We start from the raw sequence: 72,089 nt of genomic DNA, 5'->3' as shown, positions 1-72,089 counted from the left end.
TCATAAGCAACTGCAGAAACTGAGACCTGTGCCTCAACCATTTTACCTCAGTGCTCCTCTGAACCATCTCATAAAAGTCAGAGGGTGCAAAGGCCATGATACCCTGCTCCTTGCACTTTAACCCCACCTCATCCCCAGGTCAAAAGATACTTTAGACGAGATTCTCAGGAGTTATGAACCGTTGTTGATGCCACCAGATTGCCTTTGGAGGCCACTTGGTATTTCTTTCCCACAACTGGAGGGCAATAACTAGGGTCCTACCAAATTCACGGCCATGAAAAATGCATCATGGATGGTGAAATCTGGTCTTTTGTGTGCTTTTACCCTATACTATACAGATTTCATGGGGGAGACCAGAGTTTCTCAAATTGGGGGTCCTAACCCAAAGGGAATTGCAGGGGGTCACAAGATTATTTTAGGGGGGGTCGTAGTATTGCCACCTTTCTGTACCGCCTTCAGAGCTGGGTGGCTGGCGAGCAGCAGCTGTTGGCCGGGTGCCCAGGTCTGAAGTCAATGCCCCGCCAGCAGCAATGCAGAATTAAGAGTGGCAATACCATACCATGCCACCCTTACCTCTATGCTGCTGCCTTCAGAGTTGGGTGGCTGCTGGTTGAGGGCCCAGTTCTGCAGGCAGCAGCGCAGAAGGGTGGCAATATCATACTACGCCATCTTTACTTCTGTGCTACTGCTGGTGGTGGCTCTTCCTTCAGAGCTGGGCTCCTGGCCAGCAGCCAGCCCTCTCCAGCTGCCCAGCTCTGAAGGCAGCACTGCTGCCAGCAGCAGCGTCGAAGTAAGGGTTGCAGTACTGCGACCCCGCCCCCCCCCCATAATAACCTTGAGACCACCTCACAACTCCTTTTTGGGTCAGGACCCCTGCAATTACAACACTGTGAAATTTTAGATTTAAATAGCTGAAAGTACGAAATTTAATTTTATCTCTACATACCATCCTTTGGTGACATGTTCCCAGTCAGTATGGTGATAAGTTGAAATCCCCCATTATTATTGGGTTTTCTGTTTTTGTAGACTCTCTACACAGGTATATACTTCTGGTGAATGTATGTGAAAGATTTTAATCTATTTAATTTTATAAAGGTATGTGAAAGATTTTAATCTATTTAATTTTAACATGTATTTTGGACCAGTCCAGGAAATCCTGTATGCACACAACTCCTACTTCAGTCAATGAGAGTTCTGTATATTGAGGAGTTCTAAGATCAGGCCCTTTTTGGAATAGTACATTCTGTGTATGAATAAAGTTAATAATAAGGGATCATAGAAATGCAGATGTGGAAGGGACTTTGAGAAGTCATCAGGTCTAGCCCCCTGTACTGAGGCAGGACCAAGTAAACCTAGACCAGGGGTTGCCAAACTTACTGAACCCCTGAGCTGCATACGATAATCTTCAGAAGTTCGAGAGCCCAATGCATCTGTCGAGACTCAGGGCTTCAGCCCTGCTCCTGCTGAAGCACCAAACCCCGTAGGTGCCTCCCACGGGGCTGAAGCCCTGAGACCCCCCTCCCCAGAGGATGGAAGCCCCTGGCCCCACCACCCTGCTACAGGGCTGAAGCTCTGAGCTCTCTCTGCCCCTATGTGGTAGGTGGAAATGGAGGGTGGGGAGTGTGGGGGCTGGCGAGCTGCATTTTAACTGTAAAAGAGCTGCATGCAGCTTGCGAGACACGGTTTGGCCACACTGATGTAGACCATCCCTGACAGGTGTTTGTCCAACCTGTTCTTAAAAACCTCTAGCGATGGGGATTCCACAACCTCCCTGTCTAAATTTGGACCAAAATGGCAAAAAAGATTATTTTTTCATAATTTTCTTGTTAATTCTTGGCCAGCTCTTCAGCTTTAGAAATTTCAAAATTTTGATGAAAAATGACAAAAAAAATTAGACAAAATGTTTGGAAAAGGGTGGGGGGGGGTTTGCCATTTTTCAACCAGCTATAACCATTTTAATTCCTTGTTTCGCAGCATTGTTGGAAATCATCAAGCCAAGAGTCTGAGAGATAATGTACAGTATATACAAAAAGAAAAATATGGATATTGCTAGTTCAGGGACTTGCTAAGGGGATACAAACCCTTCACTTTTAGATTGCTATTTCGAGGTTGGCCCAGACAAGTAGCAACCAATGTTCTTATCTAATGAAAGTTCCCATGTGGTTCTTGTGATCTGTGGGTCATCTCTGTCCAATTCCCAGGAAGCAGGTATCCCATCAGACAAACGTCTGATTTTATACTAGTTCTCAGGATCAGTGGAGAAGATTGAACTACCCTAACACCTTAGAGATGGCCCTTCCTCATACCTTAGACATGACCCTTCTAGGTCTTGGTTGGAGTAGGATGAAGAAACTGAAGGTGCTGCTGCCTATGCATATCAACTCTGTGGATAAACTGAGGCTTTCACTCTTTGGGATTGTCCGTCTGATATAATTCACACGGCAAAATGTGAAAGTTAGAAGGAAAAGAAAAGCTGGTTGGTGTAATTTACATCTTTATTATAAGTTGATTCTGATTTTGTTGCCAGCTGGCATCTTTTAAAGCTTACAGCCGCAGGGATCTTCATATTTCTCAACATTTCCTGTAATCTTGATTAGCACCCGCTTATGCAACTTATCTCTCCTTATATGTCAACACTGTATTCCTAATATTTGAAAGTTGAGATGGCAAATTCCTTTGACTATGCCAAGTTACAAGGAGGTAGGATCAAAAATCTGAATGAGTATAGAGATTTAACACCTTCCCACTCTCACGGTGGTCTCTTAAGAATAGGGATGGGACACTATTGTGTATCGGCATAATTTTTAAAATATTTAGGAATCTAGTGTAATTTAAAAAACTATCTAGGTGTCTAGCTCATATTAAAATCTATGTTAGTTAGGCCCAGCTACATCTTTAGGCACTAAATAACTTTAAAAATTTGTCCCTGTGTCTTTTACACAGAATTTTAGTAAAAAGTCTAAAGGCTAAAATAAATTACAAAGAACACAATTTATTTAGAATCTCATGGGCTACCATATATCTGTTGGTTAGGAATGCTTGGGATGACATATTGTTGCATCTGGTGTTCTAGGCTGAACCTGTGTTTTTTATTATTACTACAAGGACATCCAGGCTTAGAGCTGTGTTGAAGACCAGTTAAACAGTATGAAGGTGGGTAGCCATTTTGAATGTTTAACTACAGTTAAAAATATAATTTTCATACAAGCTTACATTTTGGAGGCAGCAACAGGAAGTTTGCCGAAAATCTGCTATACCTGTTGTCATACCTTTCAACCTGCCAAAGACCAAACATGAGATTCAATGTGTGAAAAAAAGTCAGAGTGAGGGACATCCAAAAAATTATTTTAAAAGGAAACTTAAAATGCCCTGGGTGTCATCCCTTTATTCTAAGTAACTCTTCCTAGAATCTCTGATTCACGAGTCTTTACCTCTGAGATCAATCATTTTCAATCATAAAAGTGAGGGGGCACCAAATGTGTATGAAACATAGATCACCTAAGAACAATAATCGGTGATGTCCCTTTTAATAAGAGACATTTGAGATGCATGTCTGGTGTGCAGATAAAGGGAGGAGTTCAGTCTCCAGGAGTGTGAATCCATTACCTTTCAATGATGTTAATTAACTTCACTTAAAAAGACCAAAGAAATAAAAACCATGTGGACACTAATTTGAACTAACCCAACAATAGTTTCTTCAGACTATAGAAAATAGTGGCTGGCAATCTCTACTTCTTTCTGAATAAGCCCAGCATATTCTTTATTTTTAATGATTTTACATTAAAGTAATGTTGCACGCACACACACCATGTAAATAAGCATGCAGCTTTAAAGGGTAATTGGCAAGAGCAGAAGAATGCAGGGGTTGATTTGTTAGGCCAGAGGATCTGTCTAACAGAAAATGTAATTTCAGTATCCTGTTAGCAAGGCTGGGGAACCCTCAATGAGGTATAAACTGGGAAATGTTCTGTAGAAGAGTGTCAGAACAAACATCACTCGGAAAATAGAGATTTATCATAGGCTGGAAAAGATCTGGGGGAGATGATCACTTGGGGTTTATAATAGTCTCTTGAACAGAAAAATGAATGTATGAAAAAAAGCCAGATAAGCAGAAATTTGGTGCAGAAAAAAACAACCTATCATTTTTCAGTTCAAAGATCTGTTGTTAATGGCAAAGACAAATGGGCTTTTTTACAGACAGAATTCTCAATAACAAAGGAAAGCTAACTTTTTGCAGACAATCTCCTTTTTCATCCACAGGCAGCTCTGGTTCCAAGTTCTATCAACATTCAGGGGACTCATTCATTCTTGCACTGGTTTACAAATAGAGGGAGGCAGTTTGCAGCTCCTCTGTTCAGGGGCTGATTTATGCCTGTTACAATAGCATCTATGAACCATTGCAGGGCAGAGAATATCTAGGGTGCAGATCTGAATTCCAGAATGCTGCTGTCCTACACAGGGCCAGTATAGAAGGCTGCTATCCCAGGGGGTTTCATGGAGGGTGGAGGGGGACAGTATGTGCATGCTGGTAGCACAGAGATGAATCCTTGAGGGGGCCATTTAGGGATCTGGGGCAAAAATTGGGGATCGGTCCTGCTTTGAGCAGGGGGTTGGACTAGATGACCTCCTGAGGTCCCTTTCAACCTTGATATTCTATGATTGATTGATTGAAATTCCCTTCACAAATCTCTCATTGGATCACTTTTCTTGTAGTGATTCCTAATGGGTCAATTTACTCTAGTTGAGCCCAATTCCAAGGCTGGGTTTCTGGTGTTCTCTGTAATAAGAGCAGATCCCTTCGGTAGATTCTCTGTTGAGAGCCATAGATCTGTTTGAAGAATGGCTTGCCTAAAGATGACCTACTGTCCTATTAGAAACTCAAAAAGTTACCTCCCAAAGCTTTGTTTCTTTTCTTGGGCCCTATGGGTGTTTAAGCCTAGTTGTATATTGGAGTCAGCGAGAATATATTTTCCTCCACCTCTGCATGAAAATGCCAGATGGCAAATTTAAAAATGTGAGCAGTTCAGTTAATCACTTCCTTGGTTTTCCTGAGCTTTGAAACTGCCACCTTAGAAGTCAAACACTATGGACTAAGGACAAGGCACCTTCTGCTTCCCACTTCTCAGACCGGCTGTCTAAATTGTTGGGGGCTTTCATGTGATGAATCAAATCATAGCCCTGCAGCATTGCTCCCACTTTGCTTACAAACTTCCTCAAAGGGTCATTAAATATGCAATCTTCCTTCACTGGTTGAGGTGGGCATGTGTGGTTTCCAGTGTTGCCAACTCTCACAATTCTATTACAAATCCAACAATATTTGGTGTTTTTTCTTAATGCTTCAGCTCTTGGGGTCATGTTATTACCTCAGAATCTCCGCTCTTTTTTAAAGTAAGTTTTGAGTCACTGCAGTCGAGGACAAAAGATTGAGAATGTGAACCAAGTGTACCCTAAGACACACAAACCAAGAGACAAATCAAATGAATCCAAAATATATTTATTTGTTCTTAATTCTTGTGGTTTCGGTGGCCTGACTCATGATTTTTGAACACTTGGGGTTGGCAATGCTGGGTTCCTAATTGGCCCTTGGGTAATTCATGTCTAAAATGGATACCACAGCACATTTGGGGCACATTTGGGGCAGGCAGTGTGTAATTATCTGCATTGTTGAAATACTTTTGTTATTCACCCACATATCCTTTCTTCTACCAATTCTGCTACAATAGCCTCCCAGGACTATACTCATGTAATGTATCCTGCTCCTTTGGGTTTTAGTATTTGGGTAACCATGTCTGAAGATGGTAAGGTCAGCACTGTAGATGAGTGTCAAAGTACTGCTATCTTCTCCATTCCAGCTCCGACCAATTAGCTAGCTATCTGAGATGATTTTGGAAGTTTCTGCTTGGCTCTATGGTGAATACTATTGCTGTCCTTCTTCCCTATCCATTGGTTTGTTTGGGAAACTCCCAGTGTTTTCATGACTGCTAGCATTGTTATATTTGTAGACTGACTGACTGGATTGACTTTGTTAATGTGAATTCGGTCTTTAAAAAGCTCAATTGCCTATGTCATTATGGCCAGACCTTTGAACCCAAAAAATGTAGGCTGGTTTTTTTTTCTGCACCTGGGTTTGGTTTGCATGGCCTGTAATACCCCAACAGATTTCTTTTTCTGGATACTTGACTATTAAAGATCTGCAGCAGTCCTCTTCCCCCAACCTCTCTCACTGTAGTAGTCAGTAAACTGAGAAATCATTAAGAAAGCAATCCTGGCCCTGTGTGTGAGACAGTTCACAGTACGTGAATGAAATAGGCAAGTGTGGGCAAGGCTGAGTTGGGAGGATGAGGTGACAAACCAGATTTGCAGAATAGCAGAAATCCTAGTTTGTGCCTTGCCTAACCAGTGCCAGACAGTAGCCGTTGTGAGGTATGCGGTCACTGGGTTTGGGAACCGCATGCGTGACTTCTAACCTGAACTTCAGTGACACATGAGCCATCTGATCTCAACAACTGAGCGATAAGCCATGGGATACAGTATATATTTAACTTCACAGTATATTGCTTTATCTGCTGTGATTAAACAACGGAAAAAAGTACTGGAGGAAAATATTGAAGAATCAGGAAAGTTCTTTACTGTCTCCAAATAGGCAGTTGGGGAAGGACAAAACCGACTTCACGGTAACTATTAAACAGTATGGTATTTGTCCAAATGCTTTCTGCTGACTGTTCCTTGCCTTTCATTCACCATTTGGCAGCACATTCTTGAGAGTTGCTTTTTTTTTGCATTTTTCTGCACTCAGCTTTGTTTGAACTAAACTAAAGGATATTGCATATTAATTCTTCTGTCTCGGTTGACTCAGATCAGTTGCAATAGGGTGGGGCTGGCCTCCTAGGCCACAGCAGCAGCTGTGGAGAATCTAGTAGAGTGGGTTTTATGATCCTTCAGCTGTGACATCTCCCCTCTGGATGGACAAGTGTTCTCAGCAACGGGAGCTCTGCTAGTGGCCTATTAACAAATTTGCAAGAGCTAAAAGTATCCAAACCCAGGGAAATGGAGGTATTTTACAGGATGGTGGTGTGGCACTGACTTATGCATATTTAACATCAGGCACTGGTGTTCTCTTACATCAGATTTTGAAACTTAACCGAGAAGTAAAATCTATTTTTTTCCTTTATCTTTTCATTATTACTTATAAAGGTATCCCCAGGCTTTTAATTTAATTTTCCCCCCAATGAGGTTTTTTTTTCATGTTTGAGCCTCCCTCCTTTTCTAGTGGAGCTTGGCAAGAACTCTTTACAAATTGGCATCCTCCACTCTAATTTCAGAAGTGGACAAAAGAGAGCAGCAACTCAGATTACAGCCTCCTGCCACATCACTATTTAGCTTCTCCCAATATTTTGCCAGTATCCTCTAACAAAGGGGGTGTAGTGACGGGCTAATAGTTCCAAAGTAAAATACAAGCCAAAAAAAGATGTGTCAAAATACAAACCTTTGAGGAAGCTCCATAAAGAACCAGTAGAGAACTAACACCAGTTTCCCTTTTGCTTTGCAGTTTAGCTTTTAAAAAATCACTGAACACTCTCCTGAAACTTCCCATGTCCGTTGATGCCAGCTTTTGTCCCAGTTGTAGGTCTCTTGTCACTGAAGTCTAAAGCTACTATTGGCCCAGAGAAGCTGATCGTTAGGGGGGAAAAGGAACTGTAAGCGTCACGTTTCCCAAACTTGGCTCTGCCAAATACAAGCATGCAAATGTGGGTATGGTACATGCATAATTACTTGTGCTCCCTTGTACATACATTTTGGGGAAAGACAACGTTAGGCTCAGGTTTTGAAATGATCTTTCCCCAACTCTGCAATATGTGCTTAGACATATTTAATCGCTGTTCCTAATAGACCGTTGCTGTTGGTGGACAGCAGGTTTAGCTCCAGTCAGGAAGATTCTCTGCCAGAGACCTTCTCTGGGTTTTAAAGCTGACTTCACACCCACTGTAAGTTCCATGATCCTCAGGGCCCTAGAGTTTAAAGGATTTAGTTGTTTTGGATTTTTTTTTGAAAGTTCATTATGGGCCAGATTCTCACCCCCTCAAGAAAACTGAGTCATACCTCTCTTAGTATGTACCAGAAAATGCAAATGTTCATTGTATGGACTAAATCCTGTAGCTCTAACTTGGGAAAAGTTCCAGTGAAATTAATGGGAGTAATAACTTCAGGATTTGGCTGCAGGGGCAAACCCTACCCTTTTCTCCATGGGACAGTGGGACATCTGGCGGAAGAGTGAGTGAAGTTTGGCTTAGCAAAGGGCTGCAAAATTCAGTGGACTGTACAGAAAGTCTGTAGATATCTAGGGATGGGAGAGGGATGAGCCAGAAAATATGCTGCTATGCAGATTCTTCAGTCCTTCCTTTTCACAGAGGGGAGCGCTCCAGCCATTAACGTGGAATAGCCTCTGCAATGTGTCTTCACAGCCACTTTGCAGCTTTCAGGAGGATTCATTTTCCCTTCCATCCAAGGATATCCTTAGATCCCAGCTGAGATACTCAGGCTGAGCCCTAGACTGTGGATTTTCTGCTATATGCAGATTACCATTGTTAATTATTTGTATTACTGTAGCACCTTAGAGCCCTAGTCATGCACCAGGACCCCATTGTGCATACAGTCAGTAGATCTTCAACACATAGTGTTCAGCCTTGTTATTCCAGCACTGCTGGTGAGCCAGCCTCACAGTATATTCTGCAGACCCTAGAGTTTGCCATTTTGTCCTTTACTCTTCCCTTAATCACAACACGCGCAAAGTGGTTCTGGGGTGGACCATTTGGCTCTTTTTCTTATGAGCAGGTTTTTATAATGGTGAACACATCAGCCCTTTCATTTCAAGTCTCGTCTGAATGTACGTGGCATAGTTACATTCTGGCTTTCATGGAGGAAGATGTGAGGGAATGTGTTCTGTTGGGAGTAATTCAATATGCACACAATGTGAGTAAGAGAGAGGCTACGTTGGTAAATGACACAGCTTTCCACACAGAACGGTTTTTGTTAGTCTTGGAATGAAATGAAAGCTCACTTATTCCATACTGACTTGTTGAAGATTACTCCAGATTCCTAAGACATAGGTCCAGACACAGGTTTGCTCCTTTTAACAGATTGCCCTGCCCAGTCCTGTGATTTCCCTGCTTTTCTCTGCACGGACCCTGCTATAGCAGTATGGAAGAATGTGCTAATACCCCAGTTGTCACAGGAAGGAAAGAAGAAAAATGATGTGGAACAAAGTAAAAAATTCACAATCACATGGAAAAAATCTTAGGATCTTAGGCTACAAACACAATATAGGGCTGGCACGGACTGAATGCAGATGGTAATGATGACAATAATATAAATCATATCAGTGCTTTATAATTCTATATGTAATTATTATTTAAATCAGCTTTCCTGGCACTCACTTGTTTGTACCTCCGAGCATCATCCTTAGCACTTTTTACAAAAGCTAGGTACAACGTTTGCTACTCTTCAATCCTCCAGTACAGTAGCTGATTTTAATGAAAGATGGCACATTTTTCTCAGCAGCTCTGCTGTTTCATTGTTAATTTCCTTCAGAACTGTTGGGTGTGTATCATTTGCTTGCTCTTGAATATATCAGTTTGTTCCATCATCTCCTTTTTTAACAAGCCTTATCAACATTTTCTGGTAAAAATCAATGCTAAAATCATTTGGCATCATTGCAATGTCCTTACTCTCCGTAATTTTTCCCTTCACTCAATAGTGGTGCAGCATACACAGTAATTCTCTCATAGGTTTCCTGCTTCTGATACTCTGAAATATTTTCTTATTTATTTGTATATCTCTTCAAAATCCCTATTAAGCTCTCATCATTTCCATCTTACATTTGACCTGTCGTAGCATATGCTCCTATCTATTGGCTTCGATTTGACGGGATTTCCTGTTTCCAGTTAGTTATTATGGCTCAGATGACCTTTGAACCTTGCCATTGAACCATTGTTTTCTGTGGTTGTTCGTAAGAATCTCTTTGTTTAATGTTCTCTTTCCCACGCCAAACAAAATAACACTCAGAACCAAGCCACCAGGGGCACTCCAGAGTTCACCATCTCTATTCACGTGTATTCTTGAATGTGAGAGAGAGAGTACACTGTCAGGAATCTGATTCAGTGTGTTTGGGACACCTCTACCTCTAAATGAAATGCTAACCATTTTAGAGTAAAAACCCTTAATATGCAATTTATGAACTGCATTGGCTGTGTTATTTGCATGAACCACCTCAAATAATCTAACAAAAATACCATGCATCTGTTTTGAATTCATTGTCCCATACTGAGAGAGGCTATTTCATGAGGAAAAGCTCCAGGAATGTTATAGTTCCTGTAACTGTGTTAGATCTCTCTGTTTCTGTCTAGGTTTCCAGACACACCAGATCCCATTCAAATCAGACCTAAAGCCTTTACGGTTGACTCATTAGTGAAAAGATGCAGCTGAGTAATAGTTTATGTAGGTCTAGAGCTTGCCACTCACTGAGTCCTGGACTGTGGCTCTGTTAGCCACTGCTACACTGGGGTCAGGGATAGGAAATGCATCAAAAGAAAGAGCCTGCACCACTGAAATCAGTGGGAGTTTTGCCATTTATTTAATTGGAGGTAAGAACAGGTCTCCAATAGCAGAGGTTGAAGGTATTCTGCCTATGCCCCCTGAATGCATTTATTTCAATAAATGGCAGAGGTGAAAGTCGGCCAGTACGGGCGAAGTGGCCACCAGTACGGGCCCATACGCAGCTGACGTTAAAGTGCTGCCGTGGCAGCGCTTTAAGGACCATCTAACATCACTGCCTCTCCCTCCCCACCCCCACGTCAGCAGCCCTGCCGGAGGGCAGGGTCAATAATGTGGGTGGGGGGGAGGCAAAAGCGGCAGCTGCCCCGGGGCCGGCCCAGTGATTTAAATGGGCCCGGGGCTTCTGGCCGCCACTACCACAGGAGCGGCCAGAGCTCCAGGCCCTTTAAATCACTGCCGGAGCCCTGCGCAGCGCGGGCCAGGCAGCGCGGAAGGACTTGCTGCGGAAGGCTGACCCTCAGCTCTGCCCCTTCCGCCCAAGGCCCATCCACTTCCGCCCAGAGTCGGGCCCCCATACCGGTAAATTTTTTGTTACTTTCACCTCTGATAAATGGCCTGGTATTTCTACCAAGATTTAGGGTCCAGATCCTCAGCTGGTGTAAATTAGAATAGCTCCATTGGCTACACCAGTTTCCATCTCCTAAGAATCAGGCCGAAAGATTGCATGGTCAACCTGAGAGAAATGCTGTGCCCCTTCCTGATCACTTGGGCGCTATTGCTTGCTGGATTCATATACCCATTTTGCTTACTGATCACTTCTGCTCAGTTCAGCTCTTAAAATGCTGCTTTATCTTTGTTGCTTTCAGCTGAGATTTTCTGGTGTTTTTCTCCTTGTTCAAGGCACAGCTGTATCACTAACTTCACTATAAGGAGAATACAGACTGCTCAAGACTCACAGTGCCCTTTTCCAAAAGAAATCACTAGTAGTGTTATATATTTTAGCCCGCTCTCCTTTCCTCCTACATTCCTACTCAACATCTAGTTCCAACCTCTTAGGAGAATCTAAGGGTCGGTTTGGTTTTTCTGCGTAGCAGGGTGGGCCTTGCAGCGTCTAATACAGCCAACAAAACTCCACAGGCTGAAGTCTGCTCTCAGTTACACACATTCAGCTTTCATTGAAATCCATGGGAGTTGCACCCATGTAAATAAGAGCAGAATTTGGTCCTTGGGCTTTAGATCACAGTGCTTCAGACTGACTCTGAATTGGGATATTTTTTAACCAGGATTTTCATTAACAGAACAATAGCATCGTAGTTTTACTTCACTTCAAAAGAAACATGCTTTTTGTCATGTGGAGACATAAATGCATTTTCCATCAGTGTGCAATCCTACAAATGTGAAGGGCCAGAACTCTTCCTCCATCAGGTTTTAAAAAAAGAGACCCTCCCAAAAATGGCAATATGCAACGTCTCTTTTTAAAAAGTACAGGTAAATGGAAATAAATGACAAGTGACTCTGCGTAAATGACAAGTGACTGTGTGTGTGTGTATATCCCCTATATAGTTGGGGATTGGTCCTGCTTTGAGCAGGGGGTTGGACTAGATGACCTCCTGAGGTCCCTTCCAACCCTGATATTCTATGATTCTATGATGTACATATATAAATGGGCCCAAAATACTTATATACCTGATAACACATTCCACCCTATTGCAACTTGGTTGTGTCCATAGGGCAATCTTGACTACTAGTTTCTGCTCCCATTGCATCACCTTTTCCCTGTCCTGATCTGGCAGTCTAGTTTAAGAGAGCAAGATATTTGTAAGCATTAGTTCTTCTTTGAGTCATGTCCCTATGGGTGCTCCATTCTAGGTGTGCTTGCACTCCAAGCACCTCAGATCGGAGATTTTAGTTAGCAGTGTCTCTTTGGCCCTTGCATGCGCCCCCTGCAGCCTTGTGCCACGCACCGAGGCAATACAGAGCTGCGTGGGCGAACCGCCCTTAGACGGCGCCTCTAGCAGCATCCAAGCTGAGTTTAGCTCAACTGTATTTTTCTTTCATTCTTACTAGTTAGTGTTAGTTCATAGAGTTCCTTTGTACTATTTAGCTGTAGTAATTTTATAGATTTTAAAAACAATCTTTTTAAAAATGTACCTACACTTTTAGAATAAAGACCATTGTCCCTTCACCTGTTTTTCTTTGTTTTTTCCCCTCAGGTGAACTTAAAACCTGAGAGGGTATGCGCTGTTCTCCTGGGTTTAAATGCTGCCTTTTGTGCCCAAAGGCTATCCTGATTAGTGATAGACACTCCCAGTGTGTCTGCTGCCTTGGCAGGTCACACGTTCCCCCAAAGTGTAATTTCTGTCTGTAATTAAAATCAAGGGTCAGCAAGAACTGGGAACCTAAACTATATCTCCTCATAATGGAGAGTTCGTGCCAACCAGCCTCTCACCGTGGGTAAGGGACTCCCTGCATACAACAGTTTCTGATCAGGTCGATCGTTTCAACCTCCTCGGCACGGCACTCCCCTAGAGCACTGAAGAGGAAATCTCTGAAATCCTTTCAAAAAGACTCGAGAAAGCAGTCTTCAAGTCCTCTGGGTAGAGAATCTATCTCAGAGACCATTTCTGATTCAGACATCCACTTCAGCACCTACCAGTCTCCAACTTGGTACCCACAAGGCTGCAGGTTCCTCAGGTACTGCGACCATCAGCAAAACTAACTCTGGCTCTAGAAGATTTGTACCACTGGGTGATTGGAGTGGCAGAGAGAAGACAACCAGCTCTTCTAAATCAGTTCCAACAGATTCTACTCATACCTTGGTACCCAGCACTTTGGCTTCACAAAAGACTAGACTGACACCTATTGGTCATTCACTGGAGTGCATGATATCTTCAGTACCATCAGCACCTTCTGCCAGTTACCTCCGCCAAACTTACCTCATTGGTACCATCCACTGTTCCGTTACCACAAGAATTTCAATTTCTTCAGGACTTGGAAGTAACAGAAATGACTGAATTTCCCCTGTTCAGCACCAACCAATTCTCGGTACTGAGCACCTTTAAATCTCCAGAGATTCATCCAGTACCGACAGAGTAGCCACCTATGTCTAGGGCTGCTCCACCTCTACCAAGAAGAGAAGGAAGATGATGGGGACTTTTCATCAGTTTCCCACATTTCTGCCCAGAGCTCTCCATTTCATTATCAAGGATCATTCTATCCTGAGACCTCTAAGGAGTCAGATTATCCTTGTGAGAGACACGGTCCATCCCGCAGGTATGACACCCTTGGATGCCTCCATCGATGCCTTATGCACCACCGTGGTGGCTGTACTGGGACCCTTAAATGGCTTACCATCAGCAATTTTCCAGGGCCCCTAGTGTTTGTCACTGTGAGAAAAGCAGACCATCCCCACAAGCCTCTCTCTCTATGGCTGCTGATCCACTAAATGAGACCTTTCAGAAACAGGAAGCGAGATTGGACAAAGAGATGATCCCTACAACAAACATCTCTTCCTCCTCCCCAAATGAAGCTGTCATGCGTCCCCCCACCATCCTGGGCTGACAATTTTAAACAGTTCCAGGACCTCATAAAAAGGCGGACTCCTTGCAAGTTCCACTGGAGGAGGTTAAGCACTTGCACCATAAATTACTTGTTTCAGAGTAGCAGCCGTGTTAGTCTGTATCTGCAAAAAGAAAAGGAGGACTTGTGGCACCTTAGAGACTAACAAATTTATTTGAGCATAAGCTTTCGTGAGCTACAGCTCACTTCATTGGATGCATTCAGTGGAAAATACAGTGGGGAGATTTATATACACAGAGAACATGAAACAATGGGTGTTATCATACACACTGTAAGGAGAGTGATCAGGTAACGTGAGCTATTACCAGCAGGAGAGCAGGGGGAAAAAACCTTTTGTAGTGATAATCAAGGTGGGCCATTTCCAGGAGTTGACAAGAATGTCTGAGGAACAGTGGGGGGGAGGGTGGAAATAAACATGGGGAAATAGTTTTACTTTGTGTAACGACCCATCCACTCCCAGTCTTTATTCAAGCCTAAATTAATTGTATCCAGTTTGCAAATTAATTCCAATTCAGCAGTCTCTCGTTGGAGTCTGTTTTTGAAGGTTTTTTGTTGAAGAATAGACACTTTTAGGTCAGAAATCAAGTGACCAGAGAGATTGAAGTGTTCTCCGACTGGTTTATGAATGTTAAAATTCTTGACATCTGATTTGTGTCCATTTATTCTTTTACGTAGAGACTGTCCAGTTTGACCAATGTACATGGCAGAGGGGCATTGCTGGCACATGATGGCATATATCACATTGGTAGATGTGCAGGTGAACGAGCCTCTGACAGTGTGGCTGATGTGATTAGGCCCTATGATGGTGTCCCCTGAATACATATGTGGACACAGTTGGCAACGGGCTTTGTTGCAAAGATAGGTTCCTGGGTTAGTGGTTCTGTTGTGTGCTGTGTGGTTGCTGGTGAATATTTGCTTCAGATTGGGGGGCTGTCTGTAAGCAAGAACTGGCCTGTCTCCCAAGATCTGTGAGAGTGATGGGTCATCCTTCAGGATAGGTTGTAGATCCTTGATGATGCGTTAAAGAGGTTTTAGTTGGGGGCTGAAGGTGACCCACGTTTCATGTTCTCTGTGTATATAAATCTCCCCACTGTATTTTCCACTGAATGCATCCAATGAAGTGAGCTGTAGCTCACAAAAGCTTATGCTCAAATAAATTTGTTAGTCTCTAAGGTACCATAAGTCCTCCTTTTCTTTTTTCATAAATTACTTGACAGTCTGCACACTCCATCATCTGCCAGCATTGTGCTAACTATTCATGAGACCTTGTTATACTCTGCAAAAACACCCCAGCCTCAGTATTGCTCACCTGTGAGAGGGTGGACAAAAATATTATATTCCCACCATGGACTCTGAATTTTTATTTTTGCATCCATTCCCCCACTCCCTTGTGGTTGATGCTGTGAATGAGAGTGGCAGACAGCACTAAATTGACACCATATGATAAAGACCTAAAGCATTTTGATTTATTTGGCCATAAGGCATACTCATTGGCTACCTTACAATTTAGGATCACCAATCATCAAGCCCTCACAGCAAAATACAGCCATAATAACTATTCAAAGTTTTATGCCTTTGTTGAGCATCTTCCAACAGACCAGAGCGAGCAATTCCAGGATATCATTGCAAACAGCCAATGGCACACAAGAACATCTCTGCTGGCCTCTCTGAATGCCACTGATACAGCCGCTCATTCTATCTCCAGTGGTAGTCATGAAGACAGTTTTCTGGCTTTAGCTCTTGGGTTTTCTGAGGGAAGTCCAAAATACAGCTGAGGACCTTCCTTTTGATGGATTGAAGTGGTTTGCAGGAAAAAATGGATAAATCTCTGCATAATTTAAAAGACTCTAGAGCCATCTTGCTCTCTCTGGGAATTTACATCCCTGCACAAAAAAGAAACTTCTGTAAAGTATCAGATGGCCCAGAGATCTTGTCCCACCCAGTTTACTGCCTCTCAAAGACATTATGAACACCAGTGTAAGGGACAGCGGTTCCTGAAGAAGAGACCAGCTACTTCTCAGGCATCTCCACTTTTATCTGCTGCAACAATCTGCTTGTCTCCCTGGTTTCAGTGACCGTCTTTCTCATTTCCGTCAAAGTTCGGAACGTATCACTACAGACAAATGGGTGTTGGAGATCATTGCAACAGGATACACCATCCATTTTACCTCCCTTCTCCCCATCCCATCTCCCTCCCCATTTCTCTTCAGGGAACCCTCTCATGAGCACCTTTTGTGACAGGAAATTGACTCTCTCCTGAATCTGGGTGCTATAGAACCAGTTCCCACACAACACAGAGGGAAGGGATTTTATTCCAGGTACTTTTTGTTCCAAAAAAGAAAGGCAGTTGGAAACCTACTCTAGATCTAAGACTACTCAACAGATTTGTAAAGATTCAGAGGTTCAAAATTGTAACTCTTGCAGCAATAATTCCATCATTGGACCAAGGGGATTGGTTCTCGTCCCTCAACCAAGACACTTATTCCATATAGTGATCCACTCCTCCCACAGAAGGTTCCTATGCTTCACTCTAGGTCAAGAGCACTTTCAGTACATGATGCTCCTAGTTGGGGTCTTGTGTGCACCCAGAATGTTCTCAAAAGTACTTTCTGAGGCTCATTTTCACAGACAAGGATCTCCGATGTTCCCATACCTTGATAATTGCTTGTTCAAAGGGTGTTCTTTCAACACAGTTTTGATGGCCACTCAGAGGGCTGTAAGCCTACTTCTCAGATTGGAACTACAATTAAAAGTCTGAAAGTCCACCTTAAGCCCAGTGGAAAGTCTGGAGTTCATAGGAGCTTACCTCAATGTGGTAATGGCCAAAGCATTCCTCCCTTCGCACAGGTTCATAACCCTAGCCAATTTAGCCTCCAGCTACTGGAATATATGGTGGCTGTCACCTTTATAATACATGCAAGGCCAAGGCTTCATATGAACTGCCTCCAAGGCAAGACTCAGAACTGTTTGTTCATCAAGCAAACACAGTTTAAACAAACTAATCTCCATGCCTGTGGTAGTAAAAAATAAATAAATAAATCTCTTGACTGTCAGAAGAACCCTTGCCATGTTTGTGCAGGAGTCCCCTTCACTCAACCATCTCCATTATCAGCAATAACAATCAATCCATCCCTGCTGGGGCAGGAAGCTCGCATAAATGCTCACACTATCAAAAGCGTCTCCTCTCAAGTCTATCCTGCACATCAACTTTCTGGAATTCAGAGCAGTCAGAAATGCCTGTACCCATTTCATCCCACTGATTGGGGCAATTTTATGTAACTCTTCTGCCAGGCGGAGCCAGCAGCAACCAGGGCCGGCTTCAATATCTCGGGGTTCTTTTCCATTGATACAACACAGAACCGGCTCGAGCCCCCACCTAGTAACCTGGGAAATTTACACACACGCCCTGGGTGCTTCTCTGCCGCTGTCCTGCTGGCTGCCTGCTCACCACCTGTTGGCCGCTTATTGCGCCTCTCCACTGCACCAGCCACTCATTCACCAGCTGACTGTCAGTCGCCTTCTGTTGCCACCTGCTTCTCTGCTGTGACCTCTGCACATCAGTCTCTTAGGCCTGGGCTATACTAGTAGTAATTTTCAGCTCTTTGCAGGCTGGGAAGAAACACTGCCCCATCTCAAGTGATTTAGGCTCTCAGTGATTTTTAGCTCATAGCAGGCAGGGCAGAAACACAGCCCTACCACAACTGATTTCAGTTCTGATTGGGCACTTAACATAACAAAGAGGCTGCTAATGAAGCATATTTAGCTCTATTCTTTGAGAAGTGGAGAAGAACAGGTTAAACTAATCTAGGGAGGACCCTTGAGGGTGTGCAGCCTCCTAGCTAGGAATACTTGTCCCCACCCCTCTTACTTTCACAGGGCTCTTACATTTGAGCCCCTGACTTAATGAGGTTCTTTCAAATGGGGGTGACAGGTTAAGCACAGTTCTGCTTTCCTGTATTCTTACAATAATTACAACATTGGTACCAGCATTTCACTACCCCTGCATTCAGTACTAAGGTGATTTGTACCCAACACCAACCAAAGTTGATCACTTTTTGCTGAATATGTATTTACATAAAAACACCCAAGTCTCTCCCCCTCCCAGCTAGCTGTCAGGGAAGCGTTCATTCAGACCCTGCTTACATGTATAAAGATTATGACGGACAACATGTCAAGCATATTTTACTTAAACTGTTGTTGGGGAGCAAGATCACCTTCCTTCTGCGCTGAAGCATCTTACCTTCTGGGCATACAAAACATCACAGGGTATGCCCCAGAAGTGCGCCTAGTTCTTCTTGAGAGGCAGTTTGAGTCACCACTCCCTGGGAGATGCCTTTCTCCTGTGTTGGAGACTCTATTCCCTCTAAGCTGTGTGCGTGTGCGCATTCACACAGATCCTAAACCCCGTGCACACGGCAAAACACTGCGTGTGCAAACATTTGCACAGAAGCACAACAGTTTGCACAGAAGAAATTTTTTGCTCACAGGGCCTGTCAAAAATTAGAGGGAACATTGGCTGGAGTCCAGGCCTTCTGTATGCATTTCCCCCGACTTCCTTGATATCCAAGGTGCTGTTCAAGATAAAGAAAGATAAAGACCAAATTATTTTTGTAGTTCTGATGTGGCCGATACAAACATGGTTTTCTTACCTCTCTCAGCTCATTGTTTGTTAACCGATCACTCTCCAGACCATCCCCTTCTCTCAGGATGCTAGTCAAATCTGTCACCCAGCCTCAGGAGTTTTCAGCTCAAGGCATGGCTGATAGATGGTTCACAGGGTTTGAAACAACCTATTCTGAGGACGCAAAGAGAGTGCTGTGACATAGCAGGAAACAATCTATTCATGACACACACATCCAAAAATGGATAAAATTCAAACACTGGTGTGACCTGAAACATTTTTTACCTACATCCTGTCCATTATCATTTGTACTAGATTACATTTTAGAGCTAAACATTAGAGGATTATCTTTAAGCTCCATAAAAGTATATTTGGTAGCTATTATAGCTTTCCATAGTACAGTAGTCGGTTTTTCTGTCTTCGCTCATCCTACAATGAGGAATTTTCTCAAAGGACTGGACAACCTCTTTCCACAAATCATATGCCCTCCACCAGCACTGGACCTCAATTTGGTATTCAGATGTCTTGCAAGGTCTCCCTTTGAACCTATGGCCACGTGTTCTCTTCTGCACTTGTCTATGAAAACTGCATTTCCAGGAGCCATTACTTCTGTTTGAAGAGTGAGTGAGATAGGAGCTCTGATGACGTACTCCCCATTCACCATCGTCTTTAATAATAAAGACACGCTGCAACTGCATCCCAAGTTCCTGCCAAAGGTATCTTTGGATCTCAACATAAATCAGCCTATGCACCATCCAGTTGTCTTCCCTAAGCCACACTGGGATAAAGAAGATGTGACATTACATGCACTCGATATCAGGAGGTCATTAGCTTTTTACTTAGACAGGACTAAACCCGTTAGTAAATCTTCCAGGTTTTCTTTCCATTGCAGACAGATCTAAGGGATCCCCGATTTCCAAGCAAAGATCTTTAAATGGATATCTGGCTGCATTACCTACTGCTATCAGTCTTGTGATCTTCAACCTCCTTTCAGAGTATTAACTCATTCCACGAGATCCATCTCTACTTCAAGAGCCTTTCTTAAGAACATTCCTGTCATGAAAATATGTAGAGTCATGACTTGGATGTCCACTCATACATTTTCTGAACAATATGTAGTCACTCATGCCTCAGCTTCTGATGCCATATGTGGCTCTACTGTTCTATCTTTAGTCCTAGACTTGACTCGGAAGCCCCACCCCTCCGTAGAGGGTAGTGCTCGATAGTCACCTAGTGTTGAACACCCATAGAGACACTGTTCAAAGAAGAAGAGAAGATTCCTTACCCTGCACAGTAACTGTAGTTCTTCTAGATGTCAGGTTTCAGAGTAACAGCCGTGTTAGTCTGTATTCACAAAAAGAAAAAAGAAAAGGAGTACTTGTGCTCTAAGGTGCCACAAGTACTCCTTTTCTTTTTTCTTCTAGATGTGTATCCCTTGGGTGCTCCACTATCTGCCCTCCTCCCCGCTGCTTCGGAGTTGTTTGCAATGGGCTGTGCGGTAGAAAAGGAACTGAGGGAAGTTCACCCGCACAGCTCACTGAGGTGGCAGGGAGTGCGGGCGCAGGCCAAACAGATACTGCTACCTAAAATCTCTGGTCTGAAGGTCATGGGGCACAAGCACACTTAGGGTGGAGTACCCATACGGGGAGACATCTCAAAGAACCACAGCTACTGCACAGAGTGGGTAACCTTCTCTCTCTCTTTTTTTTCATCTGCTCTTTTTCTCTTTGATATTTCTCCCTCCTCTGGAATTTGATCAAATTTTGATTGAGACATTCCTTCAAAAATTCAAAGATTGGCCTTAGTTTTTCGATCAGGAGCAAGAACAAAGGCAGGTTATGGAGAGTCCTTGTTATATCTGTCTGCAAGAACGTTTTCCAGAAACCACTGTCAGAACTCAGTGTAAACACAACCTCAATTTTCCTCATACCTAGCACAGATTAAGGGAAGTTGCCAACACATGCTCTACTTTAAATATTTGACAATGTGTTATGCAGCCTGTTGAAAGCCTGAGAGTAATATCTTCTGTTAATCTTATAGCCACAATGTTCCCTTTCTTTTTTAGTTCTTGTGTTTGAATTTATTCCAGAAACATGCAGAAAAACCTATTCCATTACAGATTGGTGTTAAAGCTGGGCCATCATTAACAGCACCCACTCCTCAGGTAATTGTACCAGGAGAAGGGTTTTATATCCGAGTCATACAAGGACAACAATAAAGGATTATATTCCTAGTAAAAGTGCCTGCTGTGCCCCTTCTCATACTTCTGAAGTAATGTTTTCTGTTCTTCTTTTCTTCCTTCATCCATTGACACTTAGAGGTTGCAAAACCCCATAGTACACTACAGAGAGCAAGCTGCTGGGGTGAAATCCTGACCCCATTAAAGTCAATGGCAAAACTATCTAATGCAATAGTGCCAGGATTTCACTGCAGGTTTTCATTTATACTTTAAAAGGGCACATTAGCAGGGTTGATTGGAAGGATACCCGTGGCAGCACCAGAGCAAAGAAGCAGGTTGCCCTTGGAAGGGATGTACGACCTAGTCAAAGATCTCCCGGCTAAGGATAATCCTTGGATAAACCATAGACTTTTAGATGCTCATCTGAGCTCTGAACTTTTGAGGTTCTCCCATAATTCTTTAAACACCTACCTGATGTAGACAAATCCACAAGGCCTAAGAAAATGAACAAAAGGTAATGTTAGCTCATTATGCTATCATTGTGAGTGTTTTCTCTTTTAAAATATTTTTCTCCTGTGTGTGCATTTTCTTTGTACGTGTAGTACCTGTATTATGTTTCCTCCTCAAAAGCCAGGGGTCTACCGATATTTAATAAATGTGATAGATGTCCTAAAAGTAGCCTCCTAAATTGCAGTGATGATGCCACAACAATGGCAAAATTCTTCAAAACCATTTATTCCATGATTACTTAAATTCAACTAAAATAGGGCAAGCTGTCCATACTTTTAACGCCATTGGCTAGTACCTTACACTCTGAGTAGTTCCATTGAAGTCAGTGGGGCTACTTGCTGAATAAGGAACCATTCCATAAAAGTGTGTGCGTCACAGCGTGACCCTAAGAATTCTACTCCAATTTACTACACTGCCTGATTTTGCCTCTGTTACACCCATTGGACAAAATTCAAGCATGAGCTTTACCTGTTGAGTATTATGTTGCTAGGGGCTAGATTGTTCAGCTGTTGTTCATGCTGTTGAGCACTTACCCAGTTAGCCCTACTGAGTTTAAGTGCCTTTAAATAGCACTGTGCCACTTGAAGGTTGTTGCTTAAAGGTAACGAGATTGCTCTTTAAGGCTTTAATTTATAAGAGGTGTTTATAACTGATAATGAGCTTGGGCAAAAGACAGCAATAGTCTAGAATTAGAGCTGCTCTGAAAACAAAAGGTTGTGTAGTATCAGACATAATTTATATTTCTGGCTATAATATTCACTCAAAGAGCCAAAGAAAGAACAGTTGCAAAACACTTGGCTTTACAGGTTTTTTCTCTTTGCCCAAAGATGGGCCTGGGGAAAATGCAGATAAAGCTTAATTTAGTACTTCTTTGGCGTAACTGGGATCAGAGACTCCCTTTGTGTTTTTCTGAGACTTGAAGAGGAAATAACCATGAAAAAATAGCTTTCAACTGTTCATTATTTTCAGCTATTTTTCCTTTTCAGTTTTAAAAATGTATGCTACTATTAAGGTGACACAGTTAAAACGGGCTTAGTCATTTATATGACTAAAAAGAACCAATTTCTCTTCTGTTTTTCCTATGTATAATAAAGTAGTTGAACACTTACTCTAGGGGAAATATCTTGAATGCAGCCATGATTTATTATTATTATTATTATTATTTATTATTATTATTATTTTATTTTATTACTAGGAGCCCTAGTTACAGACCAGGACACCCTTGTGCTAGGTATAAACATAGAACAAAAAGATGCACCCTGCCCAAGGAGCTTACAATCTAAGTATAAGAACAGAGAGAACAGGTGGAGACAGACAGACAGGGAAATACAAGGAAATGAGACAATATTGGTTAGCATGGTAGGCCTGGGAGGCTTTCGCCTTCCTCTGCAGCGTGGAGCCTGGGTCACTTGCAGGTTCAAACTGGTGAAAATGGTGGATTCTCTGTAACTTGAAGTCTTTAAATAAGGATTTGAGTACTTCAGTAACTCAGCCAGAGGATAGGGGTCTGTTACAGGAGTGGGTGGGCGAGGTTCTGTGGCCTGCAATGTGCAGGAGATCAGACTAGATGATCACAATGGTCCCTTCTGGCCTTATGAATCTACGGTATAGAAGTCAGTTTCTATACTTGTGTGGAGTGGTGTATCTTAACATGGCTCAGATGTCCCACCCAAACATAACTACACTGCTAGGTTATATGGAAAAAATAGGTGGTATTAAGGAGACAAAATTGATTAATTCACTTTAATATGATGGGTGTCTCTGCTTGGTTATGTCCCCACATTGTGTATGTATCCTATTAAATTTCCTCTTATTACTCAATCCTTCCCTCATTTCGTGACACCTGTACTACCCTAATCTCGCCACATCACATCAGTTAATTGGTTGGGTTTTTCTCTGTGTGACTGCTACTGCTCTGATTTTGTCGTGGTCCACAGATTTAATCACAATCAAATGTACATCAAACATCTGACAAAGAAAGACAGGGAGCATCTGTCCAGGGACCCAGATTCTCTTCCTTTGTTTGTGCCAAGTTGTACTGCTTAGGCAATGCAAAGCAGTAGACAATGCAAAGCATCAGACTCTGGCCCTAACTGGCATCTGAGAATTATCCTGCTGCAGGGGAGTTGTCAACTGACATAAGATGGCATAGCTGGCTCCTTTACTAAGTGCCTCCCATATGGTAGCATAACGGATGGGAGAGGGCATAGAAAGAAGATAACGCAGAGTACATTGGAGTTCACCAGTGCACAATTGTCATATGATCTCTGAGACCACAGGCAGTTGTTGTAAATTAGAGCAGCCCCTAATCTGTTCTAATTTATGCTGAAGGCTGAAGTCACCACAGTTGCACCATAAGAATGAGGGAGGTTTAACTTGCTTCCTAGTACCCCTCCACTCCTCTTCACTGAGTATGTCTCAGTGCAGAAGAGGAACTGAGCCAGGGTGTTCAAGGAGGCCAGTGTGCATCCTTAGTAAAATTCAAGCTAAGCTTCTAGGGTGACTTTGCCTGAAAGTTTCATCCTCTTCTCTTTCATGTGCTGTCTAATTATTTCCTCTTCTCTGCACCACTGAAGAATGGAAATAGGAGAGCTAACCCTTATAAATCAATTGACATATCTTGGTGTAAGCTAAATTTTGTTCTGATAAGTAAAATGTTTTGCTTTGGGAATATGGATTTTTAGACGTCCTTCATCTAGACTATGTAGTTAAGATCCTACGTGTGTGAATGCCGATGTTTATATTTATTGTCACAATTGCGTTATGGGAGTATTCACGGAGTAAGGTACAATTCCACAACAGAGAAGGATATCAGACTCCGGCCCACAGTGTGATAATTATAGTGCTGCAATGTGATATTCTAAAAGCTAAATAGAGTATTTTAAATCCGGCTAAAGGAGAAAACACACAGTTTGAACAATGGAGGCAATACTGATGTCAATATTCAGGAACAAAAATGGACAAAGAACACGTACAAGTTTTACTGAAATGACATCGACCTGTCTGTCTTGGCCAGATCCGGATACTATTATTCTCATTGAAATACCTTTCTCCTCAAGTAATCCCAGTGGGGCTACTCAAGGTATGAAGCTCTCTAAAGTTCTCAGTATTATTTTTCTTATACTTCTTTACCACCTAACAGCTAATACATACATCATACCTTACTCTTTGGGTATGTCTACACTTGGAAATGGAGGTGTGATTCCCAGCTTGAGGAGGCATATTCTCGCTAGGTCTCGTTGAGCTAGCATGCTAAAAATGGAGTATAGCTGTGGCAGCATGAGTACGGGGGTGGGTTCATCTCCCAGAGTATGATTGCATCCAAGACCGTAGGCACATACTTGAGGTGGCTAACCCATCCTTCTGGTTGCGCTGCTGAGACCACCCTCCATTTTCAGCATACGAGCTTGATGAGACCTAGTGTCCTCAAAATCCAATACACCCCCAGCTCCAAGTGCAGATGTAACCTTTAGTAAATTCAAAAATGGCTTTTATCATAGATATCTGAATAGATCTACAGAATATATATAATAGGTCTCCTGACACTAATCCTGTTGACTAGACAGTGTTCATTGAAACGGCAGAAAAATCATTATAAAGCTGTCTGCTCTGAAACTATAGGCGGTTTTATATTTCTAACTAGGTCAAGTACTGAATAAGACTTCAACCACTCCTAAATAGTTGCTTTTATAAAAATAAATACATAAATAAAACTTCAGATAATTAAAGATATTTTATGTTTGCTTTAATGGCTAGAAAATGAAAGTTCATTTGTAATTCAAGCTTTTATTCTTGCTCAAGCCACAGTTCTTTTATTCTCATCCAACTGGGAGTATTTGGAATGTTGCTTTGTACTTTCAAGAATAACAGTCACATACGTTTGCTGTTCATATTCACATCGGATTCTTAGCAGTGAGATGTGTAACAATACAAGTTTGCATAGCCGAATGTTCTCCAAGCATTTTTGTGGTTTCTTGGATAAATATCAGTAATCCAGTTTTTGATGCTCTCGAATGTGTGGAATGTGACATTTGGAATGGTATAACACTGAAGGTAACTCTACTCAGAAAAAACAAATGCCTTCTCTCTTTCTTACCAGTGGATAAATGATTTCCCACCCACCCCCAATTGTATTGAAAGAATAATATGGTCACTTTGAAAATTCCACCTAATAGTATTTGCTGAAAATGAACTATCTGATAATGTAGGGCCATATTTTGCCACTTTTCGGTATTCGGATTACATTTAAATCAACGGGAAGTGTGTGTTCACATCGAAGGACAGCATTTAGCCCTCTAAATGAGACAAGCTCAGCAGAGCTCCTCTTTGCTCAACTCAGAGGCATGCTGGTGTTAGCCATGCAAAACTGACTATCCAGTTCTCCTAGATATCCTCAAGTCCTGTTGCAATATTCCAGGCATAAAAGCAGGTTTCAGAGTAACAGCCGTGTTAGTCTGTATTCGGAAAAAGAAAAGGAGTACTTGTGGCACCTTAGAGACTAACCAATTTATTTGAGCATAAGCTTTCGTGAACTACAGCTCACTTCATCGGATGCATACTGTGGAAACTGCAGAAGACATTATATACACAGAGACCATGAAACAATACCTCCTCCCACCCCACTCTCCTGCTGGTAATAGCTTATCTAAAGTCATCACTCTCCTTACAATGTGTATGATAATCAAGTTGGGCCATTTCCAGCACAAATCCAGGTTTTCTCACCCCCCACCCCCATACACACACAAACTCACTCTCCGGCTGGTAATAGCCCATCCAAAGTGACCACTCTCTTTACAATATGTATGATAATCAAGGTGGGCCATTTCCAGCACAAATCCAGGTTTTCTCACCCCCCCCCCTTCCCCTTCCAAAAACCACACACACAAACTCACTCTCCTGCTGGTAATAGCTTATCCAAAGTGACCACGCTCCTTACAATGTGCATGAAAATCAAGGTGGGCCATTTCCAGCACAAATCCAGATTTTCTCACCCACCCTCCCCAAAAACACACACACACAAACTCACTCTCCTGCTGGTAATAGCTTATCCAAAGTGACCACTCTCCCTACAATAAGAAAAGGAGTACTTGTGGCACCTTAGAGACTAACCAATTTATTTGAGATCTTGTCCACTCCAGTGCTATAATTCCATGTAATTATTGGAATGGTTGTTCATAAGCCTTTAGTTTGTCCTAAAGAGCCTAGACCTGGCCTACCTGAGGGATTACTGCTCTCCCCAGGCCATGCTGCCACAGCTGCAGTCAGCAGGACACTTGAGCTGGATGCCCCTTGTTACAAAAGTCAGGGGGGCAGGTAGCAGGGTGTTCCTTGTGAGGACTCTGGAACATGTTCTCCTTTGGTGACTACCCTAGCATGCTACAAAAGGCATCTATTTGACAGGGTTTTCGGAGTGGGCTGAGGGTTTGCTTTCCACAATTAAGAAGTAGGAAAGAGTCTCTGGAGGTGACTGACTGAGTTCCTGATGCAAGGATTAATGCTGCTGGGATTTTATTTATTGTCTTGTTACCGATGTTAGGGCACTTAGAGCCTTGGATAGGTGTCTTACTTTTAAAAAAAATCTAAATAAATAAACACATAATTTTGCTGAGGTGCTTGTCCCTTCCATTACAGTTCCCTCTGCTTTTTGTAGTTACTGTCATGTGTCTTCAGTGTACTGTATTCAGGTTATAACAAGGGATGTGCAAACCAGCTAGTCAATTGAAGCTTACTTGAACTGTGGCAAGCTTAAGTAGAAAGGCTGATTTCCTGGGGTTGAGAATCCCTTTTTGCCTCTAATTTCATCAGCAAGTGAAAATTCAAGCTGAAACTAACACTCAAGCCGCTAACACTCTGTTAACCGGTTGAGTTCCATTGGTTGCATAATGCAAATGGCTAGATGCATCAAGATCCCCCTAATCAAAGGTCCCCTCTCCTCTTGAATGGACATTGAGCTGTTACATTATCTTAAATATCATCCGGGGGAAAGCAGAAGGCTGGTGGACTTCCACTCCTCCTTTCTGCCAGGCTCTTAGCAAGGTGATTGATGCCCCTACTTACCCATCCAAATTAATCCTACTCCCTGTCCAAGTCCCAGTGAAGGAGGAGCTTCATCCAAAGGGAATTCCCTTAGCCCTAGTACACTCTGAAACTGTCAGCTGTATAGCTAATGGGCAGTTGCTTGCAGCAGCAAGAGAGGGAGTCTTGCCGGTCTTACTGCTGCAAAATTGGGTGGTGGATAGTCCACCCTTCATATGCAAAACATTCCTTATTTTGAATGTAAGCAGTAGGCCTCACATGGCCATGCTGCTCCCGAAAAGAAGTAGAATAGGGGGAAATGGCCATTCGTCCAATCCCAGAAATTGTTAGTGAGGGTGTGGAGGATGATGATCCATTTGAAAGTTGCTGAGCCTCCCTTTCCAGAAAATCATATCAAGTAACACTGACGTGATTTGTGGGAAGCTGGGAGCCCAGGCCTGTTGGGAGGAGGCGTGTGCAGGGATTAAGTGGATGTAAAAGGAAAACCCACAATGGTTCTAATGAAATTCTGAGGTGACTGAGTAAACTTTGACATGTACAAGAACCTTTTGGCAATCTACATTTACATTTCAGCCAGCTCTAGGTGTCAACCCACTTTTTGCTTCAATAAACTATAAAAATATAATTGCTGCAGGAGGTTGAAGTGGCAGCTTGGTGCAGAATTTAGGCAAATTACATCAGTTTAGATTAATGTATTGATGCCCAGTAGTTAGATTATCTGAATGACGTGTGCAAGAAAAAGTTGTGCTTTGTATTTCATGGAGTTATAGAATCCTAGAAATGTAGGGTTGGAAGGGCCTTTGAGAGGTTATCTAGTCCACTCCCACCCACAAGTTGAGGCAGGACCAAGTAAATGTGGATCATCCCTGACAGGGGTTTGTCTAAGCCAGTGGTCCCCAACCTTTCTGTGGGAATAGCATATTGCTATTCCCAGAAGACTGTGGAGGGCGCCGGACACCCCGCCGCTGAAATGCCGCCAAGAAGCGACACGTCTCAGCGGCATTCAGGCGGGAGGTTCTTCGGCAGCGGCATTTTGGCGGCACGGTGTCCTGCGGGCACACAAAAATGCTCTGGCGGGTGCCATGGCACCACATTGGGGACCACTGGTCTAAGCTGTTCATAAAAACCTCCAATGAATGGGATTCCACAACCTTTCTTGATAACTTTAGCGTTCTAATTATAAACACAGTTTCTGTGAACATCTAACCTAAATCTCCCTTGTTGCACATTAAACTGATTACCTCTTGTCTGACCTTCAGTGGACATGGAGAACAACTGATCATCATCCTCTTTATAGCTGCCCTTAACATATTTGAAGACTGTTATCAAGTCCCCCCTTAGCCTTCTTTTCTGACAACTAAACAGATGCAGATATGGAAAAACCTTCAACAAGTTTAGAGCCAGGGTGTCAAACACATGGCCCACTGGCTGGATCCAGTCCATCTGAGGTATTTATGGGGTTCCAAATGACATATTCAGATTGGGCAGAATCTCATCATTTATTTTGGTGGGGAGGGGGCAGTAAATGTAAGTTTAAGCCCTTATGGTTGCAAAGGAAACCTTCCAAATGCAAACTGTGTGTAAACCAATGTGGTGTTGTCTTCCTGTGTCTAAAGACAGCCTGCAGCAATGGCTCTGAATGGCGTAAGGAAGGAAGAGAAACAAAGGGAAGAAAGAGCAGTGGCCTGAAATAGGGCCAGTAGGTTTCCACTGAATGATTCTGAATGTGACAATAACATTCTGAATAAATAATACTTGCTAAAATTCAGTCATTTTGTAAAGGCTGGATTCTACCCTTAATCTTTGTGCAATGCCCTCCCATTACATCTCTGGGTGCTCTAATGTAGTCTGTTGGGAGGGCGGGGGAGCCATGGAGTATTAAATGTATGTCTTGGCTCAGGGACCATAACTGTTGGATTGTTCCCCAAAATAATTAGTAGTGGAATTTGGCCCCCTCCACTGAATGGATTTGAGACCCTGGGATTTGAGGGTTGATCAGACTGTTAGGGTGGCCAGGTGAGTGAGAGAGAGAGAGAAAGAAAGAAAGAAAGAAAGAAAGAAAGAAAGAAAGAAAGAAAGAAAGAAAGAAAGAAAGAAAGAAAGTCAACCAACCTTCTGATAACCCATAAAATAAGGTTCAAGTGTGGTATAAATTGTGGTCGACAATTAGAGATGCTTCTCATTTTATCTTGCATCACTTCCTTCATTCCTAGTTTATATTCCACTATGCAGAGAGCAATGCTGCCAAGGGTAAATGCAAATAAATAAAAAGCCAACATATTTCTTTCCCTTTACTTTGTGTAAAATATATTTTAATTGTCTGCAAATGGAGGGTCCCATCCTATGAACTGCTGAGTGTCTTCAACTCGCACCAACTTCAGTTAGAGTTGTGGGTGCCCAGCACCTTGCAATGGCTAAGTTAATTGCTTTTCACTAAAACAGCTGAAGATAAACTAAGCAGCGACATATATCCTTTCCACTTCTGCCTGCTAGAGGCTACTGGCAAACTAGCTAGCTACAGAGTAATATATTCATAAACCAGCAGTGAGTTATTACAAAACCTAACAGTCAGTTAGTGCTTATAAATAGTTCAAAACAACATGAAACAATGGAGGCTCTTTGTATGTGGCAGAGCTCAAGGATTTATGGTGGGAATTTTTTCCAGGAAACAAAAAGAAAACCTGAGCCCACCTAGTTGTGTGGATCATTGCAATTATAATCTTGAAACAGTTTTATATACAAAAACCCATTCACAAACTTCAAAGATTAAAAATATGTATCTGGCAGGTGGTAAAACATGGCATATGGTCAATTTATAGCTGTAAAAAGCGTGAGGACACAGAATTATGAGCAGGGGAGAGATGTGGGGAAGGTTTTTTGTTTGTTTGTTTTTTGAATTTTGAACAAAGTTTGGTTTCAGGTGCAGAGGAATCTCTGCATGGAGGAGATTTTATCTGAACTGAATTACTGAGCACTCACCAAAGGAAAAAGGAAAGCTTTTAGAAATTCATAGTTCAGAGGCAATTTTGGAACCAAAGTTTTCCCCTTTATTTTATTTGCTCTCCTCTTGTCTTGCTCATTATTTTTCCCAGTTTTCTTTCTTTCTTTCTTTCTTTCAGTGATATACAGGAAGACAGCCAGGATAGCAACTGAGATTCAGCAAGCCTGAAAAAAAAAAAAAAGGAAGCATTTGTCTGGTATATAGCCATGTACACTTCTGGGGCTTTCTAAATAATAAAGAATAGAATCGAAGCAATTGTAGAGGGGTGACTGACAAGTACAATTAATTTCCATGTTCCATTTGATACACTCTCCATATTATATTAGCACAGTTATGCAAAATAAAGGAAAAATCCCAAATTCAAACTTTGACCTCTCCATCAAAGGTCATCAGTGTACCTTTCATATGAGAGTTCAACCATTCATGTGCTTTAACTTTATGGCGGTCAGTTTGTAGTAGACTCTATACAGTCGGTTTCAGATATAGTCTTAAAATTTAGTACAGTCATTCATTGTAGCTCTGATTTCCAGGGGAAAAAATGAAATTTGAAATTACTCTCATAGGTTACACAAAGGCCATCAGTCTAGCAGCTAACAAAAATTGTGTGTTATTTGCATGAGGCAGTTACACTGGGTGGTCTCCAATTTGGAGAATTTAAGGTCATCTGGTGTCACCGGTTCTATGTGTAGGGTTTTAGCTACAAACATTTTGAAGGTGAGTGGGTAACCACTGGAGGGTTGACTGTGATCAACTGGAAACCACATCTACCTGTGAGTTGTACGTTCCTTCACTGAAAGCCTGATCCTAACTGGGGTCTCTGGCTGCTATTGCGGTACAAATAGTGAGCCTAATTTTTCCATTTCACTGCACTAATTTTAAACCACAGTAACTTCACTAATGTCAATAGAGTTACCCTGATGCATAGTCAGTATAAAAGTAGAGAATCAGTCCCCACAGTGGTAAGAATGATAATATACAGGTGGGGTGGGCTTTTTAAATTTTATGCATCAGAACTATATGACTGTTCTGAATAAATATAGCTTGTGACTATATTTTACTATTCAAACCTGACTCTTTTATATTGACATATCTCTTATTTTAATAGTAGTCCTAGTCTGAAAAATATCATACTTTATCAGTTCCATTTTGTGTGTATGTGTGCTTGTAAGAGAACAGAGGAGAGTTTTGTTCTGAAGTGGACACATGGGGAATATCGGTTTTCTGCCATCTCACTGTGTCACTGCATCGAAGAATAGTGGAGCAAACAGTCTCTTCCTACTAGAAGTAAGTGAATATCACTTTAAATTTTCAGTAGGATTGCAGATGTGAATCATTAGGCCACACTGTGCTATTATGTTGCACCACTTTTTAGGGACGTGTTTAAATGAGGATATGCTAACTCCTAACTGGAAATGTATATGATGCTATTCAGGACAGTGAGTAACTCTTATGGGGCCTAATTCCACCAGATACTGAGCGCCTTCTAAGAGGTGCACCATGTGCTCCATTCCCATTATATTAAGAAGGCTTCTCAAGAAATGCTCAGCTCTGTAGTGTAATTCCAGCTAAAAGAAATATTTCAGGAAACAGGCATGCCATAAAGATTAGTGTCTATGAAATGTTTAGGCCTTCATCACTAAGTATATTACAACAAACCAAACGATCCATGTTTCACTCCCACAATAGATCCCACAATCACTGGTATCTCATTTACAACATGGAATCATATTATGCACTTGAAGGTGCCTCACAAGTACAGACAAAAGAACGCACTGCTAATTACCTTTTTGAGTTTTGTGGTTTTGGAATGGGGGTGGGAGGAAAACTTTATTCTGCATGTATGAAGAGGCTTGTGATTCATTTCCCAGTCCTCACAAATGAAAAGTATCCTTGGAGAATGACTTGCACTTTTGTTCTGTTTTTTAAATATCTCCTGTGAAAAAAATCTGTCACCAGAGGACATGGAACAGACAGTAAAATAAATACACATTGACCCGATTGTTATCAAAGATGACCAAGCTATCATGTAAAAGTGAAAACTATTATCAATAGATTCAGACTTGGGTTTTTTACCTGCCTTTCAAAGATTAGGGGCATGATTCTGTGTTCCTCAGTAACACAAAACTCCTTTGAAATGAATGAGCACTTTGCATCAGTCAGAAGCTCAGGATCAGGCCCAAAGAAAGCAAACTGATTGATCTTTAAAATAACTAATGAATCCTGCAAAGGAGATAGAAGAGATTCAGGGTCCCTAGTGAATCCAGTGCCTTTCAAAAATGGTACATACTGTTTCAGTGATAAACTGCACTCTGGTGCATTTGTTTCTGAAATCTTGTTCTAGCTCTGAAGGCGGGTAAGAGGTAAAGCAACTGGACCCTTCCTGAAAGCCAGTGTGTGGCAACCTATTGTTGAGGTGATCAAGGAAAGCATGAATATTTCTCTGTCATGAGGAGTCACTGCTGACTTATTTCTCTCTAGGTTGTTAGACATCAATCCAACTGTGCAGGGACAGGGTCTGAGGGGGGGAGAGAGAACATTCCTGCTGAACGACTTACAGAACAGTGTAATACTATCCAGCCCTCCTACAGGAAAGAAAAAGGGCCTTGGAAGCTGTTACAATGAGGGGAGAGGTCGCGAGGTTAGAGGCGCAGCATGTGGAAACTAGCAGTAACTCGTACTCAAAAGCATGACAGTCACACTGTAGTTGGCAGGAGCGAGGGTAAGAAAATAGCCTCTCCCCAGCAATATGTTCTGATGTACTGGATGCAGTTTGGTAGTGTTGTTACTTATGGTTTGTGCTATCCCAGACATGGATCAGGGTCCCATTGTGCTAAGCACCATACAAACACATCACAAAAAGAGTCCCTGCCCTCAGAGTTCACGATCCCAGTTCAGTAGATGGTTGCGACAAACAGATATGGGGAGCACAAGTGAGATGATGCTGGTTAGATTAATAGGCAGTGGTCTCAGAGCACCAGCTGACTGTCCATTTTTGAGTATTTTATAGGGATGGATGAAAAGAGAGGGGTGACATGGTTGGAGCGATGAGCCAGGGAGATAATCTTCGCAGCAGTATTTTGAATAGATATAATGGATACAATGTTTTACCCAAGCTATGTTTATGAGACCAGGAACCCTGAAATAATGAAATGTCCACGGAGAGTAGTTTTTGTTTGTCCAGTGCAAGAGCCCTTTTGCTCCTCAGTTCCTCCTCTAACCCATTGGCTACGGAGCTACATCATTCTCTTGTGCACATTTCATCTCATATATACTTCTGAAGTTCAGAAATAGATCATGATAACTCAATTTTACTAGCTATATTGAACGCAGCTCTTTAAAGAGTTAACATTAGAGAACACATTTCACTGTGCACCCCCCATGTCTGGAGGTACTGTGGGCCATTGGCAGCTACACATTAGAGGTGTGGCTATGCATGCCTGGGTTGATTTACTACGTTGTCCAATGTCATAAATTGTATTTGATCCTCCTTTTGACGCTAGCCCAGCCTTCTTGGGTTGGATGAAAACAATTTTGGTAAATCAACTGAATGAAGTTTTCAGTGTACCAAAGAGATCCCACCTTCTCCTACCGCCGCTGGGACTAGTACCTAGCTTATTTTCCTCCATGGTTATTTCTGTGACCATTCTTTTAAAATATGAAGTGCACACTTTGCAAGTGACTAGTTACTCAAAGGGTACAGTGTACCTGGAGCTTCCTGATGGCCAGGGAACTCCTGAGCATTTTTCTTTGCAGATCCTTCCCTGGTCATTATTGTTTCTACCTTTGTCAGCTTGTAGTGAGAGCAGGGGATTTATTTCATATATAGCAACTCTTTGTCTCCAGACCCATCCCAGCACAACCCATTAACAGACTACACAGTCTGATAACTATAATATATGTTTCTATGTCCTCTGGATGAGGATCAGTGTCCAGATGTGATGTTGGCAAATGATTTTCTGCATTTCTTCTCTTGAGCCCTGGGTGTGGGAGAGGAAAGCAAGGTAGGGCACATCTGACCTTTGTCATCAAGTGGCGTCTCTGGATATCATACTTTGCGATGAGAGGTGCCGTCTCAAAATCCTAAAGGCTGAGTACTTAGGTGGAGACACTGCACTAAGGGACCGATCCAAAACCCATTGAGGTCAGTGGGTGGCTCTCCACTGATTTTAATGGGCTTTGGATAGGGCCCCAATACAGCCTGAGCACCTAGAGAGTCAGAACTCTGTCCCTACCTATTCTGATCTTTGATAATTCCAAACAAACATCTGAAAGCTGGCCAATAAAAAGCCCTCATCTTCCCTATTACATGCTCAGCATACCCCTTTTTGAAAGTCTTGCTGCTCAGCAGTCACCAGTCTGGTCCTTTTTGTCTATGAGATCCTGTTCTCTGTAACTTCCCAGACGCCCTCATGTTTAATTGTGCAGCGTTCCATGAAATTTGCTACCATCGTAACCACTCGTTCACATGCAAAACTCCCCAAACTGGATATTCTTTTTAAAACATGCATCCAAATCTTCTGAGTTGTGACAAAAGTCAATCTTAAGGTGAAACACAACTGCCCCTTGGCTCCCAGCTACAGCTGGTAAAAATACAACATAATTCCCTTGGCAGGCTAAGTGATTGATCCTATATTTCCACTCCTCTCCCGGGGGAAAGAAACCAGTGGTGGATGTTAAGTGGTGGATATGCCAAAATGACCCTTTTCTACACTGCCATCTTTGTATTTCATTTCAGCCACAGTAATGAAAAAGCAGTAGGTTATAAAACTCAAAAACTAAATGCACAGTGCATTTCAAAATTACTGTATATAGAAAAGCATAATGTATATATCACAAAGTTAGAGGGCAGGCAATGGTTATCAAAAACCTTTCCCTATCATTTCATATGGAATCATTTAAGACTTTTCTATGTGATATTGCAGGGGTTCTCAAACTTCACTGCACCACGACCCCCTTCTGACAACAAAAATTACTACAGGACACCAGGAGCCGGAACCAAAGCCTGAGCCTGCCCGAACCCTGCTGCCTCGGGTGTGGGGGCCGAAGCCTGAGCTCCACCGCTCTGGGACGAAGGGCCAAAGCCAAAGTCCCTGTGAGCTGATCCCCGCCACTAAGGGATGAAGTTCTCAGGCTTCAGCCCCATATGGTGGGGCTCAGGCTTCAGCCCCGGGCCCCAGCAAGTCCAACGCCAGCCCTGGCGACCCCATTGAAACAGGATTGCGACACACTTTGGGGTCCTGACCCACGGTTTGAGAACCGTTGTGGTATAGTAACACTTCTTCTAGATCCAGACTGGCTATGTAAAGACTTGTTACAAGACACATTGCACATTCATAGACCTATGTGAATAACCTGTCACAGGGTTTCTTCTTTATGACCTCCCAGATTCAGCTGATGACTACATCCCTGAGGCTCTATTTATATATACTATAAATAGTAATTAATGATTCTGTACCATGACAGTTAAAATGCTAGAAAATGGATTTTTTCTAAATGGTGAATTTAGTGCTGGTAAAGACCTTTGTGTAACCATAGAAAAGAAAGGATATATGACAAGTAGCAGCAGTGTATGCTTTCCTCCGTTATCCTAGTGGAGCCACCTCTAGGAGTAAGAGAGTAGTTCAGTTTCTGTATCACTTTGCTGAGACCGCCAACATGGGTACCAAGGAGTTTCAGAGGATTTTAAGATGTTGGACACATATCTAGTTGGAAACTATTTAGGAAGCCACAACTCATTTCATAGACCACTGGATAGTCATTGTATGGTTACTGCTTTCAGATGCTAGTGGGATAGTTGAACCATTGACCTAGACACTCTATATCCCATTACCACTCCCTTGGACTATCTTGGCTCCTTCCCATTTATCATCTGATCCAGACAGATGTTGCAATTAGTTGCAAAATGTGTGCGTTCTAAAGCACAGCTGTAAGGAACTGAGCAGTTTTGTCCCATTTGGTTTTATACCCCAACTTTGTCTTTGGTTTTTGATCTGTGCAGGTTTTATCCCTTCCTGCTCCAAGTTTCACTTTGGGATCTGGCTTTGTTCAAACCTGAAATTCAAAGTGAGAGCAGCCAAGGTGAAAGAATTTCATCCACTTTCACAACAGCAAATTTGTGCATGGTTTTTATTAAAAAAAATACGCTGACCCTGGTTTGCTCAAAACTGGGTCCAAGCTCATTTAAAAGATGTGTAAAACCTGTCAGTGAAGCTGAGGGGTGTGTCTACATTCCACAAAAAAGTATAGTACATTCATTGCAGGAATATATGTGTGGAGTGAGGGGCAAAGGCTGGGGGTGGGACAAAAGTGGCTTCAAAAGTCCACCTTTGCACTTCCTTGTATCCTTGAACCAGACTTGCTATATATTAGAGCAGCTTCAGAGTTCTAATCTGTGTTGCAGCAGCCAAGAATAACTTAGAAAGCAGCACTCCCCAGCCATGCCCTTCCCACCCTGACCATGCAGCCGACCCATTCCTACACCAGAGGCTGCTAGTGGGTGTGGCATAGAGCATTGTGACCCACTCAGTGCTGCCTAGAGAACTCCCTTACACCAGGTAGGACTCCCCAGAGGCGGGTTCTACTAACTATACAGTCCTTTTACACCATCAGAGGGGCATAAGAATTCAGGCTTTTGGTCTGAAATTCAAGGGTATAATGAAATGTGAAACAGTTTGGCAGAAGCCACATAACCAGATGTGGGCTGAATTCTAAAATCCTTATATATTCAAAACTCCCTTTGACTGCAGTAAGAGTTGCATGAGTAACCTCTGAGCAAGGGCATCAGGATTTGGGCCCGTGTATCTAGGCAAGAACTTTCCTTACCCCCTTGTTCAGACGTGCATAAAATATTGTGATTATATTTGATGACATTTCTGCTTGCTGTAATAGGCCTTCCACTGTCATATTTTATTATTTCATAAGTGTTCTGCCTTTTCCTGCTGAATTCTGATGAGAAAAAGATGATGGTTTCTTAACCCTAGCAAGTCAGCAAAGATCGCTTGCTGACACAAAACAGACATGCCCTGCATCCTCTGAAGACTGGGACGAAAGATGGAAGCAAAAGATTGCAGTGAAACACAGCTGGCTGATAAGCATGTTTAATTTTTGCAGTGATTAGCTGTGTGAGAGGGAAGAAGCTTTTTTAATTTTCATGATGAAAAACACGTCCATTCAGATGTATCAAGCAAATTAAAACAAAACAAGGCATGTCAAGTACACAGAGAGAATTTTGCCTTATTAAAACATGAAAGCTCATTTACAGGCAAGAAGTAAACAGTGCTTTCCATTTTCCAGAGCCATGTACAGTCATACAGGGTTTGACAATGACTAGCTGTCCCAGCTGATATTTGCTGCTGAACTCTGGGCTGTGTAAATCTACGTAGTCTGACTATGGGTCCGTCTGGCTCCCCTGGCTCTGAGACAGAGCGAGATAGACACAGACTACACAAGCGCCACCTCACTTACAAATGAGTAACAGCAGCATATAAGAGATTTTCATTTCTATCATGAGTTGGATCACTATTATTATTTATTAGTAACATTACAATATATCGTTTAAATGCAAATCACTAGGGACCCAATCCCCCTCTGACTGAAATCAATGAGCATTTGCTACTGATTTCTTTAGAAGTAGGACCGGACCCTGGAAGAGCAAAGTATTATTAAAAGGAAAACAAAAAATCTCCCAAAGGTACCTTACAGTTTAGGGGACTGTTCCTGCTCCCACAGAAGTGAATGGGAATTTTCCCACTGCAATTCATTGAGATGAGAATTAGGCCTCAGGTAGGATCTAAATTATATTTCATAACAAAAATGGTGAGTTATATTGTTCTTCTTCATTGGGTTATGGCAGCCTAAAGACATGTCTTTAAACCTGAAGCTATCCTTTAGTCTGTTAAGAGTGCACAGAAGGCCTAATATGCAACTTCTTGAGAGCAAACTGCTATGTTTGAGTGGATCCCCACTGATGTGAAAGAAGTTGCTGGATCAGGGCTACAATGTTTCATTTTTTCTCTCTGTTTTGACCTACAACACAGGTGGGATAGCTTGTTTTGTTGTGGATTGTGAAATTCATTCAAAATCCTTTAAGGAGAAACCCCTCCTTAGCTCTCTCTTTCCCTTCCAGCCCTGACTTCCATAAGAATAGTGATAATGAAGAGACTAGGGGCAGAGTCACAAGCATGCATAAGAACGGCCATTCTGGGTCAGCCCAAAGGTCCATTTAGCCTAGTATCCTATCTTTCGACAGTGGCCAATGCCAGGTACCTCAGAGGGAATGAACAGAACAGGTAATCATCAAGTGACCCATCCCCTGTTTTCCATTCCCAGCTTCTGGCAAACAGAGGCTAGGGACACCATCCATGCACTGACTGCTTTGCACTACTCTGGCATTACAAAGTAGCCATAAACTCATTAAGCTGGGTTTACATTGGCTTTGCATTACTGGAGCAGTGCAAAGCAACCAGAGCAAATGTGGCCCTTCATTTTCAACAACAGTTCAGGCATTCAGAGCATTTTTATTAGAAGTCCCTGGGTCAGGTCTTTTGGACTTGGATCATCATATGTCAGTCAGGGCTGAAGGCTAGTATACAAAGCCAAAAGAGAATTTCTTTATATCAAACATGAAAAAAAAAATCCTTTCCCTTTATTGAGTGCTACCAGTTTAACATCAAACCAAAATGGAGTTATTGAATTCAAATGTGCCCTTGCACAGCTGCTACTCAGAAAAGACTATTTAAACTGACATTTAAGAGGCACTTAGTCTAATATGTAGGCAAAGAGAATCTAACAAATATAAACAGTGGGATTATTGTGTTTTTTAAACAGTGCAGATTGCTCACAAGCACTCTTTTTCTCTTAGATTACTTCATAAAACTTGTTTGCACAAGGTCTCAGTGCAAGTGTACAGCAGCCAGCTGTTAACGTTTCTAAGTATTCCTTTGCAAGAGAGGCTACAGTGAGTTCTGCATGGTCATTACCACAGTTCCCATCTTTCTGCCTGCTCTGCACTGGCAGACCCTTGGGCCCATGCAGAGCCACAGTGAGTCTGACAGGACTGTGCGCTATCTTAGGAGTCCATATATGGGGGATCTGACTGCAGGATCAGGGCTTGTACTATTATTGTTCATTTGTATTGGTGTAGCACCTCAAGGCATCAATCAGGACTGCGGCCCCATTCTACTAGGCACTTTACAAATCCATGGTAGAATATAGTTCCTGCCCTTAAATGCTTACAGCTAATTATACAAATTAGGTCAGAATTCAGCTTCTTAAAAAGTTTTTCAATGCAGACGGGAATCTACACTGAAGACAATTATGTCAATGAAATATATTTTAATAAGTATTTTAAATATGTTTTTGGAATTCAAAATGCCTTGTGTATATGTGTGTGTCCTCAGTCAGGCAAGGCAAGACGTGTATGTGTGTGTCTTCAGTCAGATCATGCTCAGATAAGCTTTGGAAGTGCAAATAAATAGACAGTATAAATATTGTTGGAAGTCTTGCTTATTCCTTAGATATTTTTCCTGTTTGGATTTGTAAACAAAAAATATTCGAAGGCTACATGAACTTTACAGGGGGGAAAAGTGTTAAAATGACGACGAGACTCTCAGACCAGCCAATAAGCCATTCAGAAGCAAGGCGGTAACTCCATTCTTACCTCACCGCATTTTGTAAACTGCACAGCTGTTTTGATCCTCTTCCAGGGTGCCTTAGGCTAGAGATTGATGGAGTATCTCATTCACAGGGACCGACATATCTAGGCAAAAGAGGGTGAATTAATGAGAGGTACCCTCCTAAAGTGAAAATAGCTCCATGGGGCTCTGATTCTGCCCCCTCTTATGCAGGTTGATCCGAGTAGGACATTTGTGGAATGAACTACTACTAAACTCAAGTAAGGGTTGCAGAATCAGGCCCTAAAGTATTATCTGCATGCATATATATATATATATATATATATATATATATATATAACACTAATTTGTGTGACATGATCTATTTTTCTTAGTGCAGTGTGAAAATAAAAAAATTTGTGATCCACATTGAATTAAGGACCTCCTAGAGCAGAACCTCTGTGTAAAAGAATGACATCACTGACCAAAAGGGTGCTGATTATAGGTAGCTGCTGAGGGGTAAAATGTGTGTACTTATATAGAAGAATAAGTCTTGATAGTATCATTTTATAATGACTGCCATGGAAATTGGTTTATGCTTGACTATTAAAATAGCCAGTCACCAAAACAGGGTTAAATAGCAATAGCAACACAGCAATTCACCGCCACAATGTAATTAGTTATGGATAAATAATTGGCCCAGAAAGCTAGTCAGACACAATGCACCCAATAACTGTATTTTTCTCCTCTCTTTTTAAACAGGTCACAGCTTTCCTCTCTCTGACTCTGAATCAGATTTTCCTCTGTGCTGAAAGGTAGGCATGTGAGTCTTACACTGTAGCTGTCTTGTCTCTTGAAAAAGAGAGCAGCAGCAGCAGACCCTTGGGGCATGTAGATATTACAGCAGCCACACAGGACACTTTCTGCATTTCAGAAATCTTCTTAGTACTGGGTTAGGCAACAGTCACTAAGCTGGGGCATATGAATTTTTTTCCACATTGTCAGAAGAAAATGTGGAACTGATAAGAAACACCTGTGGAAATGGAAAGCCTTTGGAAACCAGGTCTTGTTTAGATGATGAAGAGATAACATTGAAAGGCATGTGCTGGCGGGCCAGATGATCTTGAACAGAGTGTCTGTTTTAAAAAAAAATAGTAGTAACATGTTTCAGGTAATCAGCTCTCTGTGCAAGGGAGGGTCCTAAAGGATCATAAGGCTACATTGGTGCAGTGTGTAAAACTGCACAAAACTGTATAGACTTAGTTTGTTCATCGCTTATTATTTGGTTCCTAGAAAACATGATTCCATTCACATTTATATTGCATCTTGTAAATATTTTCTGGGAAATATTGCAGGACATTGCAAAAATAAAAGCACATATTACCAGTTGAACATGTGTAGCCAACATTTTCTCTGCTTGCAGCTCAGCATATCCCTTGTGCTCTGTATACATAAACTTTACTGCACTTTATATGTTGGGATTTTTTTGTTTTGTTTTGTTTAACTTTTACAAGTAAAACAAAATATTTCAAGCAATTCTGTTGTACCATTTTTCTCTGATTTACTCACTGCATTTTTTTTTATTCCTTTGTTCTGCACTAAGTATAAAAAACAAAAAGTAAATTATACTTAAGTATTCCTTTGTGCAGCCTGGAATGGGAACAGTAATTAAATTATAAGTACTGGAAAATGTATAGTATTATGTGGATTCAGTGGAAAAACATTATAACAACTCTGTACCATAATGTTCTGGCAGGAAATCAGCTGGAAAACTGTGGAAGACGGTTTGTGTGTGTTGTGGGCGGGGAATGGTGGTGTTGGAGGACTAAAGGATTCCTCTAATAATTTTGCCTGATTTTAAGCACGAGTAGTGACATTGACTTCAGTGGGACCATTCATATGCTTAAAGATAAGCAGGTGCTTAAAGTATTTTTGCTGAATCACGTCTTCACTTAATACTGAGGGATTGTCACACAATAAATACTCTAATGTACACACATTATAATATTGTCTAATATTAAAAGACGTATTATCCAAGTGAAACATCTGATGAGCCCTAATTTGACCTAATTTATAAAGTAAGATACTGAGAGAGAGTTGTGTGAATATTTGTTTGTGCCAAGATTTTCTTTGGTTTCAATCAGTGTTGATTTGCACCTCCCTGTTTAACTTTGAAATTGAGTCTCAACTAAAAGTCCTTGCAGTCAAAACTACTGAGTCATGCTCATTTGCCAATCAAAATAATGGGAAATTGAAAATCTCCAGTGTTTTTGACACAAGAACATAATTGGTCCCAGGTGTGCACAAAGGTTTCATGAAGATTAGTAATCTATTTAAGATCCTAGTCTGAGTTCCAAGTTCACAATTTATCTTTCTGTCTATCTAGATATTTATATGGCTCCAATCATTGTACTCAGCGCTGCACAAACTTTAATGAATTAATCCTTTGCAACTTGTGAGGTTGGGAAGAATTATTATCCACACTTTACAGATAGAGAATTAAAACATAAAGAACCTCAGCTGGGAAAACCACTGTAGCTCAGTTGACTTCAGTCGAGCTATACCAATTTATACCATCTGACCATATGGACCAAAGACAGAGGTGAAAGTCAGCTGGTACACCTCAGTACGGCATACCGGCAGGAGCCCGTGCACCGTACCGGGGTGGATCGGCTTCCCCAGGCGGCAATTTAAAGGGCCTGGGGCTCCCAGCAGCGGCTGGAGCCCCGGGCCCTTTAAATTGCCTCCAGAGCCCTGCTGCCAGAGCCCTGGGAAGCGGCGGTGGGGCTGGGGCGGCGATTTAAAGTGCCCGGGGCTCCTGCTGCAGCTACCAACCCGGGCCCTTTAAATAGCCGCCGGAGCGGCCACAGGGCTCCGGGAATGGTTTAAAGGGCCTGGGGCTCCGGCTGCCGTTACCGCCCTCGGCCCTTTAAATAGCCGCCAGATCCCTGCCGCCGCTACCCCAGGGCTCTGGCAGGCTCCGGGCATGATTTAAACGACCCGGGGCGGTAGCGGCAGCCGGAGCCCCAGACCCTTTAAATCGCCTCCCGAGCCCTACTGCTGGAGCCCCGGGAGTCATGGTAGCAATTTGAAGGGCCTGGGGCTCCACTGTGGTAGCGGCAGTTGGAGCCCCGGGCCCTTTAAATCGCCGTCGGAGCCCCCGGCTGCCACTGCTATTCCGGGGCTCTGGCAATGGGGCTCGGGTGGCGATTTAAAGGGCCCGGGGCTCCCACTGCCGCTACCCTCGGGAGCCCTTTAAATCGCCACCCAAGCCCTGCTGCTGGAGCCCTGGGGTAGCAGCAGCGGGGCTCTGCTGGTGATTTAAAGGGCCAGGGGACTCCCGGCTGCCGCTACTGCGGCAGAGCCCCGGGCCCTTTAAAGCTCCGCCAGAGCCCAGGGCCCCGGGATAGCAGTGGCAGATGGGAGCCCCTGGGGCTCCGATGGTTATTTAAAGGGCCTGGGGCTCCGCTGCAGTAGCGGCAGCTGGAGCCCCGGGCCCTTTAAATCATCCCTGAGCCCTGGGTGATTTAAAGGGCCTGGGGCTCCCAGCTGCTGCTACCACAGTCCCAGCCCTGGGCCCTTTAAACCTTGATTTAAAGGGCCCGGGGATGTAAAGGACCCACCTCTTCCGGTTGAGGCCCCGACCCCTCCTAAGGACTCTGGGGTACTGATAAGTCCTTTAAGTTACTTTCACCCCTGACCAAAGAGATTAAGTAGCTTGCTTGAGAAGTCTGTGGTACATCTGGGAAAAGAACCAAGAGCTCCTAACACATAGTCCAGTGTCTTAATTACAAGGTCATCCTTCCTTTCCAAAACATTTGTGAGTACTGTTTGATTGGGCTAATGCTATTTTACTAACCTCTTATCAAAGCAATCAGGTAGTTATTTGGAATGAGTGAACTCAAAGAAGTTTGGGATTGATTTATACTGTTGACAAAGCGGTCTCTCTACAATTCCATTGTATTTCATCTTAAATTAAGCAGGTAGGCCGAAAATGTTATGAAATGCAACAAAACGACTGTATTTTTAATCACGTTCTAAACAGAGACAAGATAAGAGGATGCAGTGGTTAATATAATATATGAGAAATAAAGTTGCCAAGAGGGTGAATTAGGGACACATTTTCAAAGGTTTCTCAATTCAACTTCTAAGGCCTCAAAATGAGCTATCTCTGGATAACTCTGTGCTTCGGTAAACAGCCAATTAAGTCATTAAAGTGGTGTACATTTTACTCAAATTTGTCTTCATAAATGTACCTATATATGCTTCAGTGGCCAGCTTGGGAAGGAAAAAAGGTGAATCTGAGCATGCGCAGATGGATTTGTTAGATATTTTGTGATATTCCAGGCAACAGTGCAGAATGACAATGGTAATAGGACATAATGGTATCAGTCAGAAGCAGAAGTGCAGCAATCAGTAGGAAAAACTGGAAATACTTTTAAAACTCATTTTAGCGGTTGTTTCGTTTCAATGTCACATTACTTTTGCTTAACAAAAGACCTCATGTTGGTGGGATCTGAATTAACACCAACGGTGAAACACTCACTGACCAGTAAGAGACACTGCACAATGGCTGCTACCAAAGGGGAAAATATACACTTCAAACTAATTATGCTAAGAAAATTAAGGATCTGATTCTCTGTAACTTGAAGTCTTTACATCAAGATTTGAGGACTTCAGTATCTCAGCCAGAGTTTATGGGTCTATTACAGGAGTGGGTGGATGAGGTTCTGTGCCTGCGATGTGCAGGAGGTCAGACTAGATGATCATGATGGTCCTTTCTGGCCTTAAAGTCTATGAGAAGAGGAGGAAAAAAATGCTCCATTTTGATATTTCAAATGATTTGAATGATGAATGAAAAATGCCATTCAAAAAATAAAGTTGCAAAGGATAAATTCATTAATGTTTATAAAGTTATATCAATTATTTATTCTGTTTCCACAACAATAAGTTGGTGTGTGTCACGTAAGATATTTTTAGGGGCTTGGTGTTATTGTGCAGTGATTGTCATTTATTTATTTTCCCAGTATTTCTTTACAAAACTCACTTTCAAACATGTCATAACCTTTATTCTACATAGTAAAAGGGAACATTAAATGGCTCTCCAATAGGAAAAAGTGTATGGAGCCCCCATTTCCAATCTGTTGTTGTACAATGAAACAACATCTGCAAGCAATTTCTTAAATTATCTGCATAACTCAGCACCACCACCTGGTGTTTCTAAAAGAAGATTCAGTTTCCCATATAAAGCACGTTCAGTATGTACTGGTACAAATGCAAGTGACAAATACTTCTGTTAATGGATTAAAGCAAACAAACCAAAACAATAAAGGCAAAATCTCACAGAGGAAGCTCTGCTAGTTTCAACTTGCAGATTTTCTAATGAATTCTGCCTTTGGTTTGGGGGAAGAAATTGTTCTGGTTTCCCCTGACAGAAGAAGCTAGGGGTTTGGCTCTCTTAGCCCAGAATTCCCATGAGATCTGTGCATATCTTGGAGAGCCACAGGAAGCAAAGGTCATCTGTCCATATGCTCCTTGCCTCCAATGTGCCACCTGGCCCCATCATCTCCTGCTGGCTCCTGGAAGAATGACTTTCCCCTGAACTCCCTTGGAAGGGAAAGAAGCACAAGTGAAATCTGCCTCCACAAGTTTAGAAAGGGAGAATTTGGAGGTACCCAGAAGGTCTCCCCAAACCTGCCCACTGCCTAAAATCCATTGAGCACCCATGAAGGGGATCCCACTGCATTAGGAGAAGGGGGGAGGATGGCACCAGAGTACATCCCCAGTCCACAGTCTCCCTTCCCCATGCGTATGGAAAAGGGAACATGGGGCCCGTTATCTTTAATTAATAAGAGGCCCTGTGTTGAAATGAATGGTTATAAGCCCTGATCTTCAGGACAAAGGAAACTATTCAGCACCTTTGCACTCACTGAATCCAAAGGGCTGCCAGAAACTGGTTCAGCTCCCCTTGTAAGTTTGCTCAGCTTCAGGGCTGCGCGCTGTGCTAAGTTACAGCCATGGGTAGGTAGCAACTTCCCGGGAGCCACCTTCGACTCCAGGAGATGTGAACAGTGGTGGTGCAGAAGCTTGACCTTTTCCACCAAAGTATTCCCCTGTGACAGGGGACGCCCCAGCTGACCATTTGAGTCAGCTTTTTGCCTTTGAAGCCATATATAGCAGCCTTTATGGAGCTAGGGATCTGGTCTGTACAGGACAGAATAACAATTTTAAAATGGAAAAAAATGAGGAGTACTTGTGGCACCTTAGAGAGTAACATTTATTTGGGTATAAGCTTTTGTGGGCTAAAACCCACTTCATCGGATGCATGCAGTGGAAAATACCATAGGAAGATATATATACACAGAGAACATGAAACAATCTGATGAAGTGGGTTTTAGCCCACAAAAGCTTATGCCCAAATAAATTTGTTAGTCTCTAAGGTGCCACAAGTACTCCTCGGTTTTTTTGCTGTTACAAACTAACATGGCTACCACTCTGAATTTTAAAATGGGTTACTCTTCAATAAGGGATAAAACCAGCCTCCACAGAGGTCCCCACAGCAAGAGAAATGATGCAGTTGCATTGCACATGGTGGGAGAGAGTAGACACGAGGAGAGGACCTGCAAGAGAGACATATCCCCTGTAGAGCACTGAGGACAATTCTATAGAGGTAGCTATGTGGCAGTGGGCAGTAGGGCCTGGGCAGGGTGACATACATTTCTGTGCAGATACTCCAGTCCCCCCACCTCCAAAGCAGGGATGCATTGGACCTATGGAGAGGTAGTTCAGCCTTTGGGATGAAGTAGCCTCGGGGCAGGGGAAGGCTTTGCAGTTACTCTGTAGATTTGAAGAGGGGAGGGGATGAATTGTTTTCCTCCACACACACATGCACACACAACTTTCTCCAAAGAGACCCAATGCCCAGCCTGTTACTCAGGCTGAATACCATGTCACTAGTATGGCCATGAAAGATTGAAGGCTCAGACCTATAGAGAGAACAAGATCCACTAAAGTGAGTGCAAGTTCCACGTGACATGGATGGAAAACTGGGTCCTAAAATTACATCCAAGTTTCTGTATGCTTTAAATGTGTGCAGGAGAGTGCCGGAAAATTTCTTGCTATGCCCATTAGTGGATTTCTATGGTGAAAAGTCCATGATATTATTTAGATATTAATCATGCATATGACAAAGCCTTTCAAGGTCATAACATGGCATTGCTTGGGTTACATGTATATTTTAATCTGGTTATGTTTCTGTCCCAGATTTTTAAAAATATGTTCTTTAATCTGCAAATACGTATTACCAACCAGGGTAAATGTGCATGGAGTTATTGGTTGGATGGATAAAATTTTAAAAAATAAAATCCAAAATCATTATTAATTTTAATTTTAGGAGCCTTACAGAAAACGTGAACTATTTTAAAATGTTTTGGCTAAATACTTTTAAATCAAGCAGTGGTCTTGTTATGTCCCTGCCTCTGTTATTGCTGTCTTGCTTGAATAGGCCAGACGTCAAAGGTTAATCTCCGCTCTCACATTCCTTCTAAAAGAAGTTCCACTGTCTTCTTCCCACCCACATGTAATGTATGTATTTAATAAGAGTGAACCACCCTCCCAAGCACCTGAGGGTGTGCACATCAATATTACTGGGGCAGATTTGGATGTTCTCTAAACAGACAAGACAAAGATGGCTCTCAACGCTGTGACTGCCACAGAAAGAGTCTATCGGTATAGCATGAATATGATTATGGAAGAGGAAGTGACTGCAATGTGATAAGTAGCTGGCAAGGAACCTCTGATAGCCCATTGTGAGTTGAAGTTAAGTGGTGAAGACTGATAGGCCTTTAAGTGCTTCAGCAGCTATGTGGATTATTGTATTATTTGAAAGACCAATTCAAATGAGATTTGCTAGTTTAAAAAAATGCCTCTTTATTCACGATAGACATGCTGTTTGTGTAAAGCATTCACTCTTTCAGAGATTTGGATAAATCTTTAGGTACTGCAGTGAGCAAATTCTTTGCCAGTTTCAGGCTGTCCAGTTTAATAATACCTATGGACCTGATGGAATGCTGCATTATGAAATCCATTGCCTGACAAAAGAGTGCAGAGGGCAGAATGCAACCCTGCCTAACACCAGATATTGATTTAAAAGGCACTGACATCCGGCTCCCCAGACGAACACAGGCCGTGGTTCCATTATGCAGCTCTCTAATCAAGTCCAGCACAGTGGTAGGGACGCCTACTCCCTTTAAGGCCTTCCATAACACGACACGTTCTACTGAATCAAAGGCAGCCTTAAGATCAACATACACTACGTGCAGGGGCTTCCTGAACTCACGATGTATCTCCTGACTGTTAGGATACAGATATTCAGGCCTGTCTGTAAAGGTCTATACTCTAAGAATGTAGGTGTATTCTTATCACTTAGCTAGTTATAGAGGTATAAAAGAAAGAATCAAAATCACTGTCTGCCGGTATAAGGGCCTTCTCTTACTGTGACAGTCTGAGGCCCTGTTCTTAGGCTAAGGCCTTTGGCTAAGCAGCAGAGGCAGCCATACACTGGGAAGCGAACGGTCACATCCTCACATTCCAACCTGGTCACATTGAAATAAGGTGCTATTGGGCTGTTAGGAATACAATCCTGTCCTGATAATGCCTATTGCCTCCAGAGAAAGGGAAGTGCCTAGAAGATGTAAAAGGAAACTTAGTTTGATAGCATCCTGTCTGGCAAGAACTCACGTATCAATAGCTGGGATGTGAAATCCTCATTTCTTTGTTGTTCTATCACTGTAGTCCCCATTTTCCTATTTTTGTCTGTATAATCTCTGTCTGGTTCTGTGATTGTTTCTGTCTGCAGTAGACTTAATTTTGCTGGGTGTAAACTAATTAAGGTGGTGGGATATAATTGGTTAAATAATCATGTTACAATATGTTAGGATTGGTTAGTTAAATTTCAGTAAAATGATTTGTTATGGTATAGCTAAGCAGAACTCAAGTTTTACTATATAGTCTGCAGTCAATCAGGAAGAGTGTGTGGGTGGGTAGGTGGGTGGGGGGTGGAGGAAATGGGAACAGGGAATGGGGGTGGGGAAATTGGAAATTGCTAAGGGCAGGAATGGGAACAGGGCCACAGGTAAGGCTCTGTGGTGTCAGAGCTGGGAAGGGGGACACTAAGGAAGGAAACTGGAATCATGCTTGCTGGAAGTTCACCCCAATAAACATTGAATTGTTTGCACCTTTGGACTTTGGGTATTGTTGCTCTCTGTTCATGCGAGAAGGACCAGGGAAGTAAGTGGGTGAAGGAATAAGCCCCCTAACACTGACAACAAATGGAGGGCCAAAATGGCATCTAATGTGGACCTGTTCCTTGTAAAGCCTGACTGTTGGGGACAATGTAGCAAAGCTCCAGGCGTGCCAGAAAAATATGTTCAAACACCTTCCCTGGAATGGAGAGCAAGGTGATCAGCCTGTAGCTCTTAGCTGTTGGCTGGACAAAGCTGGAGGCTTTCCACACAAAATGTCAACATTGTATATTGGGCATAAAGTGGAATGACTTCATCTGTAATGCAGATGTTTATGGTCCCTTGGGTCTATAGACTACTGGGGCCATTGTCCACAGGCGGCGCCTTACACGTTTTGGACATGTTGTAAGGATGTCACAAGATGTTCCATCGAACGCCATTCTCTGGGTGGCTTGTAATGTCCAGGATAAAATTCCACCAACCTATTACATGGGTTCATCAAGTCTGTTCCGATGTTGGACTCTCAGGCCATCAAGCCTTTGCAGTTGCTCAGGAACGGACCAAATGGCAAACGATTGCTACAGCTGACTGTCTGGCTAAGCGTTGAAGAAGAAGAAGAGAAGAAGTTTAATCACGTTACAAAAAGCCTTCTTCTTAATGCCCGTATTAGTAATCTGATTGTGGCTGAAATCAAGCTTTTCCAGCTGCAATAGTTCACTGAAGGCATCATGGGAATCACTGATATTTTATTGGCTTCCAAATATCATTCCTTAAGGGTGTGATGAGATTTGCAGAAATATTGCTCATTTGATTGAAGCTCATCTCGATTATGCACAAAGGTTTTGAAGCGTGTAATGCCCTGGGAATGGATTTGTTGATTAGTCTGTTACTATCTAGGATAAGTACCTTCAAGTTCTTGCACCTAGCCAAAGTTTGCTCTGACATTTGGCTGATCCTGCTGTTGTTTACCCTGAGGTTTACAAGGATAATTGGCAGATCGGTAGTGATGCTGAAAAGATTATTCTAATCACTGTAAAGACCTGTGAGCTTTTTTGCATACTTTCAAAGGCTCCTTCTATTGCTCCGTGATTGAGCTTGTTGTTATTCAGGACCAAGAACTCCTGTGAAAAATAGTCACTCAGTTAGTCCAACTGGATAAAATCTGCCATGTTATTTATGAGCAGTAAATATATGGCATTAAAGGAGAGTCCATATAGGATTTTAGAGAATCGTTTGTCGGAGCACGGGACCACTCTGAAAAAAGTAATACAGCCAAATGAGAGAGAATGTCAAAAGTTGTAGCGAAGAAAGTCTTTCAAAAATATCAGTGGCCACATTGTAAACCTCTTATTCACATTGGCAAGTAGCTGCTTATGTTGGCTTGAATTGTTTCTGTCGGTTAAAGTAACTGCTTATCATTAGGAGTACGGAGGTCACAATCTAACCCTCATTTGTTATATTCTAATGTTATTTTAGATTTAATATACAAATTATTTTCAAAAGCAAATGTTTTACTTTTTACACAATCTCTCTTCTATGTAGTTCATAATTTTTTTTTTATTTTTAAGTTTCTTCTCTCTGTGTGGTTTCAGAGTAGCAGCCGTGTTAGTCTGTATCTGCAAAAAGAAAAGGAGTACTTGTGGCACCTTAGCGACTAACAAATTTATTTGAGCATAAGCTTTCAAATAAATTTGTTAGTCTCTAAGGGGGCCACAAGTATTCCTTTTCTTTTCTCTCTGTGTGTATCTATATACTATATACTGATACCTATCAATGTAGTATTTGAGCATCTGTACATCACAAAGGAAAAATCATCATTACATCCTTTTGTGTATGTTGAAAAAAACCTTCATTATTTGTTTTTGGTAACTACATGAGGGTAATACATAATTACATAGGAATTCTATTATAAGATGGTATTAATTGATGTTCACTTGTTATCGAGTACCCAGTATTTGCTCATAAATTTCTATTGTACTGAAGTAATAGGTATCCTTACATAATATACCAAAATTATTAACTGTTTATTTAAGGGATGTACTAGATGTATCTGACTGCTTTATCTGCTGTATGCTGTTTCAGAACTGCTGTTTTCTCCTGCAAACTGGTGTCTTCCCTTGCATAGTGAGCACATTCCAGGAGGCACTAATGATCTTCAAAAAATAGGTTAAAAATTGGTTGGTCTGCTCTGTCTTCTTCTTCTCAGCATGACTGCTTTTCTTTATGTCAGTTCAGTTCACTCAACCACTTTGCTAGCTCACTGCTGGTCTCTGAGTTTGCACTCTTTTCCTTATCTTTTGTAATGGTTCCTGAAATATTTTTCCTTTTCTTTCCCAATTTTTCCCCTTGTCTTCCCTTTGCTTTGAGATAGGGTTGGTAGTGATCGTCTTCCAGAAATTTTCTTCTGGACTAGAAGTCTCATTCTGTGGCACTGGAAAATATGCATTCTTGTCTGTCTTCTGAGTCACACTGCTGTCACCTGGAAATTTCTCTTTGATAATAGTGGTATTAGGAGATAAGAAACATTCAAGGGCAGCTGGATGTTGTTTCTCAAGTTCCCATCAAAAGTACTTTCATTCCTCTCTGTCGAGATGTTCAGCAATGTGGTGAAAGGTGTAATAACAAATAGATGTTCCTGCTACAATGTATGTGCTGCAGCATTGTTTTCTTCTGTCCATGGTAGACGGTTACAAACACCTCAGGAATGGAGGTTGTTGGTAATTCTGAAATGTTCGTAACTCTGAACAAAACATTATGGCTGTTCTTTCAAAACTTTACAACTGAACATTGACTTAATACAGTTTTGAAAATTTAGTATGCAGAAGAAAAATGCTGCTTTTAACCATTTTAATTTAAAGGAAACAAGCAAGTTTCCTTACCTTGTCAAATCCTCTAGTAGTTTACATTTAACACAGTAATGTACGGTATTTTTGTTGTTGTTGTCTCTGTTGCTGCCTGATTGTGTACTTCTGGTTCCAAATGAGATGTGTGGTTGACTGGTCAGTTCATAACTCTAGTGTTCATAACTCTGAGGGTTCTACTGTATTTTGTGTCCCAGGTAAAACCAGTGTTTTTCAAAGGGGATATTGTTCTCTTACATTTCTTATTTAGAGGATCCTTGAGATTAAATGGGGCACACTTACTTTTTCTATCATCTCTTCTTTTCTTGCTGTGCTGCTGGCTGTTAAGGAAGAGAAATGAACTTTTCTAGAATAAAGACATGAATAAACCATACAACCTTTTAACATGAAAACATACAGGCCAGATCCTCAGTTGGTGGAAATCAAAGTCAATGGTGCTATGCTGATTCACACCAGCTGAGCATCTGGCCCATCTGATCACTGAGTATGTAAGTGTTTCCTTAATAATTGATGGTATTAGATTTTTAAAGAATTAAATATATTTACTTCCCAATATGGGTTCAAAATAGCCCTCTTCACACAACTGAAAAGTTTATTTAATCAAACAGTGGTATTTCAGTATCACTCTTGATACAAGTCCCATGAGACATACTACAGATATTTACGAAGCTAGAACAAAGGCATACATTTCAATCTTAGTGTAGAATTAAGAATAGATTCTCAAAGCAAAATAATCTATGTCCACATCTGTCAGAATACTAGTGCCTTAAATACTCAAGCTTCTTTTACTGATTCATGATGATAAATGGGAACCATAGAACTATGAGAGCTAATTGTTTATGTAGATGAACTTACAATTAAGAGGCTCATTTTTTTGGTATAGTAACCTGTGACCATTGTATTCTTATCTATGTATCCACCCATCTACCCAAGAGTCATATGTGGCCCCCATTAGTGTTATATCTGAGCACAATACAATGCTAAAACCTCACAAAACCCCTGTGATATATGGAAGTACTCTTGTCTCATTTTTACAGATAGGAAATCTAGGCTAACTGAAGACATTTTTAATGAACTCACTATCTTGTTGAACACCAATTAAGATGCAAGGGACTTATGTAGCTAATGGTCCATTTACTCATCTTCACAGGGTCTAAGAAAGTTTACATTTTTGCTAGAATATGGTATTTTAAAAATACAATTTGAATATTTAATAATGTTGTTTTGTAGGATAATTTTGCAATCTTATTTTAGTTTTATTCTTATTTTTCTGTTGAGGGTAATATCTTCATGTGACTTTTGTTTTTACATGAATCTCAGTCTAACCCTCGTTAGCTGCTGCTTTACACTGTCCTTTGCCACATATCCTTGGAATAAAGATGGGCAAGAAAAACTTTGATGTCTTGTCACTTGAGTCACCCTTTTCTGAATGGAATATTTACTTGGAATTTTCACAGGTAAATAGAGAGTAGGAACAATTTTAATAGTTTAGGGAATCAGAGGTTAGAGAAATGTAACAAAGGGGCTTCACTGGTGATACTAGTTTGATAAGGAATCTATTTGACATAAATGGCCAAATTGCTATGCAGAAACTCAGGAAAGAGTTTCCCATGTCACAATTGTTTGATAATTCTCAAAGAGGGATCTGTGAACCGGTTCAGATCTGTGAACCGGCTCTGATCCCACTGAGAGTTACCAAAAGAAACTAAAGCATTTGCTCAAGAAACTCCCTGAAAAAGCACAAGATCAAATCCGCACAGACACACCCCTGGAACCCCGACCTGGGATATTCTATCTACTACCCAAGATCCATAAACCTGGAAATCCTGGGCGCCCCATCATCTCAGGCATTGGCACCCTGACAGCAGGATTGCTGACCTACTGACTGCTATTCCTACCTACATGCCTCCAACTTTCACCCTGACCACACCACACGATCCATCGTCTACAGCCAAGCTCTGCGATACAACCGCATTTGCTCCAACCCCTCAGACAGAGACAAACACCTACAAGATCTCTATTAAGCATTCTTACAACTACAATGCCCACCTGCGGAAGTGAAGAAACAGATTGATAGAGCCAGAAGAGTTCCCAGAAGTCACCTACTACAGGACAGGCCCAACAAAGAAAATAACAGAACGCCACTAGCCGTCACCTTCAGCCCCCAACTAAAACCCCTCCAACGCATTATCAAGGATCTAAAACCTATCCTGAAGGACGACCCAATACTCTCACAAATCTTGGGAGACAGGCCAGTCCTTGCCTACATACAGCCCCCCAACCTGAAGCGAATACTCACCAGCAACCACATACCACACAACAGAACCACTAACCCAGGAACATATTCTTGCAACAAAGCCCGTTGCCAACTGTGCCCACATATCTATTCAGGGGACACCATTACAGGGCCTAATAACATCAACCACACTATCAGAGGCTCGTTCACCTGCACATCTACCAATCTGATATATGCCATCATGTGCCAGCAATGCCCCTCTGCCATGTACATTGGTCAAACTGGACAGTCTCTACGTAAAAGAATAAATGGACACAAATCAGTTGTCAAGAATTATAACATTCATAAACCAGTCGGAGAACACTTCAGTCTCTCTGGTCACTCGATTTCTGATCTCAAAGTGACTATCCTTCAACAAAAAAACTTCGAAAACAGACTCCAAGGAGAGACTGCTGAATTGGAATTAATTTGCAAATTGGATACAATTAACTTAGGTTACTTTTTATAATGAATCAACCATTCCCAGTCTATATTCAAGCCCATTTCCCTTGTTTATTCCTCCTCCCCCCCCCCACCCCCCCACTGTTCCTCAGACGTTCTTGTTAAACCCTGGATTTGTGCTGGAAATGGCCCACCTTGATTATCATACACATTGTAAGGAGAGTGATCACTTTAGATAAGCTATTACCAACAGGAGAGTGGGGTGGGGAGGGAGAAAACCTGGATTTGTGCTGGAAATGGCCCACCTTGATTATCATACACATTGTAAGGAGTGTGATCACTTTAGATAAGCTATTACCAGCAGGAGAGTGGGGTTTGGGGGAGGGGGGAGAAAACCTTTTGTAGTGATAAACACCCATTTTTTCATGGTCTGTGTGTATAAAAACATCTTCTGTATTTTCCACAGTATGCATCCAATGAAGTGAGCTGTAGCTCACGAAAGCTTATGCTCAAATAAATTGGTTAGTCTCTAAGGTGCCACAAGTACTCCTTTTCTATTTCCATGTTTCTATTTCCTGGTTTTGCCTGCAAACTGGGCCACTATTTGATGAACATAAAACTCAATTGAAATCATTAAAAACAGAGGATGAAAGCAAATTAAACAGCATTGGGTAAATAAATCATAAGTGGTTCATACAACAGTCTGTAAATTTAGCAGAAGTATTTATCCTTTAAACAATTACCTGCATTCTGGCATACAGGAAGTAAAATGATTTAGAAGAACCATTCCTGCAACTAATACTCTGTGAAATGATTACGAAAGTGTTCCCATTGACTTTCATGGGTATTGGCTCAGACCCATAAAGAAGAAGATAGAATAGAATTTTGTTGTTGTTAATAATAGAATAGGGAATAAGATTTCTAATCACCTTTAATAACACCAAAAATTCAATCTAATATGACAACTCAATTCAATTGGACTATTACCACCAAAAATTAGTGCACAAGGAAGGATTTTTTTATTTTCTTTTAGATTTATAGATATAAGAATGTAAACCTAAAAAACCTTCCTTAAATCTTTGTCCCTCTGAGACCACACAAATCTCTCCCACTCCATGCACAGAAACCTACTCACACAGACAAAACGTTGTCAAAATGAAGTTAAGCTTGCATGCGCATATCAGTTCAATTAGTCTACATATCCTTTCAAGCCCGTTATAGTTTTTTGTAAGCACAGTCTCAATGGGCTCTCCCCTGACATCTAGTAACATGCCGAGGAAAAAAATTTCAGGAGCAGACAGTATTTGCATAGACACCTACCCTGCATAGGTGCGCAGCCTAATGGAGCTGCTTTGCCAAAGTGATCAATTCTGGGTAGTTTTGGGTTACAAATCTGTCTAGTATTTGAATGCAGGGATAATGAAATGTTGTTATCCTTATTGTACGAGTAAAGGGCAGAGGAACTGTGCTTAGCATGCCCTGACTGAGAGGGTCACCCTAAAATGAACCTTATTTGCTAAACATGGGGTAGGGATGCCAAATCCCAATGAAGATGAGGGGAGCAAAGCAAGTCAAGTCAAAAGTGTGTGCTTCTGCCCAAAGAGTCCTAGATGCTATTTGACCTGTCCCTCTCTAGCGTTTAATGACAAGAGCTGATTCGGAGTCCTTGTTTCCAGTGGGTGATTCCTAGAGCTGTCCTCACTGCTGAGCAAGTCCAGAGGTTAAGCCTTAGACCCAGGGGTGGGCAAACTTTTTGGCCCAAGGGCCACATCTGAGTGGGGAAATTGCATGCAGGGCCACGAACGTAGGGCTGGGGCACAGAGTTGGGGTGCGGGAGGGGGTGCGGTGTGCAGGAAGGGGCTCAGGGCAAGGGGGTTGGGGTGCAGGAGGGGGTGTGGAGTGCGGGAGGGGGCTCAGGGCAGGGGTGCAGGAGGGGTGCACAGTGTGGGAGGGGACTCAGGGTAGGGGGTTGGAGTGCAGGAGGGGTGTGAGGTGTAGCAGGGGGCTCAGGGCAGGGGGTTGGGGTGCAGGGTGTGGCAGGGGGCTCAGGGCAGGGGCTTGGGGTGCAGGTTGGGTGAGGGGTGGGCAGAGGTTTGGGGTGCAGGCAGGGGGCTCAGAGCAAGGAGTTTGGGTGCTGGGTGCAGGAGGGGTTCGGGGTGCAGGCTCTAGCCTAGAGTCACTTACCTGGAGTGGTTCTGGGGTGGCAGCGGTGCACACCGGGGCCAGGGCAGGCTACCTGCCTGCCGACCCCAGCCGCGCACCCGGCCCCGGCCCCACGCCGCTCCAGGAAGTGGATGGCACCAAGTCCCTGCAGCCCCTGGGGGAGGGAAGAGGGCTGAGCGTGCTGCCCTTGCCTGTGGGTACCTCCCCAGAAGCTCCCATTGGCCGGGAACAGGGAACCGTGGCCAATGGAAGTTTCGGGGGAGGTACCCACAGGCAAGAGCAGCGCAAAGAGGTCTCTAAGCCCCCCTTCCCCGCCCCCCCCCCCCCGGGGCCACAGGGATGTGGCCACTTCTGGGAGCAGCGCAGGGCCAGTGGCACCATGGGGGTGGCAATCCCGCCGGCCGGATCCAAAGCCCTAAGGGGCCAGATCCAGCCCGCGGGCCACAGTTTGCCCACCCCTGTCTTAGACCTTCTGTGGGAATAGTGAAAGGCAGCACAGCAGCTGCAGTAGTAATGAGGTTTCCCATACCTGCTGAAATCACTGAGAGTTAGGTTAAGTGGTAGAACCTCATAACGTGATGGCAGCCGGTTGCAGGGGTCAGAGAGTGGCAGCAGCAGGATGGTGGACAGCAGTGGCAGAGAGACAGCGGCCGCTGTCAGCCGGTTGCAGAGAATCTAGCTGTATCATTTGTTCCCACATGAAGGATAATCAATGGATTCTTTCCCGCTCCCGCTACTATCCTCTTCAGCCTCAGGTCCACATCCCGTATCTTAGAACCACCAGACAGCACACCCTTTTGTTCTCTGGATCAGCTCTTGTTACAGGCCTGTCTACTCAGTAATGAGTCCCCAATCACGTATACCTGCCTTTTCCTGGCGATGGTGCGATTCTCCAATCTATCCCCTGTTCCATCTGGCCGGAAGTCCTCTCGATTCCTATTGTTCCTTGCAATCCTCTGCAACCCATCCCGTATCTTCCTGGGACTCATATTTGGTGTTGTTATCTCCATTGACTCTTGCCCTCTTCCAATAGGACTATCTCTTCTCTTCTTTCTTGCCCTCTCACCTTCAGTGACTGAGGATGGAGTGGAGGTTAAGGATAATCTAGGCATGGCCCAATATCTAAACAAATACTTTGCCTCAGTCTTTAACAAGTCTAATGAGGAGCTTAGGGATAATGGTAGGACGACAAATGGGAATGAGGATATGGAGGTAGATATTATCACATCCAAGGTAGAAACCAAACTCCAACAGCTTAATGGGACTAACTCGGGGGCCCCGGATAATCTTCATCCAAGAATATTAAAGGAACTGGCACATGAAATTGCAAGCCCGTTAGCAAGAATTTTTAATGAATCTGTAAACTCAGGGGTTGTACCGTATGACTGGAGAATTGCTAACATAGTTCCTATTTTTAAGAAAGGTAAAAAAAGTGAACCGGGTAACTACAGGCCTGTTAGTTTGACATTTGTAGTATGCAAGGTCTTGGAAAAAATTTTGAAGTAGTTAAGGACATTGACGTCAATGGTAATTGAGACATAATACAACATGGCTTTACAAAAGGTAGATCGTGTCAGACCAACCTGATCTCCTCCTTTGAGAAGGTAACAGATTTTTTAGACAAAGGGAATGGAGTGGATCTAATTTACCTCGATTTCAGTAAGGCATTTGATACAGTTCCACATGGAGAATTAGTAGCTAAACTGGAAAAGATGGGGGTCAATATGAAAATTGAAAGGTGGATAAGGAACTGGTTAAAGGGGAGACTACAGCAGGTCACACTGAAAGGTGAACTGTCAGACTGGAAGGAGGTTACTAGTGGAGTTCCTCAGGGATCGGTTTTGGGACCAATCTTATTTAATCTTTTTATTACTGACCTTGGCACAAAAAGTGGAATGTGCTAATAAAGTTTGTGGATGACACAAAGCTGGGAGGTATTGCCAATATGGAGAAATATTGGGATATTATACAGGAAGATCTGGATGACCTTGTAAACTGGAGTAATAGTAATAGGATGAAATTTAATAGTGAAAAGTGAAAGATCATGCATTTAGGGATTAATAACAAGAATTTATGTTATAAACTGGGGACACATTACTTGGAAGTAACAGAGGAGGATAAGGACCTCAGAGTATTGGTTGATTACAGGATGACTATGAGCCGCCAATGCGATATAGCCGTGAAAAAAGCTAATGCAGTCTTGGGATGCATCAGGCAAGGTATTTCCAGTAGAGATAAGGAGGTGTTAGTACTGTTATACAAGGCACTGGTGAGATCTCATCTGGAATATTGTGTGCAGTTCTGGTCTCCCATGTTTAAGAAGGATGAATTCAAACTGGAACAGGTACAAAGAAGGGCTACTAGGATGATCCGAGGAATGGAAAACCTGTTTTATGAAAGGAGACTCAATGAGCTTGGCTTTTTAGCCTAACTAAAAGAAGGCTGAGGGGAGATATGATTGCTCTCTATAAATATATCAGAGGGATAAATACCATGGAGGGAGAGGAATTATTTAAGCTCACTACTAATGTGGACACAAGAAGAAATGGATATAAACTGGCCATCAGGAAGTTTAGACTTGAAATTAGACGAAGGTTTCTAACCATCAGAGGAGTGAAGTTCTGGAACTGCCTTCCAAGGAAAGCAGTGGGGGCAAAAGACCTATCTGGCTTCAAGACAAAGCTTGATAAGTTGATGGAGGAGATGATATGATGGGATAGCCTAATTTTGGCAATTAATTGATCTTTGACTACTAGCAGTAGATGTGCCCAATGGCCTGTGATGGGATGTTAGATGGGGTGGGATCTGAGTTACTACAGAGAATCCTTTCCTGGGTGTCTGGCTGGTGGTCTTGCCCACATGCTCAGGGCTTAGCTGATTGCCATATTTGGGGTCGGGAAGGAATTTTCCTCCAGGGCAGACTGGCAGAGGCCTTGGGGGGTTTTTGCCTTCCTCTGCAGCGTAGGACACGTGTCACTTGCTGGAGGATTCTCTGCACCTTGAAGTCTTTAAACCATGATTTGAGGACTTCAATAGCTCAGACATAAGTTAGGGGTTTGTTACAGGAGTTGGTGGGTGAGACTCCGTGGCCTGCGTTGTGCAGGAGGTCAGACTAGACGATCATAATGGTCCCTTCTGACCTTAAAGTCTATGATTCTATGAACTTATGCAATGGACCTACTGTCATTTTGAGATGTTCAAGTTTATGAACTTTTCAATTTCATGAACACCTCATTCCACAGTTAATTCATAAAATAGGGATCCCTATTTTGCTTGCATGTTAGTTACATATTTCTTGTAGAAAAAGGCTATTTGATGCAGAGGGTCAGCATAAGATCTTCCACAGCAATTAAACACTGTGCTGGGACTCTACAAGGGGAAGCAGTCGCCAGAATGGTTATGTCAAGCTTGTTCTCTACCCCCAGTACACTACGGGGCATTCCTGTAGAAGTTCAGAGCCTCTGCACTGCTCTTTGGGTTCCCCCATTATCCCATGGTAGGAGACTCCTTCAGAAGGCATGCACCCATTGGTTCTCCACCCAGGCCTCAGTCAAAATCCCCTCTCATAGTGGGAGATAAGGGAATGAAAGTATGTGTAAGAAAATGCTGCCAATGTCAGTATTGTTTTACACCAAGAATGTTCCTGAGGGTTTGGAGAAGGTGACAAAAAGTATGGTTCTGCACTGGACCTTCACTTTCCTGCCCAGCCATGCCGCCCTTCTAACTGTGGGAACACAATGTCTAACCAGGGCTTCTGCAGGGCAGGGAGGAATGATGCCATAATGGCTCAGCACCCCCTTCTCTTCCCTCCCTCCCCCTACCACATACACTGGAAAAGTGTACGCCAACACTCTTATCCTGGAAGTCAAAGAGAGCTTTGCTCAGGCTCCCATTAGAAGGATTTTTTTTTTCATCCCCACTGCAGGAATGAATGCAGGGGATGATCTGGCCCAAGTATGTATCGCAAAGCGTGTCTTCACCGAAGATATGAAAACCAGACCTATCTTTTTTAAAAAAACTAAACAAAAAGCAGAGTTCACTTACACTAACGATGAAGAAGTAGACAGGCATGCCCTTATTATGTCTGGAGGACTTTGGGTTGCCTTTTATGTGCAATTTTATGTCAGGGAGTTTCCCACTGATATTCAACAGAATCTGGATGTTTACATTAAGAGGGGGAGGATGGTGTTGTGGCTAAAGCACAAGAGTAGGAGTCAGATGGTCTGCATTCTGTTCCCAGCTCTGACAGGGGCTGTCTGTGTGACCTTGTACTAATTGCCCAAGCTGCAGTCCTGCCGCTGGATCCACACAAGTGGATTCTGATGCCCCCACGGTCACATTAATATCAATGGAACTGCACAGGTGCAAGAGTCACTAGCGTTCCAGCTGGAGCCAACTGCAGGATCAAAACCCATGTCAGCTGGTGACTTGGCTTCCCTGTCTGTAAAACTGAGATAGGATAACAACACTTGCCTAATTCACAGAGTGTGTGGAGAACTAATTAATATTGATAAAACTGTTTTGAGATACTGGAATGGAAGGTGTTATTGAAGTGCAAAGTATTATGATTATTATCTGTAGGTATGTTGCAATTTCATAACCATCTTTGGACAAATTGTCATTGCCATGTCTCTGCCAAAACAAAGATTTTGACTCATTGATTGAATGAAATAATTGATAAATAATTATATGTTCTGCTTAAATTGTTTTGATTTCAGTCAGTTGAATGCTTAAAATACAAAGGATTGCCTCTAGGGTTTATATTATTATTATTTTGCTGTGTATTACTTTTATAATGATTCCTACACTGGCTGCTGCTATTTATACATTATGTTATAAGTTTCAGCATGTTCCTCAGCTTTGACTCCATTATACACTTTAGGCTAAATTTTTGTGTTATTACAGCTATTATCTTTTGGACGTGTCTGCCAAAAATGTCCACCTGGAAAAGGTAATTGCTCTGGGATATTATTAAATACGTTGTGAGGATTAAAATGGAATTAACAGAGATCAGTAAAGAGGCACCTCTCAGTCAGTTTGAATAGTTTAATACTTCACCACAATTATTCTGTATGCCTCAACAGACAACTGTCCCCCACAAAATATACTTAATGATATACACAAAGGTTAGCAGAAATAAATACTTAGCTATTACAATCTAACTAAATAATTAAAAAATAACTCTCATATCAGTCTTGTATTTTATCAGCACAGTATAGTGCAACAACTGAGTAAAGTAGTCTCAGTTATGGAATATGGTAATGAACTGGTAATCAAAGAGAGTATCTATAGACAGTGGTTACCATTAAAAAGTAAATATTTACCATGTGATTTCTCCATATACAACAGAAGTGAGTTAGCAGCAGTTCTTAGGCAGTGGTCTGGAAACTATTGTTGATCTGTGCAGCATGTTCTGGTCAGATGATGCTGATTCCACTTCTTTCCTCACAGATGTTGCTGCAAGGACCCACGCCCTTGTTTCAGGAAAGAGCCTGTATCTTTGCAGAAGCTGGTGCTGAAGAGGAGTAAACTTGGAAAACATAAGGGCCCCCTGCAAATGTAAGAACAGACCATAGCCACAAGTGAGACCTTATGACTCTAGTTCTTCTGGAAGCTGTAGTGTTTCAACAAGATACTTCAGCAGGGAGTGCAGTGGAGAGAAAGAAGAGTCAATGGGAAGAAAAGGAATTCTGCAGACATAGAACTAAAGGCCATTTCCCTCTTGTGAAGTTCCTTGTGGGCCACATGTGCATGGGAACTTGAGATGAAGAAATCAAAGGAAACTGGTGGAAAGAAAACTAATTTAACCTTAATGTTATCAACTATACCTATATTAAATTAATTAAGTATGTAGTAGTTGTCACAAACATAGTTTGGGGTTGTATTGGGGACACTGCAATGGGAAGTGGTCGACAACATCTTCCCCCCTCATTAGAAGTGTGGCCCACGCTGAAAGTCTGAACCACTGACACAATGGCTTTTCTCAGGGCTGGTTGATATTTTTCTGACCAAACTGTTTTTCAACAAAAAATTGGATTTTTGACAGAGCACATTTTTTGGTTCATTGAAAAAAAAATGATTTTTTTTTGGTTCAAAACTCAAATGCCTAAAAGCCTAGGTATTCTGAATGAAAAATGGAATGCCAGAATTAAGGCACCCTTAATACTGGCATTTCCTAAATTTTGAGTGCTTGACTTTGCAACCTTAATATTCTTTTAATGTAATTTTTTGTATGTACTTATGTAGTATGGTAGGACAGTTGCTGCACGTTGTGGGGAAGATCTTTGGCCCTTGCGGTGGCACCAAGGAGATTTAAAGATGCCTCAAGGCAACAGCTGATGATTGCCTTAAGGTAAATCTACACCGGACAAGTAGGTATAATTTCCAGCTCGGATAGATGTACCTATACCAGCTCTGATCCAGTCAGCCTGCTAAAAACAGAAGTGTAGCTGCAGCAGCTCGAGTGTGATCCTGTCTGAAATGCTAGATAGGTACTTGAGTGGCTAGCCCCTCCTGACCCCTTGCACAGCTGCAGCCACACTTCTATTTTTAGCACACTATTTGATCAGAGCTAGCAAAGGTGTGTTTACCTGAGCTGGGAATTACAACTCCAACTCCAGTGTAGAAATACCCCAAAAGTAGGGGCATAGACAGCCCTATACCTTCCTCTTCTGGCTCCCTTCCCCTGGCATAGGGGGCATTACAGGACAGGCTGTGGGTATGACAGGGAGCAGTGCGTTCCATCAATATTACCAATTATATTATTTCTGTATTTGGCACTGGTGTGATTACTGCTGGAATACTGTGTCCAATTCTAGTATCCACAGTTCAAGAAGGATGTTGAATAATTGGAAAGGGTTCAGAGAAGAGCCATGAGAATGATTAAAGGATTGCAAAGCGTGCCTTATAGTGAAAGAGTCAAGAACCTCAATCTATTTAGCTTTTTTTATTTAGTTAGTTAGTTTTAGTTTTAAGAAGGGACCTGATGATAGACAGACAGACAGACAGACAGACAGATATTTGGAAAGTTTTTTAACCTAGGGTGGAGGAATGTGATGTTTGAGCACTGCCCCCTCCCAGTGCAAAGCCTCACCTTTGTGTTAGCTTCAGTTTTGCTGCCAAATGAACACTAAAGCTACTACCACAGCAGACAGCTGTGTTTCTATCAGCATCCTCTGGGTCTGGGTCTAACTCATTCTGTGCTGGGTCTGAGCTGGCTTACTTATTTGTCAAGATGGACTGTAGATTATTGAACCCAGCTTTTATTACTGCCATTAAGCACCTGGCATAAGGATTACACATGTAAAATTAAATGAGACAGTAATACTATGGAATAACCCATTTAACTCTGGGGCACATGTTGCCACAATACTTAGCAGTCCTTTGCATTCTGATCTCAGCTGAAAAGTTTAATTAGAGGATGAAAGTTTGAGGAAATCCTGCAGACTCTGGAGGCGGCTCTGGAAGGAGTCATGAAGGTTTTCTTTCCTGAATTGTCACCACTTCCACCAGGCTCAGCAGATGCCTGTCTGTGGGAATGGGGCAAGTCAGGGCAGAAAGGATCTAGACTGGGGTGCATCATTCAACACCAGCCAGGAGGACTCTACCGCAAAATCAGTATTGGCTCCATCAAGATATTTAAGCAGAATGCCTAACTCCAAACATGTGAGAAGTCCTGTTAGGATTGCTGATGTGCTCCAGTACCTTGCTGAATCAGGGCTGGTAACAATGTTAATTTTGGCACTGCACCTTTTCCATGCTGTGACACCACCTCATTTCACTGAGCTTCGGTGGCGCGGCAAACACAGGGTCCCTGGGAGTACTTCTGCAAGGATAACCCCGGCCTCCTGCACATTGTCTCACAATCATGGGTTTTGAATGAAGCAACTTAATCAGAGAAGGCAGATTGTTCAACTCTATGTTATTGTTCTGAGGCCACTGTTTACAGAAGTGGTATTTCCTAAATGATATTATTTGGATCTGTAGCCCTGTCAGTCCCCGGCTATTAGAGAGACAGGGTGGGTGAGGTAATATCTTTTATTGGACCTAATTCTATTGGTGAGAGAGAGACAAGCTTTCAAGCTACAGAGAGCTCTTCTTCAGGTCTGGGAAACTTACTTAAGTAAGTAAGTTGGGCTGTCATGTCTTGGGTGATTGGAAGGCAGCAATATGGGTAGAAGTAGAACTTAAGTAAGTTTTCCCAGACCTGAAGAAGAGCTCTGTGTAAGCTCAAAAGCTTGTCTCGCTCACCAAGAGAAGTTGGTCCAGTAACAGATATTACCTCACTTGCCTTGTCTCTCTGTTATTTGGATCTGGCACTAGGACTCCCAAGGAACTTAAAGCTAGAGAAAATATTTGAGGGACATTGGTTAGATGAATAGGCTAGATGTAGCTTATACTAAGGCAGAGGTTCTCAAACTGGGGAACATGGGATGTATTCTCAAACTGGGGAACATGAGATGCTTTGGGGGGGGGAAATTACTGTGTGCATTTTACCCACAGCAATGTGTAACTAGCAAACACGCAAAGCTGATTCCTCCAGACATACCAGGTCTTCAGATGGTGCTGTGCATTTTGACAGATTTCTGTTAAGCTTGCATAGCATTATACAAAATCATCACCATCTGTATGCTAATCCATCTGCTCCGTTGCAGTGTGCGCATTTAATTGTGAGCATTGACCACAATCACAGTTTTGCTTTTGCTCTTATTACAATGGATGGTTGGCTCATTCGTGCAACAGAAAAAAACCCAACTCAAGTGAAGAACAAAGAAGCCAAAACTGATTCAAGTGAAGCATGCCACCGCATATATCGGTACAAGTACTTGTGTGACGGGGCGGAGAGGGGGGGTGTAAACTACTACAGACACAAAGAAGGGGGTGGTTTGAGAACCACTGGATGCTGCTGTATGGAGTTCCCAATGCCCATGGTAAAGCATCAGCCTGTGAAAAATATTTATTGTGGTTATAAACCTATTCTGTAGTGCCAATTGCATGTTAAATCTTAGGACTCAGAGTAACTTGTCATTAATATTTACTGTGTGTACCGTAACCATTACTGTGCTGGTTGGGTCTGTGTGGCACATCCACAGACAGCCCCTATTCAGGGGAGGAGAGGGTCTCCCAGAAGGAAAGGACCTTACTCTCAAGAAGTTGAGGGTGCAGTGGGTATGCTTCCTGCCTGGAAGGAAATCAAAACTGTTTGGAGTCAGCCATAGCAGCAGCAAGTGGGGAGCTGTCTCTGTACCCTCTTCCAATAATAAATTACAAGAAACACATGTTCTATTGATGACTGAACTCGTATCTATGTCATCGTTCTAGGAACTCTGCCTGGTGTGCTCACCCATCAATAAAAAGACTGTGAGATCACACAACAGTATCATTGCCTTCCACTAGAATGTCAGAGCAACTCAAGTGTGTGGGATGATGTCACTGTGCAGTGGGTAGCCTACCACAACTCAGAGAGAGTCCCTGATAGCTCAAATGGTAAAGCAGGCAGGGTTATGTTTTCAGGACAAAAGATGATTACTTCTGTCCCATGCTAATATCTGTAAAGTCTGTGCAGCCACAGAATTGTTACAAGCTTACCTTCAGAATCTAAGTCTCGGTGCACTCAAAACAACCCAGTTCTCCACCTATCTCATGATCCCTCCCGCTTGCCACCCCACAACAGTCTCTAGCAGCTCTCTCAGGGATATCCCGACTAGCCCTACATTCCCCAAAGATGGGCCATGTGTCAACTTGTAGTGTATGTCTGGGGGAATCAAGGAAGGATTCAGTTAGTTGGGGAACAGACTCATCCCAATCCCCAGACTGCCTGACCCATTTTCCAAATCCTTAGGATACTCAACTTGTAGTTATTTTCATTCAATGAAAAGTCCTCTATGTTCTAAGGGTTAATACAAAAGCAGCTGCACAGTGACACTAAAAATAAATGCTTTTCTTTTTAAAAGTGGATTAAAAATTTCCATTCTGCCTGCCAACCAGACAAAATTGTATTGTGATTTGTAATTGCTGTAAGATTCCCTAAACTATGAAAAAATTCAAGTTTCCAGAAAGGACATGCTGTTTCCATATATTGGGTGAATTTTCAAACATGGAGATATATCTTCTTAAGATTATATCCGAAGTCCCAGAAACATAAAGTCTCAGCAAATATCTTTGTTCCCAGGGGGCTTGGGGGAGGGTTCTCTTCGTATGTCTTATTACCAGTTTTTACTATATATACAGTAAAGACTTCAGTTTTCCTCAAAATATTTTTACCATTTCATGGTCTTCACTCCCATCCCCAAGGATGTGCATGATAATGAGTCTCATGATCTCCACCCAAGCCTGCATACCATTACGAAACTGTCTTTCTGACATATCGTTTTTGGCTAGCCTGTTGCCAGCTGAAGTTCATCTTAGACAAACTGAGTGCCTTATGTTCCTTTTAAATCATAGAATCATTGAAATGTAGGGCTGGAGGGGACCTCAAGAGGTCATCTAGTCCAGCTCCTGCTCTGAGGCAGGATCAGCTATAACTAAATCTATCCTTACATGCCCTCTTCCTATTCTTTTCCACTGCTGCTGACAGCCACACCCTCTTTCCTGTCTTTCAGATTCTCATGCTCAGTATAATCTTTGACTCCACTTCTCCCACACATCTAGTGGGTCGACAAATATTATTGCTTCTCTCTCTCTCTCCAGTTCAAAGATCTAACTCTTACTCTAAGTCTGAGAAGGCAGAATACTCATCCACATTCTGACATCTCTGACGTTACCAACTCTAACTTCCTCCTTTCTGATTTCCTTTGTACGTAGAGCCAAGTGGGAAAGGTTTTTTTTCCCCAATCCTGTGAGAAATTTTGAGATTTAAAAACTTGTTCCTATCCCAAATCGGGACTAAAAACAAAATCTAGGAATTTTTCACAAAACAATAATCATTAAAAAACTTTGGATTTGCCAGTGTGAATGTTTTGATAATTTTGAATAGTCTCCTTTCGATTTGTATTTTTTCTAACTTTTTTTAAACCGTAAATTAATTTACATTTCTAGAAAGTAATTCTGAAGTGAAAAATATCACAATGGGATATTTTGACAATTTTATTTTTTTCCCTCTCAAACATTTTTTCACATGGCAAATTAGTCAAAACCAACCTGCACAGTTTCAGCTCGGAGAAATTGGCAATTTCTGGCAAAAATGGTTCTTTGAAAAGTTCCTGATCAATTCTACATTTACCTAAATTGCTGCTTTCCAATCACCCCAAACGCTACAGCCCAAATCATGATCTTTGCCTGTTAAACAGCCCATGTCACTGCACTGCCACTAGTACTGCCACACCCACCATTCAGTCAGTCTATTGGCTTCACCTTGCTCACTCACTGTAATAAGCTAAATGTCTTGGCCCCACTTTCAAGGTCTGCATGCCTCAGCCCTGGCCCACACTCTGCCACTTGTCAAGAATCAAAACTGAATTTTATCCACTTTCTCGGTGACACAAAAAAGTGAACAAAATTTCATTTAGGTTAAAAAAAATTGATAATTTACAAATGACATTTTCTAAACAATCTGTTCTGAACTGACAATGTCAAAAATGTCAATTCAAAATGACATTTTTCAATTCATTTTGTTTAGAAATGTTAAGGAAGTTTGGATATTGTTCTCCCCTGACACCACCCCCTGTTTTTTTCCCCCCTACAAATAGTTGTGGTGTCCTGAAAAATGTGAATTTACTATTTTCCAAAAAAAAAAAAAAAGCTCCTTACATTTTCTTCTCCCACTCCCCTTTCATGCCCTTTTCCATTCTTCTCTTATACATAGAGCAACGTCTCAATAAAAGCACATAGCACACACACACAAAATTCTGGCTTGGATTCGAATTTTTGGAAGCAATTTTATATATTCGGTCTTGTGTGTCCCTGCTAAAGTGCGTGAATTCGGCGGAGTGCATCCACAGTACTGAGGCTAGCATAGAATGTCGCAGTGGTGCACTGTGGGTAGCTATCCCACAGTTCCCACAGTCCCCGCCGCCCACTGGAATTCTGGGTTAAGCTCCCGGTGCATGATGGGGCAAAAACAGCACTCAGAAGAGCCCACTATAGGTCTACTCCAGATCTCTTTCTCTCTCTTTCTTCTGGTTTTGAGTGGGATATTACCTGATATAGGATAGAATGTTAGATTCATATAAAAATTAGCTGTCAGTGACAGCACAGATTGAAAAGAAAGCTGGGGTAGAGAATAATAGTCATGCTACATGGCTTTTCCACCCACCTGCTGGTTGCTCTGCTGAGTTTGTTTTCGATTAAAAATCTGAAATAACTTGGAAGCTCAAAGTGGTGTCTGCAGAATTTTCCCACAGTTGTGCAGCAGTCGTCAGTATTGTGTATGTGCATGTGCACACCCACTCCAGGGGAGGATTGTGCAAGGTGTGTGTGAGTGAGCCGAATGGGAGACATCTGGGGAACACACACCCAGGTGGGATGGAAACTATGTGGGAATAGGATTAGGAGTGAGAGATCTGTGACTGGTGGAGAAAGTGGTCAGAGGAGTAAGTGCCCTCTCAAAAGTGTCTCTTTTTGTTGGCTTATGTGGAGGAAAATTAGGGTCTACTTCAGTAGATTCTTGGTTGATTTCTGGCACTAGAGAGACTTGTTTTCTTCTTTTTAAGGAAAAAATTATAGGGTGGAGTTTAGGTCCAGAAGACCATTTGGATATTTTTGGGAAGGAAGGATTATGTTTGGGCATATGTGTGCTACAGCAATAGATGACTCAAATAAGCGAGGCATTTCCAAATGGCAACTGAAAGTATTAGCCTCTTGAATAGACAGATGTATCTGTGTGTGAGACTGATGTCTGTGTACCAAGGCAAGCTTATGGACATAGGAAAGTTTTGGACTCATTGGAGGTTTTTAAGAAGAGGTTAGACAAACACCTGTTAGGGATGGTCTAGGTATACTTGGTCCTGCACCAGCACAGGGGACTGGACTAGATAAGCTCTTGACATCTCTTCCAGACCTGTATTTTCATGTTTAATTTTAAACTGTCAGGTCAGCTGACACTTGATTAGTTTACCCCTGTGTCGGGGTAGTTGCTTGGAGAGATGCTATAAGCCTGCTAACTAGGTTGTTACAAAAGTTTAGTGGCTTTCTCCCTTATGCCAAAGGGTTTTTTTGGTTGGTTGGGTTTTTTTTTTTGTTGCGGATCAATTTATTCTCCAGAGCAAGAAGGGAGGAAAACTTCAAAAAGTCCAGCTCTTTGATTTCGCCATTGTAATGCAATAAGGGCCAGGCTTACTATCCTGACTCGTCCTCGGTACTTAGTGAGCTGCCCCTTTGAAAACCAAAGGACTACACCCCAGGAATAAGAGTGGAAAGGATGAGCTCCAAAATAAATACATTGGTCTGCAGAGATAGTTTTAAAAAAATCTTTTCTTTCTTTCTTTCTTTCTTAAAAATCTTTGTATTTCTGCCATACATTTTTATCTTTGAACTGTCAGTGTGCCAGGGCAAAGGCTGGTGGGTTGTCACCCATTGTATGCCACATACAAGGTCCTTGCTGAGTACCTCAGAAAGGAACCTAGACAAGATTCATGACACTTGAGGGAGGGATACATAGAGACTTGGTTCCAGATTTAATACAAATTGCCTCTATTAGTCATTATGAAAGGGCCAAATCCTAAAGTCCTCACTTGGTCTTTACTCAGTCATAGCTACCACTCACTTCAATAGGAGTTTTGCCTGAGTAATAAGGCCCATTCCTGTAGCTTCCTTCACTAGGACTCCTTGCATGAACAAGGTTAGGAGGATTTGCCTGTGGGTGAATGATAGACTAGGACTATTTGTTCCTGCCTAATTAATCCTTGTCTGCCCATGTCCTTATTGCACAAACCAGGGAAAGACTTCTGTCCTTGGTGTCTTCCTCTCTCCAACAGCTGAAGATGACTCCCACGTTGGTGGTGGGGGATTTACAAAAAACCGTTCCATTACTCCATATTCTTTAGTCAGTTTAGACCTCACAACTGGCACGCTTTACTTTGCCCATCCTGTAACTGTTCTGTGGTTAAATGGAGAACATCATTCGCAAGCACTATCAAAGTGGTGCCTTTTTGAGCACTTTGTGGTGTTACTGGTGGCAGGTGTGTTTTACAATCTCAGAATGTTCAGATGCACATCTCCCCATATCTTTTGAAACTGGAGTTGCGAAACTCATCTCAAGCCATAGGAAGGAACTGTATAATTCTTTATATTTTACCATGGCTCGCTGGTATTTAACATGTCTTTTTCACACACCCCACCCCTGAATATTTCACCATGGTTGTTAATATTCTTAGCCACAAATAATACAGTCATAAAGAAAACAAAACATTCAGCAGGACTTGACAGCGGCAAAATTTAGTTCCATTCTCCTTTTTTTCTTTCCCATTCCATAATATTGGTACCCCAAAAGAATTCTTTTGGAGGTTATGAGTTCTTTGTCAGATAATGGAACAGATTGGAGTTTAAAATTATTTTATTTGGCCAGTGTCTGGCCAAATACCCCTGCCAAAAATGGTTGAAGGGACGGAAGGTGATTCTATTTTCCTTGTTTCAGGTACAACAAAACTTCTCTTCATCAAGAAGAAACAATCAGTTTCACACTAGTATGTCACTGAGCTCCCAGAAACTCACCCTACAGTGAGCGAAAGAAGAAAAGGGTCTGTTAATTTAGATGTTACTCAGAAGCATGCCAGTGCTTCAAAGATAGCTTTGCTTCTTTTCAATAAAGGCTTTGCTTTCCCTGTGTAGCACTCCTAAGAACTGAGGACATGACACAGTGAATTGGGCTAAAAGTAAACAGCTGAGGTCCTGGAGGTTTAGCTTTATAAGGAGTAACAGTTCTGTAACTTAAAAAGAAGTATATCTGATGGGACTTGTAATCAGCAGAGTGAGTACAACTCACACACCATGTGTTTAATGCTGCTCGAGCCCAGAGGTTCTCAAACTTTTTCTTTCTGAGCCCCTCCCCCACTCCCCAACATGCTATAAAAACTCCACAGCCCACCTGTGCCACAATAACTGGTTTTCTGCATATAAAAGC

The 72,089-nt window shown here is 42.3% G+C and overlaps 1 long non-coding RNA gene across 1 annotated transcript; it reads right to left on the bottom strand.

The window, feature by feature from the left end:
* Nucleotides 1-30,569: 30,569 nt before the first annotated feature.
* On the bottom strand, nt 30,570-40,236 carry LOC122465754. Its single transcript, XR_006290789.1, has 2 exons — nt 40,136-40,236; nt 30,570-30,641 (listed from the first exon to the last, which is right to left on the bottom strand). It is a non-coding gene; the product is annotated as an uncharacterized LOC122465754 (long non-coding RNA).
* Between the last annotated feature and the right edge of the window lie 31,853 nt (nt 40,237-72,089).

This window comes from Chelonia mydas, chromosome 1 (assembly GCF_015237465.2).
Source record: "Chelonia mydas isolate rCheMyd1 chromosome 1, rCheMyd1.pri.v2, whole genome shotgun sequence".
NCBI classification, from domain to species: Eukaryota; Metazoa; Chordata; order Testudines; family Cheloniidae; genus Chelonia; species Chelonia mydas.
Note: the sequence above shows the minus strand (reverse complement) of the source record. Positions and strands in the feature narration are given on the sequence as shown.